We start from the raw sequence: 67,183 nt of genomic DNA, 5'->3' as shown, positions 1-67,183 counted from the left end.
ACAACGATCTTCAGAGACATCAAATGTCTATATCCATTAGAGCTTCACGCCGGACAGATAGACCCAGAGTATGAGAATACCGCTCCATTCTTGGACAAAACATCAGATTCGAGTTCAGATTCTGAGTTAGACGAAGGTCCAACGGGGGAGTGTTAGAAATTCCAGAACCCGAACCTGATGGTTCAGGGACGGACAATTAGAAAGGAAGTCAAACGGAGAAGTAATGAGATAGATCGGCGTAACAAGAAGACAGAAGACCGTAGAAAGTAAAAGTAAGATGAAGAATAAAATACATGAATTCGAATCAAAATTGAATGAAAATCACGAAAATCAGGTTTATTTTCCTATTGGTCTTATAGTTTTTGATTTAATCCTTAAAAACCCTAAATTAAGTTGTTGCGCTAACAGCACTGTTTCGTTAATTTTTGAAACGGCTGGTTTAACGAGAAAACCAATAACTAAATCGAAATCAGCGTTCAATTTCGATTATTCCGTGTGATTTTTGGAGAATTTCAAGAGATGTCGTTTTTGGTAGATTTTGACAAAAGTGGGAAGGCTATACCCTTCCCAGTTTTTCATTTTTGGCCAAATTTCAAATTTTGCTTAAAATACAGGAATTCGAATCAAAATTGAATAAGAATCACGAAAATCAGGTTTATTTTCCTATTGGTCTTATAGTTTTTGATTTAATCCTTAAAAACCCTAAATTAAGTTGTTGCGCTAACAGCACTGTTTCGTTAATTTTTGAAACGGCTGGTTTAACGAGAAAACCAATAACTAAATCGAAATCAGCGTTCAATTTCGATTATTCCGTGTGATTTTTGGAGAATTTCAAGAGATGTCGTTTTTGGTAGATTTTGACAAAAGTGGGAAGGCTATACCCTTCCCAGTTTTTCATTTTTGGCCAAATTTCAAATTTTGCTAAAAATACATGAATTCGAATCAAAATTGAATGAAAATCACGAAAATCAGGTTTATTTTCCTATTGGTCTTATAGTTTTTGATTTAACCCTTAAAAACCCTAAATTAAGTTGTTGCGCTAACAGCACTGTTTCGTTAATTTTTGAAACGGCTGGTTTAACGAGAAAACCAATAACTAAATCGAAATCAGCGTTCAATTTCGATTATTCCGTGTGATTTTTGGAGAATTTCAAGAGATGTCGTTTTTGGTAGATTTTGACAAAAGTGGGAAGGCTATACCCTTCCCACTTTTTCATTTTTGGCCAAATTTCAAATTTTGCTTAAAATACATGAATTCGAATCAAAATTGAATGAAAATCACGAAAATCAGGTTTATTTTCCTATTGGTCTTATAGTTTTGGATTTAATCCTTAAAAGCCCTAAATTAAGTTGTTGCGCTAACAGCACTGTTTCGTTAATTTTTGAAACGGCTGGTTTAACGAGAAAACCAATAACTAAATCGAAATCAGCGTTCAATTTCGATTATTCCGTGTGATTTTTGGAGAATTTCAAGAGATGTCGTTTTTGGTAGATTTTGACAAAAGTGGGAAGGCTATACCCTTCCCAGTTTTTCATTTTTGAGCCAAATTTCAAATTTTGCTAAAAATACATGAATTCGAATCAAAATTGAATGAAAATCACGAAAATCAGGTTTATTTTCCTATTGGTCTGATAGTTTTTGATTTAATCCTTAAAAACCCTAAATTAAGTTGTTGCGCTAACAGCACTGTTTCGTTAATTTTTGAAACGGCTGGTTTAACGAGAAAACCAATAACTAAATCGAAATCAGCGTTCAATTTCGATTATTCCGTGTGATTTTTGGAGAATTTCAAGAGATGTCGTTTTTGGTAGATTTTGACAAAAGTGGGAAGGCTATGTTAGAAATTCCAGAACCCGAACCTGATGGTTCAGGGACGGACAATTAGAAAGGAAGTCAAACGGAGAAGTAATGAGATAGATCGGCGTAACAAGAAAAGAGAAGACCGTAGAAAGTAAAAGTAAGATGAAGAATAAAAGAATAAAACCGTAGCAACGTCTCTAATGCAAAAACAGGAAAAAATAGAATAGTAAGAGAAGTCGTCGTTAGATGGCGCCACACGGAACCAATCAGAGATTAGTTCCTGAAACCATCAACAGATGGCGCCACATGAGACCAGCCTGAAATTAGTTAATCCAACCACCGCTAGATGGCGCCACATGGAACTTTAGTTCAGAAATAGTTCGGAGGACTATCACTAGATGGCGCCACTTGGAGCTGGGTATTTGGTTCAAAGATTCATCACTAGATGGCGCCACTAACGTCCTGCCAAAGTGCCTTTTAGTTTACTAAATGAACGCCAGATGGCGCCACTAAGATCCTGCCGAGATGGCACATGATGTCGGAACTGACTACTAGATGGAGCTACCTCAACTAGTCCAACAGTATCGACTAGTTGATACGTATCGACTAGTGATAGACTCATAGAGATAACCAACTTAGACTGGACCATAAGTATCGGCTAGCTCATAAGAATCGACGACAAGATAGTGGCATCTAGTTCGAGACCACCGAACTAGAATTATCGGAAGGTCCGCCACAAGCTGGCGCCACCAGTAATTGTTAACAAACAAATAGAGATCGGCAACTATGATTAACCGGTTATTCCGTTGCCATGGTTACAAGGTTAACCGGTTAACTTGTTCCTCAGTTCATTCACCTTACCCACATTCACGCGCGGAAAGAAGAATAGAAGATCGAGACGACATCTACGCCAGCGCCAAAATTATTGTTACGATTAGATTAATTCTCTGTCAACGGTGTTTTTATAATTGGTATATAAGGGGCTGAAATAGGCCTCATTAATACACACTATTTTTCCACCGATTTTCCCGGCGTTCGTCTCCTTCATTCGGTAGTATTGTCTTTGATTGGTTTTCTGTTCTTGTTGTTGTTGTTGTCGCCGCTGCCTGCTATTGCCTTTGCTGTTCGCGGATTGGATTGCTGCCTGTCACTTCGGCCGCCTTGCTGTGTCCCTCGAGACCACCTCCGCCAACTATTCCAGCCAACAACCATCCGGAGCCTCCAGCCATCTACAGAAGAAGAAGACCTCGTCATTAGTAATTAGATATATATATATTCTCTACTTCTCTTCATCTTTGATTATTGCTGCTGTGTCGCGGCAATAAACCGCATTCCTTTTCCGTACTCTACGGCAAAACTCTTCTTGATACTGTCACCCGATAAGGTGACAGGTTGGCCAATAAACAAAAGATATACGCTGGCACTTCGGTGCTAGGCCTAGAAATACACACAAAAAAACGCTGACACTCCGGTGTTGGGCCTAAGAGAAATGAGAAATTAAATACACAATTAGATTCTGAGTTGGCAGTCTCCGACATAAAGATTGAACGAATCTTTAAATGGTCCTTCGAAACTTACTCTGATTTCAGTGGCAGAACACCAGAAGAACGTGTATAATTATTTTCAATCCTTGCTGGACTCCGATGTGCGTAGCTACACCTTGTGGAAAGAGTTGGAAAACACTATTCCCAAGGGGGTCTTTAGACGCTTAAGACTACCAGAACCATTCCCAGAACAAAAGAAAGTCGAGAGCAAAAGACCAAAACCGTACGCCAGACCGGTACCAGAAGCGCAGAAGGGCGTGCCACTACTCAACGCTGAGGAGCAAAAACAACTAGAGGAACTCAACAAGACCAGAGCTACCAACGCAGCAGTGATCGCAGCAGCCCAAAAACAGCTCAGGAGGTGTGTAAAATGCCAAAGGTTAGACTCGCACGCATTTAATGAGGTTCCGGCTCCCCTACCAATCAACAGATTGTTGATTTCGAATCCCTTTACGGCGACAGGGGTAGACTTCGCCGGACCTTTTCCTGTAGAAATCGGAACAAATATAAATGCGAAAGCATATATATGCTTGTTCACATGCGCAGTCACAAGAGCGGTGCACTTAGAAGTCACCACAGATCAGGGGCTAGCAACATTCATATACGCCTTAAGAAGATTCTTTTCGAGAAGGGGATTCCCCAAGACAATGTATTCAGACAACGCGGGTACGTTCACGAAGGCAGCAAAATACTTAAGGTCAGCATACAAAAGCGAGAAAGTATATAATACCCTAGCCGGGTTAAATATCAAATGGAGGTTCTCCCCGAGTCTAGCTCCCTGGTGGGGAGGATTTTGGGAGAGGATGGTACAGACAGTAAAGAGACTGCTGTACAAAACTTATGGAGTAGGCAGGTTAGAATACGATCTATTTCAGACAGTGCTGACAGAAATAGAGGACACAATCAATACAAGACCCTTAACTTTCGTGTCGGAAGAAGACAACGAGCCACTGACACCGAAACAATTAATATCGGGACACAGACAAGGGCAAAGACACACGATAGACGAAAGAGAGACAGAGTACTCAGACAGAGTAACTCTGACCAAAAGAGAGCGACTACGCCGAGATCTACTAGCCACTTGGTGGGAGAACTTCAACCAAGAATACGTGGCGGATTTAGAAAAATTCCACTGTCCCACCCCGGGACAGGTCAAACAGGTAGAAATCGGGCAAGTCGTAATAATACATGACGAAAATGCGAAAAGATCCAAATGGAAGACAGGAAGAGTAGCTAAACTCTACCCCGGAGCAGATAAAAAGTTTCGACGAGTAGCTGTGCTAATAGCAGACAAGACTAAAGGGAAGGGATCAACAACGATCTTCAGAGACATCAAATGTCTATATCCATTAGAGCTTCACGCCGGACAGATAGACCCAGAGTATGAGAATACCGCTCCATTCTTGGACAAAACATCAGATTCGAGTTCAGATTCTGAGTTAGACGAAGGTCCAACGGGGGGAGTGTTAGAAATTCCAGAACCCGAACCTGATGGTTCAGGGACGGACAATTAGAAAGGAAGTCAAACGGAGAAGTAATGAGATAGATCGGCGTAACAAGAAGACAGAAGACCGTAGAAAGTAAAAGTAAGATGAAGAATAAAATACATGAATTCGAATCAAAATTGAATGAAAATCACGAAAATCAGGTTTATTTTCCTATTGGTCTTATAGTTTTTGATTTAACCCTTAAAAACCCTAAATTAAGTTGTTGCGCTAACAGCACTGTTTCGTTAATTTTTGAAACGGCTGGTTTAACGAGAAAACCAATAACTAAATCGAAATCAGCGTTCAATTTCGATTATTCCGTGTGATTTTTGGAGAATTTCAAGAGATGTCGTTTTTGGTAGATTTTGACAAAAGTGGGAAGGCTATACCCTTCCCACTTTTTCATTTTTGGCCAAATTTCAAATTTTGCTTAAAATACATGAATTCGAATCAAAATTGAATGAAAATCACGAAAATCAGGTTTATTTTCCTATTGGTCTTATAGTTTTGGATTTAATCCTTAAAAGCCCTAAATTAAGTTGTTGCGCTAACAGCACTGTTTCGTTAATTTTTGAAACGGCTGGTTTAACGAGAAAACCAATAACTAAATCGAAATCAGCGATCAATTTCGATTATTCCGTGTGATTTTTGGAGAATTTCAAGAGATGTCGTTTTTGGTAGATTTTGACAAAAGTGGGAAGGCTATACCCTTCCCAGTTTTTCATTTTTGGCCAAATTTCAAATTTTGCTAAAAATACATGAATTCGAATCAAAATTGAATGAAAATCACGAAAATCAGGTTTATTTTCCTATTGGTCTTATAGTTTTTGATTTAATCCTTAAAAGCCCTAAATTAAGTTGTTGCGCTAACAGCACTGTTTCGTTAATTTTTGAAACGGCTGGTTTAACGAGAAAACTAATTACTAAATCGAAATCAGCGTTCAATTTCGATTATTCCGTGTGATTTTTGGAGAATTTCAAGAGATGTCGTTTTTGGTAGATTTTGACAAAAGTGGGAAGGCTATACCCTTCCCACTTTTTCATTTTTGGCCAAATTTCAAATTTTGCTTAAAATACATGAATTCGAATCAAAATTGAATGAAAATCACGAAAATCAGGTTTATTTTCCTATTGGTCTTATAGTTTTTGATTTAATCCTTAAAAGCCCTAAATTAAGTTGTTGCGCTAACAGCACTGTTTCGTTAATTTTTGAAACGGCTGGTTTAACGAGAAAACCAATTACTAAATCGAAATCAGCGTTCAATTTCGATTATTCCGTGTGATTTTTGGAGAATTTCAAGAGATGTCGTTTTTGGTAGATTTTGACAAAAGTGGGAAGGCTATACCCTTCCCACTTTTTCATTTTTGGCCAAATTTCAAATTTTGCTTAAAATGCATGAATTCGAATCAAAATTGAATGAAAATCACGAAAATCAGGTTTATTTTCCTATTGGTCTTATAGTTTTTGATTTAATCCTTAAAAACCCTAAATTAAGTTGTTGCGCTAACAGCACTGTTTCGTTAATTTTTGAAACGGCTGGTTTAACGAGAAAACCAATAACTAAATCGAAATCAGCGCTCAATTTCGATTATTCCGTGTGATTTTTGGAGAATTTCAAGAGATGTCGTTTTTGGTAGATTTTGACAAAAGTGGGAAGGCTATACCCTTCCCACTTTTTCATTTTTGGCCAAATTTCAAATTTTGCTTAAAATACATGAATTCGAATCAAAATTGAATGAAAATCACGAAAATCAGGTTTATTTTCCTATTGGTCTTATAGTTTTTGATTTAATCCTTAAAAGCCCTAAATTAAGTTGTTGCGCTAACAGCACTGTTTCGTTAATTTTTGAAACGGCTGGTTTAACGAGAAAACTAATTACTAAATCGAAATCAGCGTTCAATTTCGATTATTCCGTGTGATTTTTGGAGAATTTCAAAAGATGTCGTTTTTGGTAGATTTTGACAAAAGTGGGAAGGCTATACCCTTCCCACTTTTTCATTTTTGGCCAAATTTCAAATTTTGCTTAAAATACATGAATTCGAATCAAAATTGAATGAAAATCACGAAAATCAGGTTTATTTTCCTATTGGTCTTATAGTTTTTGATTTAATCCTTAAAAACCCTAAATTAAGTTGTTGCGCTAACAGCACTGTTTCGTTAATTTTTTAAACGGCTGGTTTAACGAGAAAACCAATAACTAAATCGAAATCAGCGTTCAATTTCGATTATTCTGTGTGATTTATGGAGAATTTCAAGAGATGTCGTTTTTGGTAGATTTTGACAAAAGTGGGAAGGCAATACCCTTCCCACTTTTTCATTTTTGTCCAAATTTCAAATTTTGCTTAAAATACATGATTTAGATTCAGAATTAAATGAAAATCACGGAAATCAGGTTAATTTTTCTATTGGTCTTATAATTTTTCATTTACATTTTAAAAACCATAAATGAAGTTGGTGCGCTAACAGAACTGTTTTCGATAATTTTTTAAACGGCTAGTCTAAAGAAAAAAAAATGACTAAATCGAAATCAGCGTTCAATTTCGATTATACCGTCTGATTTTTGGAGAATTTCAAGAGATGTCATTTTTTGCCGATTTTGACAAAAGTGGAAAGGCTATACCCTTCCCACTTTTTCATTTTTGACGAAATTTCAAATTTGGCTTACAATACATGATTTAGATTCAGAATTGAATGAAAATCACGGAAATCCGGTTTATTTTTCTATTGGTCTTATAATTTTTCATTTACATTTTAAAAACCATAAATGAAGTTGGTGCGCTAATAGAACTGTTTTCGTTAATTTTTTAAACGGCTAGTCTAAAGAGAAAACCAATGACTAAATCGAAATCAGCGTTCAATTTCGATTATACCGTCTGATTTTTGGAGAATTTCAAGAGATGTCATTTTTGGCCGATTTTGACAAAAGTGGAAAGGCGGGATGAAGGCGTTGATGATCAGCGCACACCTCATAGGAAATCAGGTTTATTTTTTTATTGGTCTTATAGTTTTTCATTTACATGTTAAAAACCATAAATGAAGTTGGTGCGCTAACAGAACTGTTTTCGTTAATTTTTTTAACGGCTAGTCAAAAGAGAAAACCAATGACTAAATCGAAATCAGCGTTCAATTTCGATTATACCGTCTGATTTTTGGAGAATTTCAAGAGATGTCATTTTTTGCCGATTTTGACAAAAGTGGAAAGGCTATACCATTCCCACTTTTTCATTTTTGACGAAATTTCAAATTTGGCTTACAATACATGATTTAGATTCAGAATTGAATGAAAATCACGGAAATCCGGTTTATTTTTCTATTGGTCTTATAATTTTTCATTTACATTTTAAAAACCATAAATGAAGTTGGTGCGCTAATAGAACTGTTTTCGTTAATTTTTTAAACGGCTAGTCTAAAGAGAAAACCAATGACTAAATCGAAATCAGCGTTCAATTTCGATTATACCGTCTGATTTTTGGAGAATTTCAAGAGATGTCATTTTTGGCCGATTTTGACAAAAGTGGAAAGGCGGGATGAAGGCGTTGATGATCAGCGCACACCTCATAGGAAATCAGGTTTATTTTTTTATTGGTCTTATAGTTTTTCATTTACATGTTAAAAACCATAAATGAAGTTGGTGCGCTAACAGAACTGTTTTCGTTAATTTTTTTAACGGCTAGTCAAAAGAGAAAACCAATGACTAAATCGAAATCAGCGTTCAATTTCGATTGTGCCGTCTGATTTTTGGAGAAATTCATGAGATGTCATTTTTGGCCGATTTTGACAAAAGTGGGAAGGCGGGATGAAGGCGTTGATGATTAGCGCACGCCTCATAGGACATGTATACGGAGTCTGTTTTGCCGGAAGAGCAAACGTTTTCCGAGATATTATGGCGAATTGGCGACCAGGCCGTACCCTATGGGGAACTTCCTGAACGTAGTGAGGGCCCCTAGTGAAAAAACCTGTCCGTTGCCGGGCGACGCACAAAGCCTCGCCTTGAAAAATAACTTCGCGGCCTGATTTTTCCCTATCTTCATGACCGACGCGCCATCTCTCTGACAAAAAATCTCCAGAAATGTCGAGTCGCTCTTAGATTGCTCCGCATTCCTTTATTGTTGAGCCGATAATTGACAGGACCCCTTCGTTAATCTCCGCGTTATCTCCTCTACAACACGACGTCAAGTTTTGCGACGCAGCATCTAAAATAAGAAAACGTATAAAGGATACGTACGAGACCCTGAAATCGACTCGAGTTGGCTGACTAAACTGCTCCACACTCCTTCGTCGTTCAGCCGATAAAAACGGGGACTCGACCGGGAGCTGCTGCGTTATTTCCTCTACAAATGGAGACCAATCTCAGCGGCACAGCATCTAAAAAAAAACGAACGAAAGATTAGTGCGGACACCCCTGAAATCGCCGCGCCATCAGCGCCATCTCTGGGGTAAAGTCTCAGAAAAAGTGTCGGTCGATCCACTGGTCGTTGTAGAAGGGTAAGGGTGCCTGTATCAGGGGGTTGGGAAATGCGAGTTTTGATAGAATCCCTATCGGGAAATTTAATAGAAACACAATCAACGACATCCAAGCAAATTAAGCAATTTATCTAACAAAAACGCAATTTCCTCCTTCGCCCTTTGTTGAGTGATGGATGCGAATTCGGGTCGCAAAACCAAGTTGTATAGAATCCCTTCGGGAAACTAACTTGATTTTCTTGATTAGTCGGATATTCCCTGTTGTTAGTTTTGCCGGAAGATCATACGGTTTTCAGGATTTAATACCGACTAGCCCGGACCCTATCAGGAACTTCCCGAACGGATTGAGGGCCCCTAGTATAAAAGGTTAATACAAGGACCCTGCGAAAATGGCGTCATCTACCGGAAGAAATCTCAGAAAAAACGTGGGCCTGTTGTGATGAACGATGAGGAATGACTTTTGATCGGGAAATGGTGATAGAGGATGCGCTTTGAATAGAATCCCTACTGGGCAATTGAAAGGAGAAAAGTTTATTCAAAAGAAAAGATAACAGCACAGTAGACAAATTCGTACAAAGGGTAAATGGCTCAGATTTATGGCACAAAGTCATTGTTGGTAAGTACTGCAGGCCTGATGAAGGTGTAAGCAATTTTATAGGCACATGATTGAATGTAAAAGGCACGCATTTGCCATCATTGTTACGAGCACCAACGTAGAAAAATAGCTACACATACATTTCGTTTTTGTCTTCGTTTTTCAGATGAATCAAAACGTCTCATAACAATCAAGGCACAAGTTATCGCTAAATCACTATTGGTTGTCCATTTGAATAATTTTCTTTTTTTTTGTTTTTTTTTAATTTATTATTATTATTTATTTGTTTGTTTTTTGTTTTATTTTTTTACGTTGCGATGCTCCAGGAAAGCCCACAATGTTTTCTTTTCGGGAAAATTCTTTGTTAGGTGTGTTGGCAACCATTGATAGGGAAGGCTGTTTAACGGATTACAATAGCAACAACAATTCTTAAAAAGGAAAAAAGAAAAAAAAAAAAAACACACTCGTGAAATTTAAATACGTGTTCTCACTAAAACTAGAACTAAAAAAAAAAGAAAAAAAAGGTAGATAAGTCTTGGTGTAAGCTTCGGTTGACATGTCGCAAACAAAGTGAACAGCAGTCAAACGTAAATAACGTAATAAACGTAGTCGTATAATATGATAATGAAAGGATCAACAGAGGCTCATTCAAATTAAGACACATTTAGTGGTGGGTATGGAAAACCATCTACTCAGCGAGAAAACCGGTTAAATATAATTTGTCCAAATTTGCAGTGTTGGCTACTAGCGCCGCGTTTGTTTAGTAAATAACCAAAGCCTTTTGGACGAGGACTGTCGGTTCCACAACACAACACATCTTCCGAAAGCTGACAGTTTGGCATGTTTCAAAAAATACGTTTCACCGCAAGATCGGGCAAACTTGATCGTTTCAAACTAAAGAGTGATTTCCATCCGGATATCGCGATTTTTCTATCCCAACGGATTGGTTTTTTACACTGAGGTAGGGAGATTCAAATAAAGGCGTAGCTGGTCAAGGCGGTTTATCGGAAAAATATTTACAATGAGTGCGAAAGAGAGAAAGAGGGGAGGGAGGGGGGGGGAATAAATGAAAGCCGATCAAGTTGGCTGACAATCTCACGATAGAACCATTATTAAGAGAAGATAGAACGTGCAGATTAGCAGCAGCCGAATTTTAAAAAAAAAATAATTATTATAATTAAGTTACTATTCCTCGCTAGCAGAAGTGGACCTTGTTCAAAAGTATTGCGCGGGGTTTGCAGCGGCGATTGTGAGAGCGACTTGCTGATGCGGGACAGGGTCTCCAGATCAAAGAGCCAATGTTCTTCGCAGGCCAATGGCCCGCGGGATTTCGTAAGTAGAGCACTACACACCGTTAAGCACCTACAGGTAGATAAGGGATGAGGAGCGAAGAGCCACAGGGTAGGATATTAGGTATAGGTTTTTTTATGTTTTTTTTTTTCATGTGTTTAAAAAAAAAGTAAAAAAAAAATAGGGGGTGGCCAGTTTTATTGGTGTTACCAGGTGCAAAATCACGAATAGGGCCAGGAGTTTGAGAGGTAAAGGGTTTCGAAAGAACGAACAGAGAAAGAAAGAAAAAAAAAAAAAAAAAAAATCGTTAGTATCAAATGGTCCCCTCGATATTGATTAAGTGGCATTGATTAGAACCAGAATGGATTAGTAACATAAAATCATTGTACACTGAAAAACTAAAAAAATAAAATAAATAAATAAAAATAAACTAAAAACAAATCGTTTGACGACTGCAATGTTTTTTGGTATCGAAAAATGATAAACGGCTACAAGTTTAACAAACAAATGTTGCAAATTTAAGAGTTGCACAGTCATGCATCAGCCGCCCTGCCTTGTAAACGAGATGATCCGCTGAATCGCAGGCTGAAAATTAACGACTCGCTAAAAAAAAAATTGGTCACGCTTAAATGTTTCGCACTTTCAAAATTAAAAGACTTAGTCTCAATTGGATAAGACGTTTTCAAAAGTTGAAGAGGCGTTTTAAGATTTTTCTTCTCTTGCGAAAACAAGCAACCAGAAATGTGGTGGAAGATGCTTCGTTACACATTAAGTAAAAAATGGCGGAATATTTCTTTTTAGAAAGGCAATACCACTGTATTTGGCTGAAACAATTATATATATATATATATATACTCATTATATATATAATAGTAAAATATTGGCACTAAGTATTTCGGATGTTGTTGCGTTTTTCTTTTTATGCAAATCATGGCACGCAAGACACAATCGTTCCCGCGGGGAGAAAAAAAAAAAGAGGACAAAAATTCAATCGGTTCAACAAAGAATTCGAATGCGATACAGAGCTAACTGAAGGTAGAAGTAAAAAAATAAAATAATAATAATAATAAAAATAGAAAAAATAATAATAATAATAATAAAAAAAACGTCGTAAAGAAAATAGATGACTTAAATGCGATTTGAAACTGTACACGAAAAAACACGAGAAAGGAAAAAAAAATAGATAGCACCACACTCGGATAAGATACAAAACTTAAAAATTTAAATTGCAAAAAAAAAAAAAAAAAAAATACACTTTGCTGTTTCAATTATGTGTTCTTTCGATCGGTCTTAATTTTTAATGAAAAAAAAATTAATAATAATTAAAAAAATTCTGTTGAGAAGCTAAGTGTATCAAAAATTCAGTTTTTTTTTTTTGTAAATGCTGTTTGATTGAAGCACAAAAATGCTACGAATCAGATGAGAAATAATGACTTACACACTAAAGCGATTAGCTGAGGCCAAATTTTCGCTTTGCCAATAAATTCACCCCTTTAACTAAGCAGCAGCTTTCGATAAGGAAAGAAAAACAACAAAAAAAAACGGATGAAACTTGCATTATTATGCTCGATCGAGTACCTTGCAAATAACAAGGGGATTTCTTGTTCGTTTGTTTTGTCAAAGACGCGGTTTACTGCAACGCAAATGTGGAACAGGGAACAGACAAGGAAATCGGTCTCGATTCTGCGCTTGTCGAAACGAATGCTAAACGCGAACTCGAGTCTAGTTAAACGCCGTCAATCGAATGGTCGACTTAACAAAGAAAGAAAGAAAGAAAAAAGAAAGATGGGGGGGAGCGCAATTTCACTTCCAAAAGGAGCAAAAACAAAAACCCACTAGCAGAAAAGAGCGTCTGTTGCGATGCGTGATTGCCAACAGATGGCATTTGAAGCGCATGCACGATACTTTTGCTCTTAGCAATGAAATGGTTCCCCAGTCACACTAAATCATAGCTAATGAATGCATAACATAGACATTAAATAGACACGTCCTAGCTTTTTGAGGCTCGATTTCTGAATACTCGATTGAATGTACAAATTTGATTGCAATTCACGAAAAATAGTTTTAAGCAAAGAAAAAAGAACAAAAAAAAAACAAAAGAAAACAAAAAACAAAAAAACAAAAAGAAAACAATAAAGATGGTTAGTACTAATAAAAAGTTAAGGTTTGGTTGGAAGAGGCAACGCACCTGGCCTGAATATCTGGGACAACTGCTGGATGGTTGGGTTGGATTTGTTTGTTTTGTTTTTTGATTGGTTTTGTTTTTTTGGGTGGTAGTTGATGATTGGCTTGTTAGTTGAGGTCGTTCCTTTGGTAAGGATGCTCTCGCCCTTGCGAGCCCAGATGGCGTCTCAGCTTTCCACTAGCGCCTCCTACAATCAGCCACAGACAGAGGAGAGTGGAGCGGCCGGTGTTTCATTAGTATGTTTTATGTTTTAAAATACACTGAAGAAGTAAAAAAAAAAAATGATAGATGATTCATAACGTAATTGATAAGAAGAAATTTGTTTTTTAAATAAGGGGGAAAAACATCAATAGACACAAACATTTCGTTCTTAATACATTCAATGCCTCCTTTGAAAAACAAAAAAAAACAAAAACGAAAAAAATCCTATTATGTTTTTAGTAAGCTGTGTAAAGCGTCGTGCGCGTAAACGGTCCAACTACCGTCCATTATTTCCCATTAAAAGAAGAAACGAAACGGAAAAATGAAGGAAAGGCAAATTAGTTTGCTGCTGAAAACAATGGCCCATTCAAAAAGGGCCTACTTCCGAATCAGTCGACTCCAAATCGAATGATGGATTTTTTTTTTTTCAGTTGACTGAAATGAACATTTTAAAATCCAGCGGCATTTCAATATGGGCAATTGTTTTCGGCAACCATTTTCCTTCCATGTCTGATACTACACAGTTGCTTAATGAATAAACGAGCTCTAGGTCAGTAAAGCGCTACAGTTACATATTCTTCTTCATCTTTTTTTTTTTTTTTTTTTTCTCCCTTTTTTTTCTGTTGTTGTGCGATTCCCTCTTTAAAAAATAAAAATAAATAAATTAAAAAAAAATCGCAGTAATTGGACGGGAATGTTCTTATAAACAAGTAAATTACTAACGAACTGAAGTCGAGATGAAAATGTTGGCGCAGCTACTAAGATCATTTTTTTAAGGCCCAAGAAACTGATCGTCTCCACCAGCAAAAGGTGGATTCTACTTGTTCAAAGCACTAAGCAAATTTGCTGAAAAAATCGAACCGGACTTGAGTCTAATTGCTAAACTTAACACGTCATAATTTAGAAGGGAAAGATATGAAAAAAAAAAATAATAATAATAATCCAAGACAGTGAAGAGGCACACATAGAGGGTGGGAAAAAATCGAATTCAATAGATGATTATAAATCTTAAAAAGGAGAAAAAAAAAAAAAGAAATAAAAAAGAAAAAAGAAGAAAGAAGAAGAAAGCTATCGGGCAAACAACCCACCAGCGGTGCCGTCGTTGGAAGACGGCACGCCCGTCTGGTATTCAGCCAACAGTTGGGACGACAGACCAGCGGCGGCGGCGGCAGCGGCAGCGTAATTGGAATATTCAGCAGCAGCGGCGGCAGCGTAAGGCGAATAAAGCAATCCAGCAGCGGCATCGGCGGCGCTGATGAGCGGCGGCGGTCCTCCCGACGCAGCTGAATTGAGAAGCGCTGCCATCGATGATGCAGCCGAAGAATGTTGCATTCCCCGCGGTGAAAGAATGAGCGGTGCTCCAGCGATACCGTTCCACGAATCTATTGTGCGAACGTTTGTAATCAAGTCAGCGTTAGCGTCTCATGTCGCATTCGAGCAAAACCAAACATACCTTTTGAAGACGCTTGATTGAAGTAATATTCTGCACGACAAATCCCCCCCAAGAAAATGACACAAAAACAAAAAACAAATAATAAATAACAATTGGATTTAGTTTGTTTGGCTTAATGTTACGATTTGGAAATGTTACCAAGTTGTGAGGCTCCGGCTGAAGGATTTCTTAGTCCGCCTGGCGAACCCAATCCGACTCCCGGCTGCAAAAGACGCGGCGCATCTACAGAACGCGATACATTTTCATTAGAACATCGTTGAATAGCAGACATAGTCTCGAGATTGATGCGGTTGCCAATTTGCTAAACATTATCCAACGAAATGAACAAAACAAAAAACTAAATGGGCGTAAAACAATATCAATTTAAAAAAAATGAAAACCCTTTACGCCATCTAGCGAGCTTGGAAACAGACTCTTTTTGATGTTGCCTTACTGGAAGCGTACGAAAAACAAATAAATAATAATAATAATTCCAACTATATTTTTCTATTCAACGTAATAATCGGCAAAACAAGTACTCCGCCATGATTTTGCTCTCGTCAAATTTGAAATTGCTAGCAAATTGCTTGGTACTAAAAAAGAATTTCAGTTGGCGTAACCCAAAAAATCGATCACGTCGAATAGAAAATAGAGTGAATTCCACAAGTAGGTTAACTATGGCAAACAAAACCCGCGTCAAAATTAAGGGGTTATTTTAAATTCTCATATTCAAGAAAATCGTACACGAATTGATGGCGGGAGAAGGAGGACGGCTCGCGTACTGCTGAAGCATCTGTGTTTCATAGAACCCTATCGTTCGTCAATGGAGCAACGAGGTATTTGAGGTAATTGCAAAACAAAAACAAAACAAAACAAAAAAAACGAAATTCTTCGACAAAAAAAGGTTAACCTAAGATTTTCTCAATCGTATGGCGATCATCAATTATTTGTTGTTTGTTTGTTTGTTGATTGGTTAGGCCGTTTTGGGGCAAATTAATTACACATTTAGCTATGGGATTAGAATCAACCACCGGTGTTTTAGAACAAAAACAAACAAGAAATCAATGAATGAATCGTGAGTTTCAACAAAATCATTTCATGGGGCCATAATCGAAGCGTAAATTGTTAAGACGGCTAAGTTATTTTTTGCCATTGAAAATTAACACAACCGACTAGCATAACGAGCTGCAATTTTTAATCGGAACTTACAAATGCTGAGCAGATCGGCACCTTTGCCACCCCCAACACCAACGCCACTAACAACATTTCCAGCCACGCCTCCTCCAGGTTGGCCGAGTTTAGCCGATGGGTCCCGATACGTGCCATTGATGATGGCCAATTCCATTAGCTGGCGTTTCTTCAATTCGTCTTCCCCGTCCGCCTGCTCGTTAAATGAAATTAAACAAAAAAAACAAAAAAAAAAAACATTAACTAACAGCAATACATTCAATTTTAAGAGGAGGGGCAAACAAACAAAAAAATCAAAAAATAAAAATCAAGAATTCTTAGTTAGTTCAAGTCACTTTAGATGGCCTTCAAATAAAGGAGAGACATTGACTTTGCAACGAACAAACAATTGACTTATTCAAAATGCCGGTAGATGGCAGCGAAGGCGACCCAAGGCAATTTTGACCTGAAACTCTTGCAGACACGGTCGAGGAATACCAGCGGGCATCGAGTGCCATCGCCGTTTATACGCCGTTATAGTGAAACGAGTTGACCCGATGGTGCAGTACTACACAGTCAAACTGCCTCGTTTGGCGTGTGGAAAACAAACGAAAGAAAATGGCGCTGGCAAAGAGAAAGGCAGAGATAAACACAAATTCCACTTACGGCTGGCACGAGAAGTTTCCTGATTTCATCGACGGCGCGTTGCAGCTTGACTTTGGCGCGGTTCTCCGTATCCTCGACCGTGATGAGGACGTGCAGTTCGTCATTCAAATGCTCCCAATTCGGTTTGCCCCGATTCTGTTCCTCCTGTTGCATTGCAAACAATAAATCATTGGTCAATAGATGGCTCTGCTACACCATTTTCCACAGCCTCTCATCGTTTTCATCCCAGCAAATTGATCTCACGTCTTTTCACGTGCATCAGACATGACAATTGTACAATGTTGGTTGTGCACTTTTCAATTTCAAGTTAAACATTAAATATATATTTTTTTTTTAAAGGTGGGGTACAATATAAGAAAAAGAGAGTTCACCTTTTTCTTGTCTCGCATAGACCCACGACCCCTGACCATAATCTTGCAACCGGTTTCTTGTTCGAGTTGTTTGGCCGTCATTCCGCGCGGTCCCAAAATGCGTCCAACAAAATTGAACTGAACCACATCAAAATCAAATCAAATAAATAAGTATTAATGAAATAGAGTGTAGAGGACGACCCGACAACTAGGGCGGCTATAGGCTTACATCTGGAAATTCTTTGACAGGAACGTAGACTTTTTCAGACAGATTGACGGCTGCGCCAACAGCATCGGGAAGAACCATCGGTTTCTTTTCGGTTCCATTGATTTGGAACAAATTGCCGCGCACCTTTCCAATTTCTGCGAATTCGTCGACAGGATCAAACAAAAAGAAAAAAAGAGATCAATCAATTAGATGGCCAGTTTTGGACGACGTGCTACTACGCCTCAAACACAGATGGCACTGGCTTAGCAAACTCAGCAACTAAAGCAAAACGTCAAAAATCAGAAATGAAAAACAATCGACGAGTGGGAAGGAGCTAGTGAATAGCTCGTAAATAATAAAACTGGCCAAATGGTTGCGAGTATTTGAGCAGTTGCACAATTCCCACAAGACAGATGAATCTAAATGCGTCTCGCTGTTGGCTTCCGTGGCGTGAACAAACTCAACTGTTGGGGGTAGCAAAATCTCCACGTCCGGATGTCGTCTCAATTAGCTGAGCAATTGAGCCGCCGACGCAATAGTGTACAAATCAATTCCTACACTGACATCCTTTTCTTCTTTCTTTTTTTCCAACATCATTTTCAAGAAAATTCATCGTCAGAGGAAAAAGAAGGAAAATGAAAAAAAAAAAGGGACGACCCTTTTAAGGAGATGATCCATTTGGAACAAAACTAACGGCATTTGTTTGTTTTGTTTTTTCGTCTCCTGCAGCGCATTGAAATCTTTTTCCGCTCCGAAAGAATGCGCTATACGTATAGGTCCTAAAAAACTATGACAAACTCTTATTGTTTTACGTGTTTTTTTTCCCCTTTTCTTTCACCGTTTCAAAACTCTACAATGGGTGGGGGGGCAAAAAAAAAAACTGAGCTTCCCGGTAGTTAAACAAGAAAAAAAAATTTAGTATTATGGACACAAAACGAATAAAAAACAAATCAGGTCAGTGTGTCCGCAAAGAGAAAATGTTACAGGGGCCGGCAACACACACACACACACACACACACACTCGAGTTTTTTGGTTTTCTATACGATGCAATCGCCAAATAGGTAAACAAGATTTGGCAGGAATGAAATAAACAGATTACATGATGAGCTTATTAATCAAGACATGTACACTCACTCACACACACACACACACACACGAAAGTTAAAAAAAATAATAATAAATTTGAAAGAATCTCGTTTTTAAAAAAAAATTGGGGGGGGGAGTAAACCTCGTTACCAAATAAGGTGAGAATGGCAGGCCAAAGGAGGAAAACGCCTCAAGATAGAAATGACGCATCTCGACCGTGAGAGCCATTCGTTCATTGGGATTCAATTGGCAATGATTGGTTCGTGCTCGATGGACACGTCAAAGAGATTTTTCGAGGTGGGTGGACCCCAAAAATGTAATAGAAAAAAGAAATCATAATAATGAAAACATTGCACCTTTGAACCGAATACGAAGCAACAAAGGAGTGGGCGTGCCTGAGGTGAACGATTACCGCCATTCGAGAATCGCAAGAAAGATAAGAAGGAATCAAAGCAAATCGAGATGAGACTTTTCCAACAACAAAATTCAAAAAAGAATCTCGTTTTCGCCAGGATATGGAAACAGCGGTGGGGTATGCGCACAAGAATACAAACCTTTAAAAAAAAAGGCAGCAGCGAAAAAAGAAAACTGGCGTGGAATACTAAAAGTCGGTCGTCGGGGGAAATCCGACACAACACACACACACACAGAAAAACGAAAAAAAAAGGAACGAACAAGACGAAAAAGAGAGAGAGACAGAGAAAAAGGGCATGAAAGAGAGGGAGAAAGAAAGAAGGAATAAGGGAGGTCAGGGGCTAAAAATAAAAAAGTAAAATGGCGTCTGTGTCTGAAGTAAGGCGAGAAAAGCTACGGCACACACACGAGAGTTTTTTTTTTCCCCCAAAAAAAGAGAAAAACCCACCCTGAAATTGAACCAACATCTTGAATGGATGGATAATCCATCACGCCACACAGCTGCGTACGTTGTCTAGCATAAATCAAACGAGCTCCATCACCCGATAGAAGAAAACGAAACAAAAATGGGTCGAGCCAAACATGCAAATCAGACAAGTCGGAATGTTTTTTTGTTTTACCTTCGTCGAGCAGTCGTTCGACGTGATGAAACACGTTAGGCAAAGCGGCCAACTGTTTCTTGTCTTTGAGAAGTTGGGCCAAATAATCGGCCACACTTTGCGTATTGGCGGCGGCGGCGGCTGCTGCTGCCGCTATGGCGGCCGCCGACGTCGATGACGACGAAGAGGATGAAGACGAAGAGCAAGAGGCTGGCGGTTGCATCATCATCATGGCAGCGGCTGCAGCAGCGGCCGAGACGGGCGATGTTCCACCTAACGTCGGTGATGTCGTACCTGTACCGCCAGCCGCTGCTGCTGCTGCCGCTGCGGCCGCCATCGTCACGCTGATCACACTATTGTTCATATTTAAAGGTAAATTGCTGTTGTTGGAAGCTCCGACGCTGCCATCCACCATTATGACGTCAGTCATCGTTTTCTTTTCTTTCTTTTTTTTTCTTTTTTAAACTGGATATTAACACTCACTGACACACACAGAAGAAGAAGAAGAAAGGGGGGGCCCAGAAATCAGAAAATGATCGAGCAGATGCCGGCCACTACGAGTCTCTCTCTCAATTCAAGTTGTCTCACACTTTTGATCAAGTCACCTTAGTTGTGAAAATGCGAAAATGGCGAAACGTAGTAGTCAAACTCATCTGAGCTGATCCATCAGATTGAATCACGAATGGAGAGATCACGCTCGACGCCTGTCCTGCAAAGTTCTGCACTAAAATATCAGCCGAGAGCCACACGTGGAGGAGGGACGAAAAGTTTCACGTACCAACCGCGTCGACTGCTCAGACTCAACTGGTCCGTCAAACTATCCAACAACCAAAAGTGCCCAGCCCTGAAGACTCGAGTGAACTGGTGTGTGTGTGTGTGTGTGTGTGTGTGTGTGTGGATAGAGATCTTGGCGAATGGAAGGAGGAGGAAGAAAGACAAGAAGGAAAGAAAAAAAACTTGAGACGCTAGAATGAAAGAAGGATAGGGGAGAGGAAGAAAAAATGGAGAAGAAAGAAAATGTCGGACAACATCCTTGGCCCTGAAGTGAACAACATCGAGAAGGGGGGAAACAACAACAAAAAAAAAAAAAAGGAAAAAGGGGTGGCCGTTATTCCACCGCCTCTTTGCACCCATTTCTATACTATGCGCCAAATTGTGAGCTCTCTTCGAAAAGCGAGTCCAACTCATGTGCAGATCTTTGCATTTTTCTTGGCTTTTCACTTGATTTGCAACCGATATTTCAACACCAATCATCAACATCTGCGATGATGTTATGAATTGCTATTTTTCCATGGTCGATAATGAAAGATAAAAATGAAAGAATGTTGAAAACGAGCGCTGCTGCAAGCTGGGCCATCCAACGAGGTGGAGGGGTATACTTGTTGCGCTTGTGCCCTTTTCTTTCCTTTTTTTTGTTCATTCCGGTTGTCGGTGCATTCCCGAGCACGAAAGTCAAGCCCTTCTTTTTCTTCCCTTTTTTTTTTCTTTCTTTCTTCTCTTTGATCACATTATTTATTCCAGGTTTTTCGTCATTGCTTTGCGAGCCGTTGTTGGTCCACGTCTCGTCGACTGAGCCAACAATCAAGTAGGCGAGAATAGTTGAACTGACGACTGAATTGTTCCAAAAAAAACGACGACACAAATGAAAAAAGGATCGAATTTCAAACAAATCGGACGAATACGATACGTTAGCCAACGTGTTTGGCTGAAATCGAAAATGAATTTCAGCGGCTTGGTAGTCGTATACGCTGCGCGTGTGTTGTGTACGGTTGGGAAGATAAACCGTACACACACACACAGACACACATGTGGATGGCACAAAGGTAGATAGGAAGAAAGGTCACGCTGGGAAGGCAGAGGAATGGGAAAATGCCCAACAGCTAATTCACCTGCAAAATGAGGCGGAGGGAGGATGGTTACAAAGTGGGAGAAGAAAATCAAGAAGGAAAAGGGAAAAAAGAGTGGGAAGGTTAAGGAATGCGTCGTCACCACCTTTGGAGAAAATGGACAAAATGCGAACGAAATCGTGGCCGAATTGAGTCGTCAAACACACCAGTCGCAAGTTTGCAACGCAAATGTCTCAACCGTGTCAATTGCAGGATGGCTAGTCGTTGAATTCGACGTTCGAGAGCGAGACAAAGTGTCAGCTGTTGTAGGGCCTCGATAAAAGAAAAGCGTCGACGGCCAGCCCACCACATGACCTGACCTGTTTTTATTTTTCCCGTCTTTTTCTCGACTGTGCTGCCGACCAGCTTATAGACGCGGCAATTTCACATCGTACCCAACTCGACTTGAACGCTCGCCTCTAAACCACGACGTTGAATTCCGATCGGAAAATGGCTTACGTAATGGCCGAATATTTCCATTGATTTATTAGGAGGCTTAATTAAGCTTTAAAAAACGAAAAACTATCGGTCGTTGTTGTTGTTTGTTTCTAGAATGAAGCAAAATGTTGTCGGCTGCTGCATCAGTTGTTCGTGGCGAGTCGAGTGTCGTCATACGTTTTTGGGCGCCTTTCGTCTGCTATGCAAAACCTAGGCAAGAGTGCCAGATAGGTGATGAATATTAAGAGGAGGCGTTGCCAGTGAAGTCATCGACTTGTCTGACGGCTGAAAAAAATGGAAAAAAAAAGTACGAATGACGAGTTGAACTGCGACACGACCACTCGACCAACTTTTTCTGAGCATAAAAAATAGATAAATAAATAAATAAATTAGAGAGAAATGCAAGTGTATCAATTGATCATCTGACTGGCGCTCACGTGTGTAGGTAGTAGGTGGCTGCCCTCTGCCGTGCGGGAGAAAATCTCATTTTCGGAAAAGTTTTGACAAAAAGGGCAAACGTAACGGTAGGCAGGGGAGACGGAGAAGAACATTTTTCCCCGTCAGTCACGGCCCTCTACAGTGTCGCCTACGTACAATTCGGTTGGAAAAACATGGCCGAACGCAGTACCGGTAGATACGTATAATCGGTTCCCCGTGCAGTCTGCACGCATCGTTTCTTTTCATTTTTGTTTTATATTTTTTGGCACTCGCTAAAGATGAAAAGACAACATCATTTTTTTTTTTTCTTTGAGGTTTAAAAGCACGCGATAGATTTATATTTTATTTTTTCTTATTTAATGGCGTAGCCAAGACCGACAGGCATTCACCTGGCCAAATAAGGAGACAACCAACTCCCAATTCCTGTGCGTTTTGTTTTTCGCTGTGTGAGGAGGCGATTTCATATCCCAAAACAGATGAGCACACAATTCCAATCAAAATTCTCCATTCTTCGTCATCAAACTTTTCAAAAGGGGGAAATGAAATGAACGATTCAAACGGATTCAGAAGATGGCGTGCATTTTTCCGGTCCGAAAAGCACAACAAAGAATTGGTGTGACATCACCGAAATGATAAATGGTCCAAACCAATGGCCTCCAATCAAGCGCTGCTAAAAGACATCCGAAAGGGTGTCGCCTTTTATGCAAAGTGAGGCCAACTAGTTTCTTTTTTTTTTATTCTTTTTTCCTGCTGATCACGAGTTGCCAAGGGAGGAGTAGGCATGAAATTAGCCCCGTGCTCTTTAAATGTTAGGCAAGTGACCAAACAAAAAAAAAAAAAGGGTTGTCCAAAACATCTTGCCCAGCTCCACCCTGTTATGAAAAGCGCATAGAAAAGACAGGCCAGAAGAAACCCTACAACAGATTTGTTGTTGTTGTTGTCCTCTTTTCTTTTTTAAATGTGGAAGGGTGTAGGTGGAGCTGATTTCTGATGGGTGTGTTTGGTAGAAAGTGGGCCTCCAATTTCTCTCCTTTATTACTCCCACTAATCACGGTCATCTTGCCCGTCATCCAAGTGACAATCGCCTAATTATGTCGGCATTCTAGTGAGCTCTTATTTGAATGCCGATCTTTTCGAATGAAAGAAAACAGGCAGCCTTCCAAAATTCCAAAATTCAAACAAACAGAAACCAAAAATGGATTGGTATAGAATTGATAATACGTTGATTCATTTCGGCCGCACCCTTTAGAGGGTTTTTAAACAGCGCAATCAAGTCAGCCCAGTAAAAAAGGATGGTTCAGTTTTGTATGGAGTGATGAGAGAGTCATTCGCTGGCAGGGCGGACATTTTTTCGGAAGGTAAGTAACAGCTCGCTAACATTTCGAGACGAAGATGACGAGCGTGCCAGAAAATACGTTTATGCCACCTCTCTCTGTCTGTTTTGAGTGGTTCTATTGGGGAAACCCAAGACGCTTTACTAGAAAGACGCCCCCCCCACCAAACAGCGGATGGTGATTCCGGCGGATTACATACAGCTCTGGGTAACTATATTTAAACTAGTGCTCGGCTTTTCTTTTCTTTTCTTTTTTTCGAGGGTTTTTGATATTTTTCTTTTTTGGCGGTGGTGGCCCGTCGGTAGCCCAGTTGAAACGCGTCATGCTCAGGGAGGTTCTCGGTGGTGCAGCTGCTGCACGCGGCTGACATGTTTTCAACAACACGCCCTCGTTGCTAACGTTCGTTCGCTCGAAGCTTCTATCGTTTCTTGTCGACCATCTCGTTCCCAGTCCCGCCCGCCCCAACTTTCTTCTTTTCTGGCCTTCAACTATTCCGACGACCTTTTTCTCGCCCTTTTTTCTTTCTTGACGTGTCGGAAATGAACTGCTTTCTGCCTCGCATTTTTTTTCCATCATTTTTAGCCGATTGCAAAAACGGAAAAAGTTGGAAACCATCTGCCGAATGTTCCGAGTACAAATTTGGCCGAAAATTGACAAACAAAAAAAAGAAAAGAAAAGAAAAGTGGAAGAGGACGAAAGAACAAATCCCGGTATAAGCAGCAAAAACGTGTTATTTAAGATGAAAATAAGCGGATTATGGTTGGACGAGAAGGAAGGAGAAACAGCTGTCTGATGACGTCATTTGGGCGACGAGTATATATCACCGGAAGAAAGAAATGGCCATCGTACCTTTCCGGCACTAAAGTCGCACAACCCGCAGAGGAAGCCCATCACTGAAATAGCCTTTGCTATATACCTCTTTCTTTAAATGTTATGTAGACATAAACTACATTGCCATCCCGCATCAACGACCAACAGTACACATTTTAAGTCCTATATGCTAAACATGCAACGTAGTCGTCTGTTCAATTAAGATGGCCGATTCCATAATCATTTTCCAAAAAGAAGTGCGTCACCTTTAATTAAACTCTAAATCGCACTCACAATGTTACGTGAAAACCATTGCGAAGAAGAAAGAAGATAGTGAAAATGTCCGTCATCGTGAGACAGATGGGGGGGGCGGGCAGGAAGTTCTAGCAAGTAAAAAAGGAAAAAAAAAAAACTTTGGCTCTGAAGCGATTGGCTCTTTAAGATGTTAGCATCACCTTAACAGCTGCACGATAGCGAAAAGGGTGGGGGGTGAGAGAAGATCACGTGCTGCTGCTTCCTTAGCCCCATAACGATTTCCAAGGAAGAATAATAGATTCCAGTTCTATCGTTAACGGCTGCTTATCAACTAGCGTGTACGATGTCCGAGGACTCGACTACGTTCTCTACTAGAATCCTAATTATTTTCTTTAGGAAAACAAAAAAAGTGGGGGGAGATATTGTAAAAGTAATTGACTCACGTGCATCGGAATCGGTTCGTACCACTTTTTTTAACAATCCCTCTTGTTACGAGTTGGATCTCTTCGATTAGTGCTGCACGAAACGAGGGTAAGCATTTGCAATCACGAATTCACTTTTCATGAGCTTCACACAAATCTAGAAAATGATACGATGACGTTGTCACCGAGGAGCATCTTTCAGACATTGCAATTGTTAGCTTACCCACTTCCTGCTGCGAAGGAAGAACAATTGACCGTTGTTAAACATCAACATGATTTTCGCTGGTCCTTCATGACGCTGCAAGCCGTTTTACTAATTATTTCAGCACGTTTAAAGCACGAAAAACAAAAAAACTGTTCACCTACAGATGATTGTGATGCTCAACTCCACCTTCGTCAAGACGGGGGTACAAGAGCAGACGAAATAAAATGGCGTGCCATTAACGAGACGAAAGTGTAATGTTGATGTAGTTTTGATGCAACCGGATATTCAGAATAGCGTTGGCTGCAGCGTAGGAATAAAGTGGGAAAAACATCAATGGCTTTACTGGAAAGCCAGCTAAAAGGCAACATCTATATTTAAACGTCTTTCCGCTCAGACGCCGTGTATCTAAAAAAACCTTACGGTAGACGCCATGTAGGCAACCGCCATCATCTCCAACTTTGATCGGGCCTCTACCATCAACGAGTTTCGCTTGAAATACCAGCTAAAATGACTTGCAGTCAATAGTTGGGGAACATAATGAATGTATTGCTCTCGTCCAATGCAAAGCTTTCCCGTCATTCAGTGTTCAGATTGTCTTTCGGCGATACATTGAACAAGGTTATTTCTAGAATACACAGACAATCGACTCGTATCAATGTTGAAAATTGAATCTTGCAACCTGATTAAATCCACGCAAGTCTTTCGCGAGCGTTTTAACAAATTGCATTTGTGAAAACGTCTTCAGAGAGCAACATCATCAATAAAGGGTCAAGGGATTATGGTGACGGGCATTAGAATTCTATTTACAATAGAATAACAAGTTGCAAAAATAATAGACGTGTATTTAACAAGAAAAAAAAAAGGTTCAATGTTACTCGAGACTCTTTAGATGTAGAATTAAAATAGGTGATTCCGGATGTTATTGTGGGCAAAACTTTCTTCCAGGGTTCCTGCAGACAGGAATTTTCACATTTAGAAATTCTATTTATAGAGCAGTGGACATCGAAGAAAGAATATAACGAGTATTTATATCTACTAGCAAGTATGTTACATTAAGTGTCGACACATCCGTCTATTTACCACTCTTTCGCATTCGTATTCGTCAGATGTGTTAGTGTGCAAACATTTCATGAATTGAATTCAATGAAAACCCAAGTTTTGATTGCTGTACAGAAAAGCGTTTCAAAACGTCAGTCGAAATCCCATCGAAACGGTGATGCCACAAAAATGGCATACCAATATCCAACCAGTGCCGACAACGCCTTCGGTCGTTCGCATCATTTGAAACGATATAGACGCCGAAGGCCGTGCAGGAACTAGATAAAGTTCTGTGCAGCCATTGTGGCAAGGAATGCTACTCGAAATGACGTATAAAAATGTTGAAAATTTCTCCTTTCTACAAACTCCTTTTGAAAACCTACCACGCAGTGGTTTGATATAGCACAACGTAAACTTTCATTACCATCATATTTTATCTTTTTTTATTTTAACATACGTAGGCAAAAGCCTACTTAGCCCAGGATTTTGGAACACCACTTGGCCGCCATTTTTCTAGACACTCTCTGTGATCGATGTTGCCATTCACTTTGACTTAAAAATTTACAATCATTTTTCAACATCCTACACCGCCATCGAACGGAACAGAACAAAAAAGCGTTAACTAAACGATTCTTTCTTCGTACGTCAAAAAGCCCTTTACCGTTCGTGCGTTTCAATTTTTCAACAAATGACTTGTAGCGTCTGCTAGCGGTCAAAATTAACAACATTCAGAGTTAGAGCTCGGACCTGGTCTACCCATGGGTTTGGCCCCGGTTTACCCATGGGTCTACCCATGGGCTGCCTGCCAATCCGCATTAAGCGCAGCATTTAAAAAAAGTAAAAAGGTTTTTGCGGGTTTCGAATTGGGTCATGGCTCGATGATCAGCTGCCAGCATCCATGAACCTAGGGGTCGCTTCACGCTTTCGCTATGGCGGTGTCCCTAAGCCATGGGGAGTCTTACGAACAACCTACGGGCTACCAATTCTCTACCAAGTTACCGGGTTCGATCTTTATGGTGTAGTGAACGTACTACTAGATCGAGTATCGTGTGTAAGGTGTCTAGTTGTTGTGCTAGTGTCATACGTGTAGTTTTGTTATTGTGTGGTGGTGTCGTGTAATTATAGATGGCCTTTATTTATAGGCGGCTGCTTTGAGGCATATCTTGCGCTGGAACATTTGATGCATATCTTGCACTGGAACAATTGAAGCATATCTTGCGCTGGAACATTTGAAGCATATCTTGAGCATTGAGTTGCGATGCGATGAATCTTGAATATAGACACATACAGTCATACATGCATTAGGAACAATGGGGAGAGCATGGAGGGCGAGAGAGAGCGCATGGAGGGCGAGCATGGAGGGCGAGAGAGAGAGAGCATGGAGGGCGAGAGAGAGAGCATGGAGGGCGGGGGGGAGAGCATGGAGGGCAGGGAAACTTGGAGGTGGCGGGAAACGAACACGGGGAAACTACATTACAAGGGAATGGCGATAGCCACTGTGCCAGGACCGCACATCCCAACCAAAACTTTCTTCGGTGGTCACCTGATTAAATAGCTTAGGTATTACTAATGCATACAGTATAGCATGGCGTCGTGCTATAATGCGCGACTCAAACGCGATTTACGAAGGTTCGAAACTTGTCACCCGGAACTTTTTTTTATCAGCAATTATTTAATCTGGATTACGCACTTGCTTTAATAACAAGGTTTTGATTTTTTTGAAGCAAAACAAATAGGATAAAAGAGCGCCACTTATTAAAATCGTTTATGAGAACGTAAACTGAACCTAGGTTATACCGGATCGAAATTGTCGGTCATTTTCAAAGGATGAGAATCATACTTTATAACTATTGAATATATTTAATGGCTAAAATTAAAATAGGATATTCATATTCAAGGTTATTCTGTTAGAATACACTTAGCTCTTCGGTTAAAATGGTAGAAATGCTGCAACAAACAGATACCGAAATATAGCACTGGCGTTTTTTATGGGCGAATTTTCTTTTTTCTATTATTCAAATACCAGAGCCTGAGATGACTGACCTTTACAAATAAAACTTGCCTTTGAGTTCGGAGATGGATCTAACTCCTACTCAATCATCTTTGGCGGATATAATAATGATCTTTTATTAAAGTAATAACTTATGGTCGAACTTGAACTTTCGCGAGAGAGGAAACCGCCGAAAAGGCGCGACAGGTGGATAGTGGAAACAGGTATAACTTTGTTTATCAAATACTTTCACTTGGGGAAAAAGCAATAAATTTAATGAACTAGAGCGCCAGAATATGCTAAAAACCGGATCATACTGGCGCATCAGCTGAGACCAGGTCTTTTAAAGTCTTTTTAAATGACTGGCTGAATAGAACTTGTAAATTGATAGGTCTACTAAAGTTTCCCGCTTAAAATTCATCCACTAAAAAACCCAATAATTTAATGAATTTGCGTTTTCTATATTGTCAGATTCCAGGCATCTATTTAAGCGCGTCAATTTCGCATAAAAAATGATATTTTCTCATATCGCTTAAGATATTGTGTAATTCGAGATACAGCAGACTTCCTTTACAACGTCGAAGATTACAATAACGCTACAAAGGCTCATTTGTCTTGAAATTGAGGCTTACGCTTCTCGCTGAAACTTTGCAAACCCTCTTGCGTGTCGTGAAGCTGTAAATTATTCATCATTACGCTCTCTCCTTCTCTAGATATTTTCAAAAACCTTAATGTAACAAGCACGATCATTTTTTTTTTAAATTTTCACCTACTTGTAGGCTTCCATGATATTATCCATTTTGATCTGACGTTGGAGAAATTGCTTACCCAAACGGATTACAGGTAAGCTCTTCTGGCGAATACTTTCAATTACTTTTTGTGTTTCAGTTTCTACAACCATTTCAATTAATCTGTTAGTGACATATGAATTGAATAACAGGAAAAAACAGACAGCAAAAATGGTGTACCAACCTAATTGATCAGCCTTGACGACTCTACTAACTAGACCAGCTTTCAGAGCTTCTTCAGCTGATATAGGGAGTCCAGTATAAAGCATATATGAAGCTAATTTCATTGGGATGGATCTGGCAATAGCTACACCTGGTGTGGAGCAGAAGAGGCCCAAATTTACACCCGGTGTAGAAAACATGGAAGTGCTGCTTGCCACAACTATATCACACATGGCTACCAATTGACAACCAGCAGCAGCAGCTATGCCATCAACCTTGAAAGATCTGCAATGATATTACTACACTTTTAGGGAAATTAATTGGTTTTACCTTTGCTACAATGGGGACAGGACAGTCCAGCAAAAGTTTCATTAGGCTAGTACACGTTGAAAAAACCAGACCATGGTGAGTTTCAGGAATGTCTTTTGTCTATTACATAAACATTTACTGTGAATGTTGTATAAAAGTTTAGTGGTATATCAGCATAAAAATACCAACTCTTTCAAGTTGTGGCCAGCTGAGAAGACTTTTCCAGTAGAAGACAGTAACACACAACGGGAGTCTTTGGCTTCATTAACCATCTTGAAAGTTGTATGAAGTTCATTCAACATCTCAAGAGAAAGGGCATTCCTATTTGATGTGTTATGACAAATGAGAGTTAAACAGTAGCAAGTTATGAAATGCCTTTAACTATGTGATGCAAATATTAACCTTGTGCTAGGGGAGTCCAGCTGTACATTATAAACCCCATTTTGATTCGCGAACTTTATAAGCTTGAAATGTTCCAGTTGGGTTGCGGCACTCGATGAGAAACTTTTTTTATAAGAACGAAGGCACTTGATTTGTGAACAGTTCCTGTAAACTGCCATTGTCATCTTTGTTTATATTATGAGAAAAAAAAGGTAAAACGTGGCGACGTGGTTGAGATGTCGGCTGGTCCCCACTTCTCAGCAATGAAACCGTGATCCGTGAACGCGTCTCTCATGATCCTGAAAAAATAGCGTGGAATTTCGTGGAATGGCCTAGTCCCTCCCCTAGTGGGTGGGGCATGAGCAGGTATATCTTGCACTTGGAATGTGGATAGGAACGTCGTGGAAATTACATTGGAAATTGACGGAGCCAAAATGATTCTTCTACATCTAAGATACTTAAACCATGTCCCATAGTTACTACTGTGTGGAATATTCCTTTCGCGAAACTTGTTTTCTCAACGTATCCTCTAAGTCAATTTAATACACGTCACCTTGAGCGTTAGAAAATCAAATCACATGGTATTTTCAGGTTAAATGTACTTAGTTAAGTTATTTATATTTGAGCATGTACGAATCAGTTGATGATTGATGCCAAAATAATTTTGGTACAGATTTCAAGGCGACTATATACAAATGTTAAAACTCTTCTGGGGCAACATCAAATATACGTGGACAGGAGGAGCGGGCGATTTCAACGTATAACTGATTGGAATTCTTGTGAACAGTCCATCCACCGCTCAAACTATTCCAAACGTGAGCTCCAAGAACAAATTCATCCCATTTGTAGCTTTTCACTTCAGCCTTGTTGTTATTATCTCGATTCGTAAAGTATTCTTTAAATTTTGTATAGTGAAGTGGGTAAAAAGATGTGGGAGACAAAACGTGAAACCCTTTACATCGTTCAGGCGTCATCCATCCGATGTAGTAAACGTTGCACCAGTTTTGCAGTACGCGCGTTATTAGTTCTGGTCCATTATGTGCCCAACTGTACCACCTGACAAATTTATAGTCACGAAATTAAAAAGCAATATGAAAAATTAATGAATTAAAAAATCACAAGTTGCTAAGGCGAAGAGTTAATTTTTTTTTTTTTTACGTTGACACATTTTTCGAACGTTTACTTCAATGATGGAAGATGAAAGACGTCTATCTTTTGTTTCACCTTTGAGCTTGTACCTTCATTTCTGCTTTTGTTTTATTCCTATCGAACCCCGTTGAACCGATACTTAGTAATGCACGATTCATGACATGATTGTAGAAGCAGGCCTGAATTTAGCACATTCACTAATTCGCCAAGGATGAGTCATCCAGCTCTAGGGAATTGCAGCAAAGGAGCCAGCAATTAAGGCTAGGCATATTTTAAGCTATTTCCTATTACTATTAACCTACAGCTATAGCGCAAATGGATAGATGCGTTGAGTGACTCACTGATTTCCGCACGACGAGTATAGGTGAAAAAAAGGAAACATTTACTATTACCTGTAATCGGCTGCAAATTCTTCTACCGCCATCCGTATGACTGGGTGCTGATAGTCCACGTGGATAACACTGGATCCGAGTTTCGTCATGTCTTCTGGCACGATGAAGTTTCGATATGCTCTCACGGGTCGTAGATGAATGATGTCAAGATCAAAGTAGTAACCCCCATATTTGGATAGAGTCAAAAATCGAAGAGCATCACTGAGGTGGGATATAGCGAACCAACCGCGGTACCATTCAGTACAAAAATACCAGCGCTCAAGCAGAGTCCCCGCTACATAATCACCTAAATTTATACTTGTCAAACGTAGGTTGGGATAATTTTGACGTAGTGTTTTCATCGTCACCGCGTTGAGATCCAAATGGCGGGCAGTCATAAGGAGGTGAACGGTTAGATTTGGGTTACGGTAAGCTAATGATTCGACGACACAAGCTTGGCGGAAGTTGAGAGACGAAGCACCGGAAGTTTCATGAAAGAAGGCGTTATCTTGCATGGCGTTGATGTGTTGGTACTCCTCAACAGGTGGAGACAGACACGGCGAAACACAATTTTGTCGTCCACACATGTCGGAGCTGCTGGTACTGGTCAAGCAGCATCGGGATCGGTCACTCCTGTGTACGCTTACCCGTGGACTCAACTATAATCGTGTCAACAATGAAAGTTAAGAAAATATATTTAAAAAAAAATTAAGTTCTATTAAACTGCAGTGACCAAGGTCGACGATAACTGGAGCTTGTTTCTTTACCTTAGAAAAAAAAAATCCAATAAATCCAAATGATTTACAACATAAGAACGTCTTTCTATAGTACCTGATGAAGATAAATATCAGATGTGACGAGATTATAGCCCAACAAAAGAATGAACACCACAAAAGCAATGAAGAGAACGACTCGTCGGCGAATCCTGGCCGATAATGAACGCCATTTCCTTGCCAAATTTGAGTGGTGCATCCAGTGCTGCTCTTGCGGTTGCTGTTCACTCGACGAATTACTTTTGAGAAATTTCATGACAACGATTCCGGCGTCCTTAAAGACAGAGTAAAAGCGAAAATTAAAAGCCAATGTGTGGCACGCACAGCACTGAATGTCACAAATTCTTGCCATTATCAACAAAGCCTATTAGTATTAACAAAGGCATACTACTTGTATCTGTTCCTTGACTAAGACGATAAAAACCCAACGCCCGTCACCAGGGCGCTCAAAGCAAACAACTCCAACATAGATGTAGATAATCACATATCAGTACAAATGGGCAGTATACATACAGACCTAACAGCAACGATAGTGGCATTTGCTCAATCTCGTTTTTCAAAGTCTTACTCAATGAATGATTCTTGAACGTTACAGCTTATGTATAATCATACGTAGATTCAAACAAATAAGTTAAATGTCAATCAAGATTGGTTTTCATCGTCGTCGTTTTTTCATTTACCTTCGATCAGTTCTAAACTAAAAGTACCTTTTGTAGCGTATTTGTAAGTAGATCCCTTCTTTAGTTTAAACTGAGCTATGCTTAGCTGTATAAGAAGCGAAACTCTAGTCTATGATACCGCGTTCCATTTCAAAGAAGAAGACAGTAAACTATTGCCACAGACCATAGCCTTCTCTATTAGAGAAAGCCGAAAGGAACGCTATCCCTCGCATGTGGGAAAAGTGAAGCACATTTTGCTCACCTTTCCTCCCATTTCCCTTCCTCCAAGGGTACCCACGGGAGCCATCTGGTGATAAAAATGATGTAGGGGGGAGGGGGAGAATCACCCGGATTTATGAGCGGTAATTTATGAACGCCCCATTTATATTTTTCCGCGAGGGATTTTAATGACGATGTTACACGGAACGGCATGCATTCCTGTTTATTGCATATGTTCATTCGCAGCCATTCAACACGTGCAGCCGTACCATGGTATAATAGTTTAGAGGTACGTCTACTGCTTGCTCAAATATCAAACCAGTTTGATATTTAAGATATTAAGCTTTTGAGTTATTAAGCTGTTAAACTTTCAAAAATTATTAGTGTAAGCCAGAAACTTAAAAGCTTAAGACCTTAACTTCTTAAAATTAAAAGCTTAAAAGCTTAAAAAACCTCTAGTGTAAGCGAGGCTTAAAGGGGAAAATTCTAGAATTTTTTGAAAAGGCTAGAAAGGGAAGGAAATTTGGCGCAGCCATGCCATCACGGCCAATCGGCCATGCTTTCATGCATTTAAACATAAACACAAGCGAAAGTGCTGCCATCTACATTAATATCAGTAAACTGAAAACCGCCAATGTTATTATATTACAAAATTATTAATAAATCTTGTTAAAATGGTTGGTTCGAAAGGAATTTTTTCATTAAAGAACATTTCTTAATTTAGTACATTCTCTTCTGCGTGTTTTTTGGCCCTAATTCATAATAATTCAAATTACTTTGTTCTGGGGGCTGGTTGCTGGAAGTTTGTGGCCCGTGATGTTTTGTACTGCAACCCCAATTAACACCTTATTTCGTCCAAATTTAAAAGATAAAATGATTTCTTAATTGTGTACAAATGCTTCTCAACAACGTAAAAGGTGTTAGTTATGCGGTATCTTCTGTTCGTCGTGTGTATTGCCGTTGCCCCACATCGCCACCGAGTGGCGCTGGGATCTTGGGGAAATTCTTTGCCGCGGCAGTACGTACCGCCGCGGTGGTTGTCCCGTCAGACGGCGGTACGTACTGCCGCGGCGTGTTGAGACCAAGTTGGCTTTATTCCGTATTGACGTATGAGTACAGCGGTTCACGATTCATAATAAATGGGAGAGAAAATTTGAGAAAAGGGTGTCTTGAACATGAATTTATTTAGTAACCTATTAGTTGTACAATAATTTTAAAATAATTCAAGGGATATAACGAAGGGCTACACATGATAAAGATATATAAATTAAAAAATTTGATGCAATACTTTGCTCACAAACCCCGGGTGTGTGAAGCATATGATCAGTAGGGAAATAAGAAAATTCATTAAAAAACTTGCCTAAAAGTCTAAAACACACGACGCGAACCTGGCGGCAGTTACGAGCATCGCCCTTTAGCCAGTGTAGGCGTTAGGCGATCGCAGTCTTTAGTCTCTTTACATTCGTGGTCTGTGGTTGCAGTATGTTATTTTCATTGACGTTTGTTATGGAAACGAGTTAATTGCTTCTAATTTTCAAGATGACTTTCAAGGCTTTATGCTTAGAGCTGTTGTTGGCAAGTGTTCTTGTTGAAGCTTTTAAAAGCGAACTTGCAAGTAATTTCAGTCCATATTGTTCGTATGTTGATAAGACCCTTAAACACGTTATCGGGAAGCTTAAGGAATTCATTAGAAAGTTACACAGGTATCAATAAACATATTTTTTTCCTCGTTTCTCTGAATTATTCTTTATAAGTTTAAATTTATTTAAATGCCAGGTTAAAGAGAAAACAAAAAGTTGGTTTTGAACCTTTAGGTAGTTCTGTTACTAACTGTGTAAGGTTACTTGAAGAATTTGTGGGCAGCCTTAAGGATGCAAACATGACGGTATGTTATTACGCAAATATGTTTTGTTATTGTTTCTTTCTATGTAGTTGCAATGATTGTAGGCATTACCAAATTTTTATTACCAAATCATGCAACTTGTTGAAAACTATGCAAAACTTCTAGTATTTCAATCTGAATGTGGGTATGCCATATCCTAATTCTGACAAATTACATCTCCAGTCAATTCTTTCCTATTTGTGAGATTTACTGTAGACATTCAGCTTTGCAGGTGCTAGATTATGAGCACAAACTTTCTTGTTTTCTAAATGGTTTAACCACATGCAGTATCAGAATTCAAGTCGATCATTACCAACATCACTCTCCAGTTATTTTGGTAAAGTTGTGTACAAATCCACTTTTTTCAGGTTTGTTAAATCTTAGAATGTTGCTAATAAGATGTTCAAGCTTTCTTATTTTCATTATAATGAATATATAGCCAGCCGACATATATCTGGAAAGTGTGACATCATTGAAAATAAGGATTGTGTTAATCTCGAATCCGCCGTTGTTGTACCGGAAACCCCCCCAAGATGCCCCCATCAACCCGCCTGTGATGGAATGGCTACGGTACGCGGGATAGGTTTACTTTCATGGAGGCGCTTATTTCCGATGTTGGCACCTGTGCGTCCTGTACGGTTAATGAGTGGGCGTTGGACCATACTGCGATCTACCAATACCTCTGAAGACGAATTACCTCAAAAATCGAACGAATATACAGCAACATTCCAGAACGAACTCCAGAAAAAGCTCTGTAGTTCGTTGTCTACAGACTGTGTGGATGAAAGAAAAATTGTGTCGAGAAAATCGTTATTTCCGAAACGGAAACTGCCAACTGTATTTATGGTCACCGATTCGCTTTTTTCTACCCCTAAGAAACAAAAGACCATTGGTATTTTCATTTTTACGTATTTCCATGACTACTAATCAACCTGTTGTTTTCTATCGCATTTTAGAAAATGTAGATTGCGAGTTGACTATGAGTAAAGAATGGATGTACAGCATCTTGTAGAAATTCCGGTTTTTAGTGGAGTGAGAGAGCTGAGTCTAAGCATTGTCATAGTTTTGTTTTGATCAGGTGAATTAGTTTCAACCAAGTAGCTGCTGTCATTTTCTTGTTAATGTATCATTGGAGCTGAAACAGTTATAATGTCTCAGACATTGGTTACGATTATACGGGTCTGTCCAGTATCCACCAGCATGATTTGAAACAATTGAAATCCTAATCCAAAGATTAATAATGTAATCATAGTTCCAAGAAGCACTGTTGTTTTTCGGATTTCAGGTAGATTAGGTGTTCAGCCGACTCTTTTTATGCGAGTGAAGTTCTTTGCGACGTGTGAAAAGATAACTTGGCCGTGGCTATATCGCCTATAAGGCATGTTTCCCGCAATAAAAGAAAACAAAATGGCACTATGTACTATGTATTCATATCTTTAACGAAAGAATTCAAATATGGTACTAATGGATTGAAATCAAAATGAGACCTTATGGTTGTTGAGGTATATAACTGACGAGGAGCTTGAGTTAAACGTAAACAAGAGAGACCGAGGAAACGAGGCACTAAAGTTTCCTGAATCAAGGCAACTATACATATAGGCACAGTTACTTTATATGCACCGTTAGGTTTAACAACAGGACATGGAAAAATGCTCATCTGATGATGGCGAGCCATTCATTTCATGCAAATTCACATAGTCTGCTTTAAACTTGTATTGAAAATTTGAGTGCTCTCGTTCGTACTCGATAAGGCTCTTTGCAAGTAAACCGAATGCATGTGTTACGCCTATATTTCACGTAACCAGCAAACAACATATAGTTTTAGATACAGTTAAATGTAGTCGCAATTCTTATTGTGGTTCTTACCTTTATCCGTGATGGCAGAGGTTTCACAAAACAAGGCACCAACCATAGAAGCGTATTCGTATCCTTGTTCATACGATATCACCCGTTGGTCACACAAATCGGCTTTGTTTCCGACTACGTTGAAAGAAAAAAAAAACAAAATCTGATCAGTCTTCACTTGCTGGTTGAGGTGTAACTAAAAAATGTCAGCTACACACCCAGAAGTATCAGGACAGGAGTTTCCACATTACGCTTGAGTTCTGTAACAGACCACTTCTTCATTAACTCAATAGAATTTTTAAAGGCTACTGACAACATATATTACCTTTGACCCATAACTGAGCAGCCTTAAATGAGCTAACTGCACTTACATCATACCTGTTTTTTTTTACCAGAGATTTTCCAGATTACTAAATTTGCTGAATATAAATTATAATAAAATATGGAAGATTTTACATAACAACAGCTGCATTAGCTTTTCTGTAATAAAGTGGCACCATGGATTTGAATCTTTCTTGGCCAGCAGTATCCCATATCTAATGAAGCCACAAAATAAATGAAATAGTGGATTAGCTTAAGAAGGACACACCCACCTGCATTCGGACTGATTTATCTTTAACCCGCACTCTGCAACTGACAAAAGAAGCTCCAATTGTTGAACTAACACAGCTCAATTTGTTCCTATCTTCATTTCGCCTTTCAGGATTGAAAACGACGACAAAACTCGTCTTGCCTACATCTGTCCAAGAGCTTAAGAAATACTACCAATAATTAAGTCTATTCTAAATCCAGAAACTCACTTTGTTCTCCTAGGATGACAATTTTCGCTTCAATATTGTTATTAACAACCATGTTTTCTTCCATTTTAAAGTTAAATTAAAGAAAAGGGTCAAATTAAAAATGCACTGGATAACAAAAACAAAAAAAAAAAAGAAAAAAAATTATGACTTGTCAAAGACAAACTGAGCAGACGAAATCGGTTTAGGCAACAATAAATCAGTTTCAGCGACTAGGGGCATGTCCCGTGAATATTTCAGTCGTGTATGTAATAATGCCTTTTGAAGCAGCAACCATCAGGTTATGAATCCAAACACATGTAAAGAGAAGAACATGACAGCCACGTAACAGCTCAGGTGTCTGTCGAGAATAAGAAAATGACGATTTCTTCAGAGGGACGTCGTAGCGTCCATCTCGTATGTTTCTGACACAAGGAAAAAAAAGTTGAATAACTAAAAAAACGGGTTAAGCAGCGGATTCTGTTGTTCTTTCTGGTGTAACGGAACGGGACGATGTGGTCTTCCTGAAGTTGCAGACACGATTTTTGCTGGATTTTCCATCATTTTGAAATAACACTTCTCGATTTGATTCACTCCAGTTGTTCTTGATCAGCACTTTCACGTTCACTCACTTTTCTAAGCCACCGCACTGTTCTGTAAAAGTCGAATTGATCGTTTTTCCCATGTCCAAAGTGTTCCATTTATGTGTGTTGAAGGACAACGACAAACAATTAGCTAAACGCTCACACACATACGCACACCCATTCCCAAATTAAGGAAAACAAAACAAAAAAAAAAATTCCACAGAAAGTTCTTTATAGTACCCCCCTCCCTCCTATTTTCTTATTTTGTTGTTTATTTGTTTTGTTTGTTTGCGTGTTACGGAAATCACGGATAATAACCCGAACAACGTTTTAACGGCGTGCACGCGAAATACCCTCTCGCATGTTTCCACCTCTTTCAGCAATTCCACCACGGTCCATGCCACGATCTCCACCACGATCTCCGCCACGATCTCCGCCACGATCTCCGCCACGATCTCCGCCACGATCCATGCCACGATCCATGCCACGATCCATGCCACGATCCATGCCACGATCTCCGCCGCGATCCACTCCACGATCTCCACCGCGATCCACTCCACGATCCACTCCTCGATCTCCGCCGCGATCCATCCCCCGATCTGTACCACGGTCAATTCCACGATCTCCGCCGCGATCCATTCCACGATCCATTCCACGATCCATTCCACGATCTCCACCACGATCTCCACCACGATCCATTCCACGATCTCCACCACGATCCATTCCACGATCTCCACCACGATCCATTCCACGATCCATTCCACGATCTCCACCACGATCCATTCCACGATCTCCACCACGTTCCATTCTACGATCACTTCCACGATCCGTTCCGCGATCACCACTACGGTAACCTTGGCTGTCGCGATCAGATGGACGGTAGCCCCCCGGGCCGTCTCGGTTACTACCGCGATTGTCTCTATCGCGCACACTATAACCGTCCCGATCCTATTGAAGTACGCAAGTTTTAAAGAAATAGTTTAACAAGGTTTTAACACACTAAACTATTACCCGATAATCAAATCCTGATCTGTCAATCCTGCCGCGGAAATCTCGCGCATCCACGACACGATCGAACCCATCGCGTTCCCTACGATCCGATTGGGGCCGATTATAAGGATCTCTTTCGCGTTGCGGAGGAGCCCTGTCGCTTTCATAGTCATTGCCGCTGCTATGACCGCCAGACGATGGGTTGGGTGCCATGACCTTTCGCTGGTCTTCTTCCGCTTGACGCTTCTCATAATGGCTAAAGTCGTCAAATATGGACGTTGAATGGCGATACGAATGGAGGATTTTCAACACCTAATTGAAATAACGTTAAGAATAAATTGAGAGCAAACGTTAATATATTGGATATTGATTATTACTTGACGACCCTTTTCGACTGGCACCTCTTGGGTGTCGCGCGAATTGGTAACGGGCTTGTTTTCGTTGTTTTCCAGCCGAATGTGACGCAATGCAGCATTAGGCACGTCTTTGACGTAGATCCATTTGACGGTGAATTGACCACGCCACTTGTCTTGCGACCAAACTGACAGTGTTGACGACATGTCTACTGCTGATGTCTACAAAAAAGAAGCATTCGTTAACGAAAATTCAAACCAACGAAACTAGTGTATTGTAATTGGAGTCACCATTTCAGCCATCCCACAGAAATGCCCGGATCCGTTAACTGAAAAGTACAAATAGACCGGACCCTTTCCATCCCTGAAAAATCAGCATTAGTGAAAATTGAGAACGAAATTTCAAGTCAGATAAGAGTGGTAAAAGAAATTAACCTTTCGCGGAAAGCAGCGTCCAGTCGCTTGTTGCCGTGCTCGGTTGAGCACCAAATCTCATACTTGATGGACCGATGGATGTCATCTTCCGAGTATGATTTGATGACAAAGAAACGTGCATTCTTAGCCGACAAATCAAATTCTTTGGGGTTGTAAATGTGCTTTAATTGTAATTCTTCCAGTATGGGGTTGGCTAGGGCCGTCACTGGCGGAGTCGGTGGCACTACAACCGACACTGTAACCGGTTTTGGTGGAGTTACCACTGTTGGTTGTTGTTGAACTGCTTGATTCAGAGCTGGAGGCGGAGTAGGCCGTGTTGGGCGTGGCTGCGGTTGCACTTGCGATTGTTGATTTATCTGTTGTTGGTGATTTTGGCTAGCATGAGCTTGTTGCTGTTGATGACGTTGGTTCTGTTGTGGCATATGCTGCTGATATTGTTGTTGTTGTTGTTGCTGTTGCTGCTGCTGTTGTTGTTGCTGCTGTTGTTGTTGCTGCTGCTGTTGCTGTTGCTGTTGTTGTTGCTCCTGCTGTTGCTCCTGCTGCTGTTCCTGCTGCTGCTGTTGTTGTTGCTGCTGCGATTGCTGTGGTGGAGGGTGCGATTGCCCTATCGGTTTCGATGGTGATGGTGATGGAGCTGGTTGCTGAACAATTGAGACTGTTGTTGGCTGAATAGCAGAAGGGACATGATGCTGAGGAGTTGGTATACTAGACGGATGAACTCCAGCCCCATTTTTGTTTTCCCAAGTGCCAATGTCCAAACTTGGAGTTCGCGGAGTTACCATCGGTGGTGGAACCATCGACTTCTTTTTTGTCGTCAATTGTGGTTTGGCTGGCTGACTGGCGATAGATGCCCAAGTCAGTTTCTTCGGTTGTTGTGACTGTTGCTGCTGCTGTGGTTCCTGTGTGACAGGTTTGGTCGTCTCCAGGGATAGTCCTTGCATAACTTGTTCTACTTGCTTCACGCCCACAGATGACGAGGATTCTTCCGGTCGGCTAGTAGAGGTGGCCGACGATGGGTAGATCGTTTGGTGATCGGCAGCAGTTCTTCCCGCCTGATAATAGTCGTCGTAGTTAGCCCCTTTACGATCCCACGTCGAATATTCCGTGCCAACACCGTATCCACCCCCGAATGAGGGTTGGCCACCAAAATTGCTGAAACTTCCACTGGGACCAAACATGCCGTCGATTCCGTAAAGATCTTGCTGGTGAAGGTGCTGTGCCTGATGTTGAGAGGGAACTCCATAACCACCCAAAAAAGGCAAGTCAGCTGTTCCCGTGGCAGAATTGCTCGACCACGCGCCATGTTCCAATGGGTAAGAGAACGAAGGGCCATAATAGCTTGATAGATAATGGTCAGTTGTCGCTACAGCAGGTGAAACGTATGAAGTCTATTATACAGACCAAAACAAATTTGTGAGACATTAGAATACAAGACACTGACAAAAACACCACAGAAAGGAACCTGAATTGATTGGTTCCTCCAAGATGAAAAGTCTTCATGGTCATTAAGTTGATCCTTGTTTGGACCGTTTGCTGTTTAAGTAAGAACACAGTTTGTTGAAATGCAATGAGTTTCCCTGAAAAATGTAAACCTACCTTGTTGACTTCCTTGGCCTCTCATCCGCTGAATACAATGAAAAATAAATATAACATTGTCAATTACCTTTCTAGATGGACAAGAAACAGCTGAACTTGTTTACCTGGTCTGACACGCCCGTTGACATCACACAACCCAATAGCACTTTGAATAACAGGGAATAATTTGGTAATTGTCAGGTTGACCAAAATAAAAGTAACACACAACGTCACACAGACGGCTGATAAAGAACAATTCGGCAGTAAATGGGTGTTTCGCTAATACGACAGAAACCGAGATCTTGAGCGTGAATCACGCGTGATTTTCAATTAATTGAGGAGGGGGCACTTGAGTGTCTCACCAAAATAATTCATTTGCCGGTTTTTCAACCAGTAAGACTTGAAACACCCTTAAACGAGAGCAACCTGAAGAATTTTGTAACCAAGAGCCGATAACCGAGCAAACGTAAGGGAAAACTATGGCGGCTATATCTCTCTGTTATAGTAAAGGACAGGGACACAGTTTAATGACTCTGATCTATGCGAATGCGCAGGCGCAACTCCGAGTAGTATTTTTTATCGTTGTTTTAGTATGGAAAATGCCCGTTTTAACACATACAGCGCTGCGAAAATTGGTTTCAGTAACCTTCATAGACGCATGGCAATGCCATATTATTGCCTTGCTTACGGGCTACGGCTGACAAAAAGAAATGGGAAATGGCTAGTTGGCTATAGTTGCTTAACCACATTTCATTGAAATCTTTTCACGATTATGTAGTTATAATGTATTTTGTGCCATGAAGTTCACAAATATTTTTCCATAGAAAATTTTTATTTTAAAATTATAAATTATTTTGAAAAGACGTATTTTTAGAAAAAGAAGACAAATACAATAATTTATTACTCGGGTACTGTTTAGTGGCAGCCTTCTTCGGCTAGGCTTACCGAGTACAGTTGGCTACTTCAGACTTGATCTTTCGTCCATTCGCCTCAGAGGCTTGGTTGTTCTCAGACGCTTATTCAGGTTAGTTTCTGTTTCGAAGCCAGTTATTTGATAGTTTGATTTCATGTTCTTTGTTTAATCACAGGCTTCGTTTTTGTAAACCGAGAATGTCGGCCGCTCAAAAGAAACAGGTAAGTGTTAAACTTGGGTCGTAACTTTTGTTCGTTGATGAAAAAGATGGCGCCCGCACGACCACGTGCCAAGCCCTGAAAACTTGCTTTATCTGTATGCTCGTTTCCCTAATTGTAGTATTTTTTTTCACCTGATTATTCCAGAAAAAGGCTATTGAGAGCATCAACTCTCGCCTTGCTTTGGTGATGAAATCTGGCAAATTCTGCCTTGGTCTTCGCCAGACATTGAAAACTCTCCGTCAAGGGAAATCCAAGCTGGTGATTATCGCCAACAACACACCCCCACTCAGGTGAGACTGAGAAGTAGGCAGTGAGGCTGTCTATGGAGTCTTTTGACCACATGGGGTTGATCTCATTATGGTTTGTCTTAAACTTAAATTATTCATTCTTATTGCAGGAAATCTGAAATTGAATACTATGCCATGTTGGCTAAGACTGGTGTTCATCACTACACTGGTAACAACATTGAGCTTGGCACAGCCTGTGGAAAGTACTTCCGAGTGTGCACGATGTCCATTACTGATCCAGGAGATTCTGACATTATTAGGTCTATGCCTGCAAGTGAAGGAGGTCAAGGACAGTAAATTGTTTTTTTTGCTGTCTTGTATGGTGTGAAATACATGTTTATACCATCTTGTTGGAAATTGGCTTTGAAATTCTTGAAGGGTGCAATCAACTAGACAATTAGGTGATACTTGGTTCTGTTATGAGCTGGCATATCAATTTTATTTTAATGTACTGAACGCGTTGTCACGGTTATTCGTGATTGATAGAAGAATAAGTGGTTGGCATTATAGGTAAAAAATTTTATATAACTAGATGGTAAATACTAGGTTCTTGCAAAAAGTTAACTGTCGAGAAAAGTTTTGGGTCGTTCAACAGATAACTTGGATCAAATTCAGGTGTGACTAGTGCGGAAAGCCCTACCGATAATGGAGGATACAATTCGCAATTTGGAAATCTATCCCTAGAAAACAAGTTTCGAAAATATTTTAACAATACATAGATAACGTCTTAAATTCACAACTGTATCATGCCACCTACAATATTTTACCTGACAGTTTTATCTAGATGCCAGCGTAAAATGGGTTTGTTTTACATAGAAAAAGTCGTCGCATGTTTAACATATTTGATGAATAACCAAAACAGCATCTGACTAGATTCGTTCATTAAACTGATACTTTAAAGTTTAGACATTTAAAAAATCTGAATGATAAAATATAAAAATCTGATCCCGCAATTTAGGCATGTGGGATAAAGTCAGTGGGCTGCGGGTATCCCGCATTCTAGGCAGGGCTATCCTGCTCCCCCCCCAAACCTTAGGCATATCCCCAAATTCGTAGATTTTACCACAGACTACGAAGTACTACTTTATAGTTTGTGATTTTACTGTTTGTTACGGAGCCGTAGCTGGTTATATAGAGGTAAATTTTTCTGTAAATTATTTTTGACTAAAAATAAACTTTCTCTTTAGAGGGGTTGATACCCAATTGTTATCAACTAATAACAAATTGCGAAAATACAGTTGATTAGACAGTTGTTACGTTTAACTAGTTAACTGCTTGGTAGCGAAAATGCTCTTTTAAGATATGAATATGAAGACAAACATCCAGGGTGCGCGTTCTTCACAAATGCGAAAAATCTCATTTGTGTCTAGGGATCGGCCAGAGTAATAGAATACTGGTGTAGCCACGCTTATGGCGGGCCCTCCCATTGCCTTTTTGGCCTGAATGTCTTTCTATCCCATAACGAAAGCGCCACAGCGGCTGAGTTGTGAACTTGTGATGTATTACGTTTTCGCTATGTTTTCGCTCATTTTCGTCGTCTGTACTTCAGAAAGTAAACAAAAAGTGGCTTAATTAATTAGTGTGAAAAAATGTATGTATAAACATATGGGTTGTTATAACAATAACAACCCTTAAAACTCAATTCATAGGTGGCAGTTACGGTTATGGGACACTTAAATCGATATCTTGCCTCATTTTCTCACAATCGATACGCGAAATTGGCAACAACTTTTGGGAAAAAATCCGAGAGGGGGAGTTAACATGGCCGTGGCTACACCAGTATTCTATTACTCTGGATCGGCCCTGACCCTAATCGGGGCGCATTTTGCCAATCGGGTTTCGAAATTCGGAGCTCGGGGTGAAAATGTTCGAACCCCGATCTCAATCGGGGTTGTATCGGGGTGCCTAATTGGGGATGCAACCCCGATTGCAATCAATCAATCGTCGTAAAAACATAATCGATCGAGTCGAAATCCATCATTATGATGAAAATCGGGGAGTTCACCCCGGTTGCCCCCAAAAAAAACCGACCCAAATTCGAAGTTTGAATTCAGGCACCATTTTTGCAAATGGCGTCAGGGCAAGCGGGTTAACCAAGATTTTTGCCAAGCCCCGCCCTGGCTGACGAAATGGTAACAAGATTCAGCCCCGAATGCCTTTTCCCGGGGCGGGGTGGTTAACCCGATTATGGCTAATCGGGGCCGATCCCTATTTGTGTTCAAGTTGGTCTTAGGGCTCGGCCCCGCACCGATCGGGTAGCTTTTTTGGCAATCGGGTATATAATTCTGACTTTCGGTGCGGATTGTGACAGATCGCAGATCGTCCATTTTCTTACCCGTGGGTAAACAGATTCAAACCGGTTCCAAACAAAAAAGGGACCCAGATCCTAGAACCAGTTCCGGGACCCGGTTCTAAAAACCCGGTTACACCCGTGTTTTACCCGTTTACCCGGACTATTTACCCGATTTCTAGCCAAAAATATGACCATTGCTATAACCTAGTTTGGCACTTATTAATTTTAAATTTTTTAAAAGTAAGAATCAAAATGGTAATGCAAAAATTCAAACTTATCTTTTAAAAAACTGCCAAATTTTTTTAAATTTGCTTTTTTAAGAATGACAGATGTAGAGAATAAAGGCTATGGTACTAGAATTCCCAGCCAACGTTGCCATACCCTAAACATATTTTAATTTATAATTTTAAAAAATACACGAAAAGTATTAAATTCGAATATTAAATGTTTCCTAACTTTAAAAAGGTGCAAAAATGCTAAATTCATTAATGTTAGTAGTTAATTTCATAAGTAGTTTTTAAGCCACCATCTTAAAAAATGGCGGCAAATCCAACAGATCCCACCGAAGAACCGCACCGAAACCGATCTGTTTCTGGACCCGAAATGATAGCAACAGATCATCCATTTATCGGGTAGATCAGATCGGTTTACCCGATCTCGGCCAATCGGGGTCGAGCTGCTATTCACTTTGACATAAAAAGTTACAATCATTTTGTCAACATCCTACACCGCCATCGAACGGAACAGGAAAAAAAAGCGTTAACTAAACGATTCTTTCTTCAAAAAAGCCCTTTACCGTTCGTGCGTTTCAATTTTTTTAACAAAATAAAGTTCAGTAAGTGTGTTGATACAAGTGCTGGCAGGCGACGTAGTCAAGCAGACGACGTTATCAAGCTGACAACCAACATTCGGAGGTAGAGCTCGGACCCGGTCTACCCATGGGTTTGGCCCCGGTTTACCCATGGGTCTACCCATGGGCTGCCTGCCAATCCGCATTAAGCGCAGCATAAAAAAAAAAGTAAAAAGGTTTTTGCGGGTTTCGAATTGGGTCATGGCTCGATGGTAAGCTGCCTGCATCCATGAACCTAGGGGTCGCTTCACGCTTTCGCTATGGCGGTGTCCCTAAGCCATGGGGAGTCTTACGAACAACCTACGGGCTACCAATTCTCTACCAAGTTACCGGGTTCGATCTTTATGGTGTAGTGAACGTACTACTAGATCGAGCATCGTGTGTAAGTGTCTAGTTGTTGTGCTAGTGTCATACGTGTAGTTTTGTTATTGTGTGGTGGTGTCGTGTAATTATAGATGGCCTTTATTTATAGGCGGCTGCTTTGAGGCATATCTTGCGCTGGAACATTTGATGCATATCTTGCGCTGGAACAATTGAAGCATATCTTGCGCTGGAACATTTGAAGCATATCTTGAGCGTTGAGATGCGATGCGATGAATTTTGAATATAGACACATACAGTCATACATGCATTAGGAACAATGGGGAGAGCATGGAGGGCGAGAGAGAGCGCATGGAGGGCGAGCATGGAGGGCGAGAGAGAGAGAGCATGGAGGGCGAGAGAGAGAGCATGGAGGGCAGGGAAACTTGGAGGTGGCGGGAATCGAACACGGGGAAACTACATTACAAGGGAATGGCGATAGCCACTGTGCCAGGACCGCACATCCCAACCAAAACTTTCTTCGGTGGTCACCTGATTAAATAGCTTAGGTATTACTAATGCAAAAAGTTTAGCATGGCGCCGTGCCATAGAGCGCGACTCATACGCCATTTACGAAGGTTCGAAACTTGTCATCCGGAACATTTTTTATCAGCAATTATTTAATCTGGATTACGCACTTGATTTAATAACAAGGTTTAGATTTTTTTGAAGCAAAACAAATAGGATAAAAGAGCGCCACTTATTAAAATCGTTTATGAGAACGTAAACTGAACCTAGGTTATACCGGATCGAAATTGTCGGTCATTTTCAAAGGATGAGAATCATACTTTATAACTATTGAATATATTTAATGGCTAAAATTAAAATAGGATATTCATATTCAAGGTTATTCTGTTAGAATACACATAGCTCTTCGGTTAAAATGGTAGAAATGCTGCAACAAACAGATACCGAAATATAGCACTGATGGCGTTTTTTATGGGCGAATTTTCTTTTTTCTATTATTCAAATACCAGAGCCCGAGTTGACTGACCTTTACAAATAAAGCTTGCCTTTGAGTTCGGAGGTGGATCTAACTCCTACTCAATCATCTTTGGCGGATATAATAAGGACATTTTATTAAAGTAATAACGCATGGTCGAACTTGAACTTTCGCGAGAGAGGAAGCCGCCGAAAAGGCGCGACAGGTGGATAGTACATGGGGAAAAAGCAATAAATTTAATCAACTAGCGCGCCAGAATATGCAAAAAACCGGATCATACTGGCGCATCAGCTAAGACCAGGTCTTTTAAAGTCTTTTTAAATGACTGGCTGAATAGAACTTGAAAATTGATAGGTCTACTAAATTTTCCCGCTTAAAATTCATCCACTAGAAAAAAGGCATATAATTTAGCACGTCAATTTCGCATAAAAAATATGATATTTTCTCATATCACTTAAGATAATGTGTAACTCGAGAAACAGCAGACTTCCGTTACAACGTCGACGTCGAAGATTACAATAACGCTACAAAGGCTCATTTGTCTTGAAATTGAGGCTTACGCTTCTCGCTGAAACTTTGCAAACCCTCTTGCGTGTCGTGAAGCTGCAAATTATTCATCATAAGATTAAATTATCATCAGTCTTTAAGACTTCTAAGCAAGGTGAATTTGGGACAGCATTATCAGTGAAGTTGAAGAATTAAAGAATATGGCTTATGGAGGAATGAAAGATATCTTTAGGGAGTCTTATGGATGTCTTCTAGAGGTCTATTGGGTGACCTTAACAATACAGATTTAGTTCATAAATTTTTATGTGGAAATTATCTCTAGTTTATTTACTAAAATTAAATATAGTACAGTTTTCCAATCAGCTGACCAGTTGTTTACATTTGTTTTGATGAGTTTTGGCAGAGTCATGATAGTCAACTACTATTTTTAAAAAACTAGGGTTTTGGGTCGGGGCATGGTCGGGGCGTATGAGTGATTTTCCGCCTTCTGAATTGCTGTTGGTTCCACAAAAGTATAGACTTTGGAATATTAGTTGCGGGAGTCGCGAGTAAATTGCAGTCGGAAAATGCGGAGTTCCTATTACCAAGTGAGAAAAGATTACTTCTCAGACGCGGTAATGTTTATCAACAAAGTTTTCGCTCCTGTTTGCTAGCACGTGCAAACTGCTTCCACATATCTCTTACCAATTAAACTGGAATGGCAAAAAATTCCATTACACCCAATAAATTTCACGATTGCCATATATTCAGCCTGTCGTCTCAAGGCAGTATTTATTCGCTGTGCCGTCTACCCAATTTAAACCCCTACGGTCGCATAAGCTTGCTAGCAGCTTCCTTACGTAAGCCAGTCTTCTTGCTTGAATTCAACCACGGCTACAAAGAATCTTTGGTTCCTTATTCCAGAGAACTAAGTTTCACATACCTTCCAGGTATAAGGTATTCTTTTTTATTGCCAATCAAGTGTTCTTTTTCTGATCCAATTATTATGTTCAGGAAATGCAGAGATTGTGTCAATTACTGCATTTTGCAAGCCTGGGTCAAACAATACTGTCATAGTGGTTGCCTATATCAAGGTATAAAGCTTTATTTCTAAATAACAAAATGGATAGCTTGTACTAATAGCACATTTTAAAAAATAGGTTGGGAAGACAGAAACAGGTCAATGTCTAAATATATTCACTGTAAAAGAAAGTGGATCTGACTTTAATGCCGATGGACTGGCTTCTTCTTGTTCACTTGAGATCAATTTTATACCTTATCATGTTACTCACTGTCTTTGCCATAATGAAGTATTACTATTCTTGACAATTTAGGTTTTCCTGTTACACTATATAGAATTGTTGACTTTACAGGTTACAATTGTGCTGAGTGGCAGTGATAATCGAGTTCATCTATTTACGGAAGATTCTATTACTCACGCTGCCCAGGAAAAAATAGCTATTGACGAATTCCCAGAGTTTAAAATTGAATTTCCTAGCGTTGTACTTTGGATCGAATTTCATATTCTTAGAGAAAAGTCGCTCCGTTTGACTGCTATAGGCTGTGAATGTGGCAATTTTTATTTGTACATTGTCGACACTAAGTCTAATTCTGTGAAAACCATGGCCAATGTCAACCATGGAACGCCTGTTACATCATCCAGATTCTTGGACGATTCCGACACCCTTAATCTCCTGGTAACCAGCTCTCTTTTACCAGCAACAGTCTATCGGTTAAGTTGCGAGTTTTACCTTTGCTACGTAGGTCGTTATTTATTTCACTTTGATATTACAGGAATATTTTGGAAAAGTTTTTGAATGACCCCACCATATTAACCGGTAGCGATAAACATGACGTCATAACCTGCAGTATAGTTTGTGACGTTCAGATGGACCAGCAACCCACAATTCTTCTAGGAACCTATGGCCAAGAACTATTGGCTTACCGACTTGAGAATCTCGAATGGTCGTTGGCGTGGCAAAGAAGTTTCAGCCATCCTATATTGGCACTCGACTACTGTGATGTTACGGGCGATGGAGTCCGTGAGCTCGTGGCCTTAACTACTAGAGGAGTACAGATTCTTCAGGTACTAAAGCGTATAAAATGTAGTTGGATACAAGCTTATGATTGTTAATTTTAGCATGATCTTGAAGAAATTGTTGAACTTTTTCTACAACGCGTTTCCTTGTCGGACATGCCTAAGAGCATAATAAGTAATAAATAAAGTGTTCTTATACGATTTTCATTTCTAAGTATAGTTACTCTGGGAATTACAAAACTTGTCTTATAGATGGCAGTGTTTTGATTTATTTACGTTTATCGCTGTGAGTTGAAATTCCAGTCTGTCAATAGAATAATCATCGGTTGGAATTATGCAATCTACCATAAAACTACTAGGTAAAGCCCACGAGATCAAGGAAAATTATACCTTTGAAATATATGCAGCATACTACGTACGTACGGTACAATTTTAAAACAGGTCAAACTGCAGTGAGAAAACTAACTACTACAACAGCTAATATGGCCACATCTTCCTTCTCCAATAAGTACAAATTTGAGACATTATTGGTGTCCACTCCCAGAGAATATGTATATCATGTGGAACTTAACAGACCCCAGCAATTTAACACAATGAACAGTGCCTTCTGGAGGTATTCTGCATTTATCTTTGTGAGATTTATAAAGCCAGGTTCTCCTCCACAATATTTTTGTCCTAAGGGAAATGGTGGAGTGCTTCCAAGCCATCAGTGAAGACAGTGACTGTAGGGTTGTAGTCTTGTCTGCCAATGGTAAACACTTCACAGCAGGTCTTGATTTGACTGACATGGGTCCATTGATGGAAACAGTTTTGGGTGATGGTGATGTTGCGAGGAAGTTCCGAACTCTTCAGCAGTTCATTAAAAGCTATCAGTTGTCTTTCACATCAGTCGAGCAGGTTGGTAAAAGTATATATATTTTTTCATTATATATATATATATATTTTTTTTTTATCAAATCAAATTGCATAAAAATTTTGTGTCCAGTGCAACAAGCCTGTAATTGCTGCTGTGCATGGAGGTTGCATTGGTGGAGGTGTAGACTTGATCACTGCTGCTGATATTCGTTTTTGTACCCAAGATGCTTTCTTCCAAATTAAGGAAGTAGATATTGGTATTGTATTACTATTTCACTAATCATGGATATACTGTTGTTAATCAATGATTGTTTCAATTTTCAGGGCTTGCGGCTGATGTGGGAACTCTGCAACGCTTACCGAAAGTGATTGGTTCAGATAGCCTGGTCCGTGAATTAGCTTATACGGCGCGCAAAATGTTCGCTGATGAAGCAGCTCAGGCTGGCCTAGTGAGCCGAGTGCTGTCCGATAAAGAAATTATGCTAAAAGTAGCTTTGGAGATAGCCAGTGCTATTGCGGATAAATCACCGGTAGCTGTTCAAGGAAGCAAACATAACCTAAATTACGCACGGGATCATTCAATCGAAGAAGGACTAAATTATATGGTGATATGGAATGCTGCTATGTTGCAATCAGAAGATTTACGTGTTGCCGCCATGGCTTCTATGGATCGTAAAGGTCCCCCTCCATCTTTTTCAAAGCTTTAAAGGGCTGCTATAAAATGAACTGCATCTCCTGGTGATTGAAATTCTAGAATGATGAAAATAACATAGAGTTCGAAATGCCTAAGACCTTATTGCAAAAATTAGCTGGATTTTTAAATGAATCCCTTGTCTGGAACAAGGAAGAGAACAATGTTTAATTTCCCGATAGGGATTCTTGCAAAAGTGGGGCGTTCCTAGGGCTCGGCCCCGCGTACAATGTGTAGGTATTTGGGCGAATGGGTACGTCTTCTTGGGTAAAAAATTGAATCCGGTGATAACGGTTCTTGACACTTTGTGTCCACTATCTACCCGGGTTTTACTCGGGTAAAAAAATTACGAAACGGTTCAATTACCTGGTTAGCCCCGATTTCCTACCCGATTACCATGTTTTTCCCCGATTACCCGGGTTTTCCCGGAATTAAGTCTTGTGCTTTCAATTTCCGCCCCAAGATGGGATTTTCCAGAACTTTTTTGCTACCTTCCCTTTTTTTTTAACTTGGCGGCATCACAGCTGCTATTTTTCAAGATGGCGGTGGGTATACCTGTTTACCCATCAAAACCAGCCCAGCCTACCCATTTTAGCAAATAGGCTACCCTGATCGCCATGGGCGACTATTTTTATTGACATTTTGCTACATTTCTACATGACATTGGCATTTATTTATTTCCTGATAGGGATTCTATCAAAACTCGTATATACCCAACCCCCTTATCAGGCACCCCTACCCTTCTACAACGACCGGTGGACCGATCGAGACTTTTTCTGAGACTTTACCCCAGAGATGGCGCTGATGGCGCGGCGATTTCAGGGGTGTCGGCACTAATCTTTGGTTCGTTTTTTTATTTTCGATGTTGTGTAGCTGAGATTGGTCTCCTTTTGTAGAGGAAATTTCCCGATAGGGATTCTATCAAAACTCGCATTTCCCAACCCCCTGATACAGGCACCCTTACCTTTCTACAACGACCGGTGGATCGACCGACACTTTTTCTGAGACTTTACCCCAGAGATGGCGCTGATGGCGCGGCGATTTCAGGGGTGTCCGCACTAATCTTTCGTTCGTTTTTTTTTTTAAGATGCTGTGCCGCTGAGATTGGTCTCCATTTGTAGAGGAAATAACGCAGCAGCTCCCGGTCGAGTCCCCGTTTTTATCGGCTGAACGACGAAGGAGTGTGGAGCAGTTTAGTCAGCCAACTCGAGTCGATTTCAGGGTCTCGTACGTATCCTTTATACGTTTTCTTATTTTAGATGCTGCGTCGCAAAACTTGACGTCGTGTTGTAGAGGAGATAACGCGGAGATTAACGAAGGGGTCCTGTCAATTATCGGCTCAACAATAAAGGAATGCGGAGCAATCTAAGAGCGACTCGACATTTCTGGAGATTTTTTTCAGAGAGATGGCGCGTCGGTCATGAAGATAGGGAAAAATCAGGCCGCGAAGTTATTTTTCAAGGCGAGGCTTTGTGCGTCGCCCGGCAACGGACAGGTTTTTTCACAGGCCGTGTGAGCTCCATTGTTTCGATCATGGTCGTCTACATAAAAAGGGGCAACTACGGAACGCCGTTTGATCCACTTTTTAATAGTTGTCCGTTTATTTAGCAAATAAATAAACAACTTGTACTGCCATGTAGCGATTTCGATAGACGACGCCTTCAAGGGAGGAGGAGTCTACAACATATTGAATTTATCGATCGATTGTTAGGCCGATTTCGATCAGCATTGTATAGTTAATGAATGACAACTTGACGAGATCTTGACACGCACGTTGGAAGTGTACGCGTGTTTGCACCTCGATGAGCGTTGCACAATAACAAAGCTCCGTTGGTGAGCGTATTGATTAATAAAGGTATTTAAGGCATTATCCAATTAGTCATGCCATAATGTCTCACTTTGTTGGCAGCTAGGTGAAGTCCTTGAGTGCCTCAAGGACTTTGTTTTGTTTTAGCAGTATTTTTTCCTTCAACAATTAATCTTGCATCTCCAACCGTGGAATGAGTTACATGTGACTCGAGACAAAAAAACAGTGCAATTGCAACAATATAATTAGTCAGCGGTAAACAACACATTCTATCTGAGAATAGTTTAGACTTTTTGAGCGTATCTTTTGTTTATCACATGTTGCATTTTAATTACTGTTATTTTTAAATTTATATCCATGGTTTTTCTTCGACTAGATATAAATTTGCCATATCTTCATGCCAACCACAAGGATTCTGCTTTTGCACACACCTTCATTATTAATGTGTTTCTTCAGGTATGGTCACTATCAGCAGCTTTACACACAGTGTGCATCGTGAATACATCAATCCCAGAGAAAACATTCCAATGGAAAATATTGAGAATTTCTGCCCTTCTATCCTGAACTAAACAATGCTGGTTTGTATAAATAGGCATAAAAAAACCTATCAACAGTATTTTTAGTTTGCAGTTTGCTTTAACATACAACTCTATGGCATGTTGATATTGTCGCGGGTGAAAAGGGAGATTGGTTATCTCTTCACAGAGATGAGTCATCCGCTCCTTGGACAACGCTGCGATCGTGGTGAAGAAATTATCGGGAGAAGTCCGCTCTAAGAAAGATACGCAGATATGCAGTCCGGAAGGGGAGTAATTCGCGCGACGGTATAAAACGCTGCCCCGAATCTGCGTTAGATGAGTCTCCATCGGGTGAGCTCCCGGAGCTGGGCTCCGTAAGAGGAGTTCCCTGGTTTCCCAAGAGGTCTTCAGACGCTTCTCCAACTTTTGGTAATGGTTATCCCTTTTGTTTGAGTTAAACCATTGTTTAGAATTGATGTCATCACTTGTTGAATTCGTTTGTTCTTGTCCAAATACAACTCGTGTGACAATATTAGCTAAATTTTTATTATTTATAGTATTAGACGGTAAAAAAAATTCTTCTCTCGGAAGTTTATGACTTTGGCCTTGCTTGAGATGACCCTTGAGCCAAGAAGCTTTTCCTGCTTTGTGTGGACAGGAATATTAGAGGCATTGATGTCTGAAACCAACAAGTGTCTTGCAAAGAAAGTAAAAAGAAACATTGATGTTGGTCATCCTCTGAGTGATGCTGAAGCCTGGTAAGAAGAAAGAAGAGTATGAGTATTAGTGAGTGGTAAAATAAATGATTTAGATTCAGAATTGAATAAAAATCACGGAAATCAGGTTTATTTTTCTATTGGTCTTATAGTTTTTCATTTACATTTTAAAAACCATAAATGAAGTTGGTGCGCTAACAGAACTGTTTTCGTTAATTTTTTAAATGGCTAGTCTAAAGAGAAAACCAATGACTAAATCGAAATCAGCGTTCAATTTCGATTATACCGTCTGATTTTTGGAAACACGATTTTGACAAAAGTGGGAAGGCCCTTCCCACTTTTTCATTTTTGACCAAATTTCAAATTTGGCTTAAAATACATGAATTCGAATCAAAATTGAATGAAAATCACGAAAATCAGGTTTATTTTCCTATTGGTCTTATAGTTTTTGATTTAATCCTTAAAAACCCTAAATTAAGTTGTTGCGCTAACAGCACTGTTTCGTTAATTTTTGAAACGGCTGGTTTAACGAGAAAAACCAATTACTAAATCGAAATCAGCGTTCAATTTCGATTATTCCGTGTGATTTTTGGAGAATTTCAAGAGATGTCGTTTTTGGTAGATTTTGACAAAAGTGGGAAGGCTATACCCTTCCCACTTTTTATTTTTTGGCCAAATTTCAAATTTTGCTTAAAATACATGAATTCGAATCAAAATTGAATGAAAATCACGAAAATCAGGTTTATTTTCCTATTGGTCTTATAGTTTTTGATTTAATCCTTAAAAACCCTAAATTAAGTTGTTGCGCTAACAGCACTGTTTCGTTAATTTTTGAAACGGCTGGTTTAACGAGAAAACCAATAACTAAATCGAAATCAGCGTTCAATTTTGATTATTCCGTGTGATTTTTGGAGAATTTCAAGAGATGTCGTTTTTGGTAGATTTTGACAAAAGTGGGAAGGCTATACCCTTCCCACTTTTTCATTTTTGGCCAAATTTCAAATTTTGCTTAAAATACATGAATTCGAATCAAAATTGAATGAAAATCACGAAAATCAGGTTTATTTTCCTATTGGTCTTATAGTTTTTGATTTAATCCTTAAAAACCCTAAATTAAGTTGTTGCGCTAACAGCACTGTTTCGTTAATTTTTGAAACGGCTGGTTTAACGAGAAAACCAATAACTAAATCGAAATCAGCGTTCAATTTCGATTATTCCGTGTGATTTTTGGAGAATTTCAAGAGATGTCGTTTTTGGTAGATTTTGACAAAAGTGGGAAGGCTATACCCTTCCCACTTTTTCATTTTTTTGGCCAAATTTCAAATTTTGCTTAAAATACATGAATTCGAATCAAAATTGAATGAAAATCACGAAAATCAGGTTTATTTTCCTATTGGTTTTATAGTTTTTGATGTAATCCTTAAAAACCCTAAATTAAGTTGTTGCGCTAACAGCACTGTTTCGTTAATTTTTGAAACGGCTGGTTTAACGAGAAAATTCAATTACTAAATCGAAATCAGCGTTCAATTTCGATTATTCCGTGTGATTTTTGGAGAATTTCAAGAGATGTCGTTTTTGGTAGATTTTGACAAAAGTGGGAAGGCTATACCCTTCCCACTTTTTAATTTTGGCCAAATTTCAAATTTTGCTTAAAATAAGATGAATTCGAATCAAAATTGAATGAAAATCACGAAAATCAGGTTTATTTTCCTATTGGTCTTATAGTTTTTGATTTAATCCTTAAAAACCCTAAATTAAGTTGTTGCGCTTACAGCACTGTTTCGTTAATTTTTGAAACGGCTGGTTTAACGAGAAAACCAATAACTAAATCGAAATCAGCGTTCAATTTTGATTATTCCGTGTGATTTTTGGAGAATTTCAAGAGATGTCGTTTTTGGTAGATTTTGAAAAAAGTAAAGGGAAGGCTATACCCTTCCCACTTTTTTATTTTTGGCCAAATTTCAAATTTTGCTTAAAATACATGAATTCGAATCAAAATTGAATGAAAATCACGAAAATCAGGTTTATTTTCCTATTGGTCTTATAGTTTTTGATTTAATCCTTAAAAACCCTAAATTAAGTTGTTGCGCTAACAGCACTGTTTCGTTAATTTTTGAAACGGCTGGTTTAACGAAAAAACAAATAACTAAATCGAAATCAGCGTTCAATTTCGATTATTCCGTGTGATTTTTGGAGAATTTCAAGAGATGTCGTTTTTGGTAGATTTTGACAAAAGTGGGAAGGCTATACCCTTCCCACTTTTTCATTTTTGGCCAAATTTCAAATTTGCAAAAAATGTTTAAAAAAAAGTCGAATCAAAATTGAATGAAAATCACGAAAATCAGGTTTATTTTCCTATTGGTCTTATAGTTTTTGATTTAATCCTTAAAAACCCCAAATTCAGTTGTTGCGCTAACAGCACTGTTTCGTTAATTTTTGAAACGGCTGGTTTAACGAGAAAACCAATTACTAAATCGAAATCAGCGTTTAATTTCGATTATTCCGTGTGATTTTTGGAGAATTTCAAGAGATGTCGTTTTTGGTAGATTTTGACAAAAGTGGGAAGGCTATACCCTTCCCACTTTTTCATTTTTGGCCAAATTTCAAATTTTGCTTAAAATACATGAATTCGAATCAAAATTGAATGAAAATCACGAAAATCAGGTTTATTTTCCTATTGGTCTTATAGTTTTTGATTTAATCCTTAAAAACCCTAAATTAAGTTGTTGCGCTAACAGCACTGTTTCGTTAATTTTTGAAACGGCTGGTTTAACGAGAAAACCAATAACTAAATCGAAATCAGCGTTCAATTTCGATTATTCCGTGTGATTTTTGGAGAATTTCAAGAGATGTCGTTTTTGGTAGATTTTGACAAAAGTGGGAAGGCTATACCCTTCCCACTTTTTCATTTTTGGCCAAATTTCAAATTTTGCTTAAAATACATGAATTCGAATCAAAATTGAATGAAAATCACGAAAATCAGGTTTATTTTCCTATTGGTCTTATAGTTTTTGATTTAATCCTTAAAAACCCTAAATTCAGTTGTTGCGCTAACAGCACTGTTTCGTTAATTTTTGAAACGGCTGGTTTAACGAGAAAACCAATTACTAAATCGAAATCAGCGTTCAATTTCGATTATTCCGTGTGATTTTTGGAGAATTTCAAGAGATGTCGTTTTTGGTAGATTTTGACAAAAGTGGGAAGGCTATACCCTTCCCACTTTTTCATTTTTGGCCAAATTTCAAATTTTGCTTAAAATACATGAATTCGAATCAAAATTGAATGAAAATCACGAAAATCAGGTTTATTTTCCTATTGGTCTTATAGTTTTTGATTTAATCCTTAAAAACCCTAAATTAAGTTGTTGCGCTAACAGCACTGTTTCGTTAATTTTTGAAACGGCTGGTTTAACGAGAAAACCAATAACTAAATCGAAATCAGCGTTCAATTTCGATTATTCCGTGTGATTTTTGGAGAATTTCAAGAGATGTCGTTTTTGGTAGATTTTGACAAAAGTGGGAAGGCTATACCCTTCCCACTTTTTCATTTTTGCCAAATTTCAAATTTTGCTTAAAATACATGAATTCGAATCAAAATTGAATGAAAATCACGAAAATCAGGTTTATTTTCCTATTGGTCTTATAGTTTTTGATTTAATCCTTAAAAACCCTAAATTAAGTTGTTGCGCTAACAGCACTGTTTCGTTAATTTTTGAAACGGCTGGTTTAACGAGAAAACCAATAACTAAATCGAAATCAGCGTTCAATTTCGATTATTCCGTGTGATTTTTGGAGAATTTCAAGAGATGTCGTTTTTGGTAGATTTTGACAAAAGTGGGAAGGCTATACCCTTCCCACTTTTTCATTTTTGGCCAAATTTCAAATTTTGCTTAAAATACATGAATTCGAATCAAAATTGAATGAAAATCACGAAAATCAGGTTTATTTTCCTATTGGTCTTATAGTTTTTGATTTAATCCTTAAAAACCCTAAATTAAGTTGTTGCGCTAACAGCACTGTTTCGTTAATTTTTGAAACGGCTGGTTTAACGAGAAAACCAATAACTAAATCGAAATCAGCGTTCAATTTCGATTATTCCGTGTGATTTTTGGAGAATTTCAAGAGATGTCGTTTTTGGTAGATTTTGACAAAAGTGGGAAGGCTATACCCTTCCCACTTTTTCATTTTTGGCCAAATTTCAAATTTTGCTTAAAATACATGAATTCGAATCAAAATTGAATGAAAATCACGAAAATCAGGTTTATTTTCCTATTGGTCTTATAGTTTTTGATTTAATCCTTAAAAACCCTAAATTCAGTTGTTGCGCTAACAGCACTGTTTCGTTAATTTTTGAAACGGCTGGTTTAACGAGAAAACCAATAACTAAATCGAAATCAGCGTTCAATTTCGATTATTCCGTGTGATTTTTGGAGAATTTCAAGAGATGTCGTTTTTGGTAGATTTTGACAAAAGTGGGAAGGCTATACCCTTCCCACTTTTTCATTTTTGGCCAAATTTCAAATTTTGCTTAAAATACATGAATTCGAATCAAAATTGAATGAAAATCACGAAAATCAGGTTTATTTTCCTATTGGTCTTATAGTTTTTGATTTAATCCTTAAAAACCCTAAATTAAGTTGTTGCGCTAACAGCACTGTTTCGTTAATTTTTGAAACGGCTGGTTTAACGAGAAAACAATAATTACTAAATCGAAATCAGCGTTCAATTTCGATTATTCCGTGTGATTTTTGGAGAATTTCAAGAGATGTCGTTTTTGGTAGATTTTGACAAAAGTGGGAAGGCTATACCCTTCCCACTTTTTCATTTTTGGCCAAATTTCAAATTTTGCTTAAAATACATGAATTCGAATCAAAATTGAATGAAAATCACGAAAATCAGGTTTATTTTCCTATTGGTCTTATAGTTTTTGATTTAATCCTTAAAAACCCTAAATTCAGTTGTTGCGCTAACAGCACTGTTTCGTTAATTTTTGAAACGGCTGGTTTAACGAGAAAACCAATAACTAAATCGAAATCAGCGTTCAATTTCGATTATTCCGTGTGATTTTTGGAGAATTTCAAGAGATGTCGTTTTTGGTAGATTTTGACAAAAGTGGGAAGGCTATACCCTTCCCACTTTTTCATTTTTGGCCAAATTTCAAATTTTGCTTAAAATACATGAATTCGAATCAAAATTGAATGAAAATCACGAAAATCAGGTTTATTTTCCTATTGGTCTTATAGTTTTTGATTTAATCCTTAAAAACCCTAAATTAAGTTGTTGCGCTAACAGCACTGTTTCGTTAATTTTTGAAACGGCTGGTTTAACGAGAAAACCAATAACTAAATCGAAATCAGCGTTCAATTTCGATTATTCCGTGTGATTTTTGGAGAATTTCAAGAGATGTCGTTTTTGGTAGATTTTGACAAAAGTGGGAAGGCTATACCCTTCCCACTTTTTCATTTTAACGGCCAAATTTCAAATTTTGCTTAAAATACATGAATTCGAATCAAAATTGAATGAAAATCACGAAAATCAGGTTTATTTTCCTATTGGTCTTATAGTTTTTGATTTAATCCTTAAAAACCCTAAATTAAGTTGTTGCGCTAACAGCACTGTTTCGTTAATTTTTGAAACGGCTGGTTTAACGAGAAAACCAATAACTAAATCGAAATCAGCGTTCAATTTCGATTATTCCGTGTGATTTTTGGAGAATTTCAAGAGATGTCGTTTTTGGTAGATTTTGACAAAAGTGGGAAGGCTATACCCTTCCCACTTTTTCATTTTTGGCCAAATTTCAAATTTTGCTTAAAATACATGAATTCGAATCAAAATTGAATGAAAATCACGAAAATCAGGTTTATTTTCCTATTGGTCTTATAGTTTTTGATTTAATCCTTAAAAACCCTAAATTAAGTTGTTGCGCTAACAGCACTGTTTCGTTAATTTTTGAAACGGCTGGTTTAACGAGAAAACCAATTACTAAATCGAAATCAGCGTTCAATTTCGATTATTCCGTGTGATTTTTGGAGAATTTCAAGAGATGTCGTTTTTGGTAGATTTTGACAAAAGTGGGAAGGCTATACCCTTCCCACTTTTTCATTTTTGGCCAAATTTAAAATTTTGCTTAAAATACATGAATTCGAATCAAAATTGAATGAAAATCACGAAAATCAGGTTTATTTTCCTATTGGTCTTATAGTTTTTGATTTAATCCTTAAAAACCCTAAATTAAGTTGTTGCGCTAACAGCACTGTTTCGTTAATTTTTGAAACGGCTGGTTTAACGAGAAAACCAATTACTAAATCGAAATCAGCGTTCAATTTCGATTATTCCGTGTGATTTTTGGAGAATTTCAAGAGATGTCGTTTTTGGTAGATTTTAGAAAAAGTGGGAAGGCTATACCCTTCCCACTTTTTCATTTTTGGCCAAATTTCAAATTTTGCTTAAAATACATGAATTCGAATCAAAATTGAATGAAAATCACGAAAATCAGGTTTATTTTCCTATTGGTCTTATAGTTTTTGATTTAATCCTTAAAAACCCTAAATTAAGTTGTTGCGCTAACAGCACTGTTTCGTTAATTTTTGAAACGGCTGGTTTAACGAGAAAACCAATTACTAAATCGAAATCAGCGTTCAATTTCGATTATTCCGTGTGATTTTTGGAGAATTTCAAGAGATGTCGTTTTTGGTAGATTTTGACAAAAGTGGGAAGGCTATACCCTTCCCACTTTTTCATTTTTGGCCAAATTTCAAATTTTGCTTAAAATACATGAATTCGAATCAAAATTGAATGAAAATCACGAAAAGGTCAGGTTTATTTTCCTATTGGTCTTATAGTTTTTGATTTAATCCTTAAAAACCCTAAATTAAGTTGTTGCGCTAACAGCACTGTTTCGTTAATTTTTGAAACGGCTGGTTTAACGAGAAAACCAATAACTAAATCGAAATCAGCGTTCAATTTCGATTATTCCGTGTGATTTTTGGAGAATTTCAAGAGATGTCGTTTTTGGTAGATTTTGACAAAAGTGGGAAGGCTATACCCTTCCCACTTTTTCATTTTTGGCCAAATTTCAAATTTTGCTTAAAATACATGAATTCGAATCAAAATTGAATGAAAATCACGAAAATCAGGTTTATTTTCCTATTGGTCTTATAGTTTTTGATTTAATCCTTAAAAACCCTAAATTAAGTTGTTGCGCTAACAGCACTGTTTCGTTAATTTTTGAAACGGCTGGTTTAACGAGAAAACCAATTACTAAATCGAAATCAGCGTTCAATTTCGATTATTCCGTGTGATTTTTGGAGAATTTCAAGAGATGTCGTTTTTGGTAGATTTTGACAAAAGTGGGAAGGCTATACCCTTCCCACTTTTTCATTTTTGGCCAAATTTCAAATTTTGCTTAAAATACATGAATTCGAATCAAAATTGAATGAAAATCACGAAAATCAGGTTTATTTTCCTATTGGTCTTATAGTTTTTGATTTAATCCTTAAAAACCCTAAATTAAGTTGTTGCGCTAACAGCACTGTTTCGTTAATTTTTGAAACGGCTGGTTTAACGAGAAAACCAATAACTAAATCGAAATCAGCGTTCAATTTTGATTATTCCGTGTGATTTTTGGAGAATTTCAAGAGATGTCGTTTTTGGTAGATTTTGACAAAAGTGGGAAGGCTATACCCTTCCCACTTTTTCATTTTTGGCCAAATTTCAAATTTTGCTTAAAATACATGAATTCGAATCAAAATTGAATGAAAATCACGAAAATCAGGTTTATTTTCCTATTGGTCTTATAGTTTTTGATTTAATCCTTAAAAACCCTAAATTAAGTTGTTGCGCTAACAGCACTGTTTCGTTAATTTTTGAAACGGCTGGTTTAACGAGAAAACCAATAACTAAATCGAAATCAGCGTTCAATTTCGATTATTCCGTGTGATTTTTGGAGAATTTCAAGAGATGTCGTTTTTGGTAGATTTTGACAAAAGTGGGAAGGCCTTTCCCTTCCCCCTTTTTCATTTTTGGCCAAATTTCAAATTTTGCTTAAAATACATGAATTCGAATCAAAATTGAATGAAAATCACGAAAATCAGGTTTATTTTCCTATTGGTCTTATAGTTTTTGATTTAATCCTTAAAAACCCTAAATTAAGTTGTTGCGCTAACAGCACTGTTTCGTTAATTTTTGAAACGGCTGGTTTAACGAGAAAACCAATTACTAAATCGAAATCAGCGTTCAATTTCGATTATTCCGTGTGATTTTTGGAGAATTTCAAGAGATGTCGTTTTTGGTAGATTTTGACAAAAGTGGGAAGGCTATACCCTTCCCACTTTTTCATTTTTGGCCAAATTTCAAATTTTGCTTAAAATACATGAATTCGAATCAAAATTGAATGAAAATCACGAAAATCAGGTTTATTTTCCTATTGGTCTTATAGTTTTTGATTTAATCCTTAAAAACCCTAAATTAAGTTGTTGCGCTAACAGCACTGTTTCGTTAATTTTTGAAACGGCTGGTTTAACGAGAAAACCAATAACTAAATCGAAATCAGCGTTCAATTTCGATTATTCCGTGTGATTTTTGGAGAATTTCAAGAGATGTCGTTTTTGGTAGATTTTGACAAAAGTGGGAAGGCTATACCCTTCCCACTTTTTCATTTTTGGCCAAATTTCAAATTTTGCTTAAAATACATGAATTCGAATCAAAATTGAATGAAAATCACGAAAATCAGGTTTATTTTCCTATTGGTCTTATAGTTTTTGATTTAATCCTTAAAAACCCTAAATTAAGTTGTTGCGCTAACAGCACTGTTTCGTTAATTTTTGAAACGGCTGGTTTAACGAGAAAACCAATAACTAAATCGAAATCAGCGTTCAATTTCGATTATTCCGTGTGATTTTTGGAGAATTTCAAGAGATGTCGTTTTTGGTAGATTTTGACAAAAGTGGGAAGGCTATACCCTTCCCACTTTTTCATTTTTGGCCAAATTTCAAATTTTGCTTAAAATACATGAATTCGAATCAAAATTGAATGAAAATCACGAAAATCAGGTTTATTTTCCTATTGGTCTTATAGTTTTTGATTTAATCCTTAAAAACCCTAAATTAAGTTGTTGCGCTAACAGCACTGTTTCGTTAATTTTTGAAACGGCTGGTTTAACGAGAAAACCAATAACTAAATCGAAATCAGCGTTCAATTTCGATTATTCCGTGTGATTTTTGGAGAATTTCAAGAGATGTCGTTTTTGGTAGATTTTGACAAAAGTGGGAAGGCTATACCCTTCCCACTTTTTCATTTTTGGCCAAATTTCAAATTTTGCTTAAAATACATGAATTCGAATCAAAATTGAATGAAAATCACGAAAATCAGGTTTATTTTCCTATTGGTCTTATAGTTTTTGATTTAATCCTTAAAAACCCTAAATTAAGTTGTTGCGCTAACAGCACTGTTTCGTTAATTTTTGAAACGGCTGGTTTAACGAGAAAACCAATAACTAAATCGAAATCAGCGTTCAATTTCGATTATTCCGTGTGATTTTTGGAGAATTTCAAGAGATGTCGTTTTTGGTAGATTTTGACAAAAGTGGGAAGGCTATACCCTTCCCACTTTTTCATTTTTGGCCAAATTTCAAATTTTGCTTAAAATACATGAATTCGAATCAAAATTGAATGAAAATCACGAAAATCAGGTTTATTTTCCTATTGGTCTTATAGTTTTTGATTTAATCCTTAAAAACCCTAAATTAAGTTGTTGCGCTAACAGCACTGTTTCGTTAATTTTTGAAACGGCTGGTTTAACGAGAAAAACCAATAACTAAATCGAAATCAGCGTTCAATTTCGATTATTCCGTGTGATTTTTGGAGAATTTCAAGAGATGTCGTTTTTGGTAGATTTTGACAAAAGTGGGAAGGCTATACCCTTCCCACTTTTTCATTTTTGGCCAAATTTCAAATTTTGCTTAAAATACATGAATTCGAATCAAAATTGAATGAAAATCACGAAAATCAGGTTTATTTTCCTATTGGTCTTATAGTTTTTGATTTAATCCTTAAAAACCCTAAATTAAGTTGTTGCGCTAACAGCACTGTTTCGTTAATTTTTGAAACGGCTGGTTTAACGAGAAAACTAATAACTAAATCGAAATCAGCGTTCAATTTCGATTATTCCGTGTGATTTTTGGAGAATTTCAAGAGATGTCGTTTTTGGTAGATTTTGACAAAAAGTGGGAAGGCTATACCCTTCCCACTTTTTCATTTTTGGCCAAATTTCAAATTTTGCTTAAAATACATGAATTCGAATCAAAATTGAATGAAAATCACGAAAATCAGGTTTATTTTCCTATTGGTCTTATAGTTTTTGATTTAATCCTTAAAAACCCTAAATTAAGTTGTTGCGCTAACAGCACTGTTTCGTTAATTTTTGAAACGGCTGGTTTAACGAGAAAAAATAACTAAATCGAAATCAGCGTTCAATTTCGATTATTCCGTGTGATTTTTGGAGAATTTCAAGAGATGTCGTTTTTGGTAGATTTTGATAAAAGTGGGAAGGCTATAACCTTCCCACTTTTTCATTTTTGGCCAAATTTCAAATTTTGCTTAAAATACATGAATTCGAATCAAAATTGAATGAAAATCACGAAAATCAGGTTTATTTTCCTATTGGTCTTATAGTTTTTGATTTAATCCTTAAAAACCCTAAATTAAGTTGTTGCGCTAACAGCACTGTTTCGTTAATTTTTGAAACGGCTGGTTTAACGAGAAAACCAATAACTAAATCGAAATCAGCGTTCAATTTCGATTATTCCGTGTGATTTTTGGAGAATTTCAAGAGATGTCGTTTTTGGTAGATTTTGACAAAAGTGGGAAGGCTATACCCTTCCCACTTTTTCATTTTTGGCCAAATTTCAAATTTTGCTTAAAATACATGAATTCGAATCAAAATTGAATGAAAATCACGAAAATCAGGTTTATTTTCCTATTGGTCTTATAGTTTTTGATTTAATCCTTAAAAACCCTAAATTAAGTTGTTGCGCTAACAGCACTGTTTCGTTAATTTTGAAAAATAAAAAAAAAAAAAAAAAAACCTTAACGAAAAATCAGCGTTCAATTTCGATTATTCCGTGTGATTTTTGGAGAATTTCAAGAGATGTCGTTTTTGGTAGATTTTGACAAAAGTGGGAAGGCTATACCCTTCCCACTTTTTCATTTTTGGCCAAATTTCAAATTTTGCTTAAAATACATGAATTCGAATCAAAATTGAATGAAAATCACGAAAATCAGGTTTATTTTCCTATTGGTCTTATAGTTTTTGATTTAATCCTTAAAAACCCTAAATTAAGTTGTTGCGCTAACAGCACTGTTTCGTTAATTTTTGAAACGGCTGGTTTAACGAGAAAACCAATAACTAAATCGAAATCAGCGTTCAATTTCGATTATTCCGTGTGATTTTTGGAGAATTTCAAGAGATGTCGTTTTTGGTAGATTTTGACAAAAGTGGGAAGGCTATACCCTTCCCACTTTTTCATTTTTGGCCAAATTTCAAATTTTGCTTAAAATACATGAATTCGAATCAAAATTGAATGAAAATCACGAAAATCAGGTTTATTTTCCTATTGGTCTTATAGTTTTTGATTTAATCCTTAAAAACCCTAAATTAAGTTGTTGCGCTAACAGCACTGTTTCGTTAATTTTTGAAACGGCTGGTTTAACGAGAAAACCAATTACTAAATCGAAATCAGCGTTCAATTTCGATTATTCCGTGTGATTTTTGGAGAATTTCAAGAGATGTCGTTTTTGGTAGATTTTGACAAAAGTGGGAAGGCTATACCCTTCCCACTTTTTCATTTTTGGCCAAATTTCAAATTTTGCTTAAAATACATGAATTCGAATCAAAATTGAATGAAAATCACGAAAATCAGGTTTATTTTCCTATTGGTCTTATAGTTTTTGATTTAATCCTTAAAAACCCTAAATTTTTTTTTTTTTTTTAAAAAATTTTTTTTTTTAATTTTTGAAAGGGGTGTTTAAAAAAAAAAACAAATTACTAAATCGAAATCAGCGTTCAATTTCGATTATTCCGTGTGATTTTTGGAGAATTTCAAGAGATGTCGTTTTTGGTAGATTTTGACAAAAGTGGGAAGGCTATACCCTTCCCACTTTTTCATTTTTGGCCAAATTTCAAATTTTGCTTAAAATACATGAATTCGAATCAAAATTGAATGAAAATCACGAAAATCAGGTTTATTTTCCTATTGGTCTTATAGTTTTTGATTTAATCCTTAAAAACCCTAAATTAAGTTGTTGCGCTAACAGCACTGTTTCGTTAATTTTTGAAACGGCTGGTTTAACGAGAAAACCAATAACTAAATCGAAATCAGCGTTCAATTTCGATTATTCCGTGTGATTTTTGGAGAATTTCAAGAGATGTCGTTTTTGGTAGATTTTGACAAAAGTGGGAAGGCTATACCCTTCCCACTTTTTCATTTTTGGCCAAATTTCAAATTTTGCTTAAAATACATGAATTCGAATCAAAATTGAATGAAAATCACGAAAATCAGGTCAGGCTTATTTTCCTATTGGTCTTATAGTTTTTGATTTAATCCTTAAAAACCCTAAATTAAGTTGTTGCGCTAACAGCACTGTTTCGTT

At 38.4% G+C, this 67,183-nt stretch overlaps 9 protein-coding genes and 3 long non-coding RNA genes across 26 annotated transcripts; 5 read left to right on the top strand and 7 right to left on the bottom strand.

Annotated features, from left to right (window-relative positions):
- Positions 1-9,813: 9,813 nt before the first annotated feature.
- Positions 9,814-20,376, bottom strand: LOC116928368 (protein quaking-B). 6 transcript variants are annotated; one of them, XM_045178128.1, is made up of 11 exons: positions 19,514-20,372; positions 17,414-17,547; positions 17,206-17,322; positions 16,835-16,978; positions 16,211-16,385; positions 15,746-15,811; positions 15,161-15,244; positions 15,023-15,052; positions 14,658-14,951; positions 13,372-13,555; positions 9,814-11,255 (listed from the first exon to the last, which is right to left on the bottom strand). In XM_045178128.1, exons 1-10 carry the CDS (start codon positions 19,920-19,922, stop codon positions 13,476-13,478), a joined length of 1,533 nt encoding a protein of 510 aa, XP_045034063.1. In that variant the 5' UTR covers positions 19,923-20,372; the 3' UTR covers positions 9,814-11,255; positions 13,372-13,475. The 6 variants fall into 6 exon arrangements, with proteins under 6 accessions (XP_045034063.1, XP_045034065.1, XP_045034067.1 ...); XM_045178130.1 differs by having other exon boundaries at positions 16,211-16,382; positions 19,514-20,366; XM_045178132.1 differs by lacking the exon at positions 13,372-13,555 and having other exon boundaries at positions 19,514-20,375.
- Positions 20,377-24,778: 4,402 nt separating this feature from the next.
- Positions 24,779-25,576, bottom strand: LOC116928385. The gene is made up of 3 exons (XR_004397165.2): positions 25,442-25,576; positions 25,299-25,373; positions 24,779-25,232 (listed from the first exon to the last, which is right to left on the bottom strand). It is a non-coding gene; the product is annotated as an uncharacterized LOC116928385 (long non-coding RNA).
- Positions 25,577-25,805: 229 nt separating this feature from the next.
- Positions 25,806-26,983, bottom strand: LOC123475451. The gene is made up of 2 exons (XR_006650559.1): positions 26,743-26,983; positions 25,806-26,230 (listed from the first exon to the last, which is right to left on the bottom strand). It is a non-coding gene; the product is annotated as an uncharacterized LOC123475451 (long non-coding RNA).
- Positions 26,984-28,834: 1,851 nt separating this feature from the next.
- LOC116928374 (enoyl-CoA hydratase domain-containing protein 3, mitochondrial) lies at positions 28,835-45,838 on the bottom strand. 2 transcript variants are annotated; one of them, XM_045178125.1, is made up of 6 exons: positions 45,730-45,838; positions 29,753-29,888; positions 29,589-29,687; positions 29,281-29,533; positions 29,082-29,199; positions 28,835-29,017 (listed from the first exon to the last, which is right to left on the bottom strand). In XM_045178125.1, the coding sequence occupies exons 2-6, from the start codon at positions 29,867-29,869 to the stop codon at positions 28,915-28,917; spliced, it is 690 nt and encodes a 229-aa protein (XP_045034060.1). In that variant the 5' UTR covers positions 29,870-29,888; positions 45,730-45,838; the 3' UTR covers positions 28,835-28,914. The 2 variants fall into 2 exon arrangements, with proteins under 2 accessions (XP_045034060.1, XP_032791348.2); XM_032935457.2 differs by lacking the exon at positions 45,730-45,838 and adding an exon at positions 29,970-30,393.
- On the bottom strand, positions 30,548-33,127 carry LOC116928377 (lactosylceramide 4-alpha-galactosyltransferase). 2 transcript variants are annotated; one of them, XM_045178119.1, is made up of 4 exons: positions 32,949-33,127; positions 32,300-32,515; positions 31,490-32,127; positions 30,548-31,004 (listed from the first exon to the last, which is right to left on the bottom strand). In XM_045178119.1, exons 2-4 carry the CDS (start codon positions 32,495-32,497, stop codon positions 30,647-30,649), a joined length of 1,194 nt encoding a protein of 397 aa, XP_045034054.1. In that variant the 5' UTR covers positions 32,498-32,515; positions 32,949-33,127; the 3' UTR covers positions 30,548-30,646. The 2 variants fall into 2 exon arrangements, with proteins under 2 accessions (XP_045034054.1, XP_032791350.2); XM_032935459.2 differs by lacking the exon at positions 32,949-33,127 and having other exon boundaries at positions 32,300-32,623.
- LOC116928373 lies at positions 34,481-36,414 on the top strand. 5 transcript variants are annotated; one of them, XM_045178122.1, is made up of 7 exons: positions 34,481-34,599; positions 34,659-34,822; positions 34,896-35,004; positions 35,067-35,146; positions 35,218-35,369; positions 35,441-35,893; positions 35,958-36,414. In XM_045178122.1, the coding sequence occupies exons 2-7, from the start codon at positions 34,659-34,661 to the stop codon at positions 36,011-36,013; spliced, it is 1,014 nt and encodes a 337-aa protein (XP_045034057.1). In that variant the 5' UTR covers positions 34,481-34,599; the 3' UTR covers positions 36,014-36,414. The 5 variants fall into 5 exon arrangements, 3 of the variants coding, with proteins under 3 accessions (XP_045034057.1, XP_045034058.1, XP_032791347.1); XM_045178123.1 differs by having other exon boundaries at positions 34,540-34,822; positions 35,067-35,142; positions 35,226-35,369; XR_004397159.2 differs by having other exon boundaries at positions 34,541-34,822; positions 35,067-35,142.
- On the bottom strand, positions 36,410-37,849 carry LOC116928379 (ras-related protein RHN1). Its single transcript, XM_032935461.2, has 7 exons — positions 37,647-37,849; positions 37,440-37,585; positions 37,303-37,382; positions 37,172-37,224; positions 37,065-37,106; positions 36,868-36,981; positions 36,410-36,787 (listed from the first exon to the last, which is right to left on the bottom strand). Exons 1-7 carry the CDS (start codon positions 37,708-37,710, stop codon positions 36,630-36,632), a joined length of 657 nt encoding a protein of 218 aa, XP_032791352.1. The 5' UTR covers positions 37,711-37,849; the 3' UTR covers positions 36,410-36,629.
- On the bottom strand, positions 37,872-42,123 carry LOC116928360 (YTH domain-containing family protein 3). The gene is made up of 8 exons (XM_045178118.1): positions 41,685-42,123; positions 41,581-41,608; positions 41,447-41,517; positions 39,985-41,372; positions 39,841-39,913; positions 39,574-39,771; positions 39,218-39,508; positions 37,872-39,154 (listed from the first exon to the last, which is right to left on the bottom strand). The coding sequence occupies exons 1-8, from the start codon at positions 41,706-41,708 to the stop codon at positions 38,537-38,539; spliced, it is 2,691 nt and encodes an 896-aa protein (XP_045034053.1). The 5' UTR covers positions 41,709-42,123; the 3' UTR covers positions 37,872-38,536.
- Positions 42,470-43,337, top strand: LOC123475450 (60S ribosomal protein L30-like). The gene is made up of 4 exons (XM_045178126.1): positions 42,470-42,583; positions 42,648-42,693; positions 42,838-42,983; positions 43,091-43,337. The coding sequence occupies exons 2-4, from the start codon at positions 42,670-42,672 to the stop codon at positions 43,275-43,277; spliced, it is 357 nt and encodes a 118-aa protein (XP_045034061.1). The 5' UTR covers positions 42,470-42,583; positions 42,648-42,669; the 3' UTR covers positions 43,278-43,337.
- A 2,667-nt stretch (positions 45,839-48,505) lies between the features above and the next one.
- Positions 48,506-50,282, top strand: LOC116920065 (KICSTOR complex protein kaptin). 2 transcript variants are annotated; one of them, XM_045178121.1, is made up of 7 exons: positions 48,506-48,862; positions 48,936-49,006; positions 49,073-49,222; positions 49,286-49,644; positions 49,707-49,998; positions 50,053-50,125; positions 50,203-50,282. In XM_045178121.1, exons 1-7 carry the CDS (start codon positions 48,631-48,633, stop codon positions 50,238-50,240), a joined length of 1,215 nt encoding a protein of 404 aa, XP_045034056.1. In that variant the 5' UTR covers positions 48,506-48,630; the 3' UTR covers positions 50,241-50,282. The 2 variants fall into 2 exon arrangements, with proteins under 2 accessions (XP_045034056.1, XP_032782019.2); XM_032926128.2 differs by having other exon boundaries at positions 48,508-48,862; positions 48,927-49,006.
- Positions 50,203-51,594, top strand: LOC123475449 (delta(3,5)-Delta(2,4)-dienoyl-CoA isomerase, mitochondrial-like). The gene is made up of 5 exons (XM_045178124.1): positions 50,203-50,309; positions 50,392-50,563; positions 50,631-50,847; positions 50,936-51,062; positions 51,130-51,594. Exons 1-5 carry the CDS (start codon positions 50,285-50,287, stop codon positions 51,510-51,512), a joined length of 924 nt encoding a protein of 307 aa, XP_045034059.1. The 5' UTR covers positions 50,203-50,284; the 3' UTR covers positions 51,513-51,594.
- A 1,492-nt stretch (positions 51,595-53,086) lies between these two features.
- Positions 53,087-54,066, top strand: LOC123475308. Of its 3 annotated transcripts, none has more exons than XR_006650343.1 (4): positions 53,087-53,351; positions 53,406-53,558; positions 53,680-53,881; positions 54,009-54,066. It is a non-coding gene; the product is annotated as an uncharacterized LOC123475308 (long non-coding RNA). The 3 variants fall into 3 exon arrangements; XR_006650342.1 differs by having other exon boundaries at positions 53,088-53,351; positions 53,986-54,046; XR_006650344.1 differs by having other exon boundaries at positions 53,089-53,351; positions 53,760-53,881; positions 53,986-54,046.
- Positions 54,067-67,183: the final 13,117 nt, after the last annotated feature.

This window comes from Daphnia magna, linkage group LG8 (assembly GCF_020631705.1).
Source record: "Daphnia magna isolate NIES linkage group LG8, ASM2063170v1.1, whole genome shotgun sequence".
In the NCBI taxonomy this organism is placed as follows: Eukaryota; Metazoa; Arthropoda; class Branchiopoda; order Diplostraca; family Daphniidae; genus Daphnia; species Daphnia magna.
Note: the sequence above shows the minus strand (reverse complement) of the source record. Positions and strands in the feature narration are given on the sequence as shown.

Coding starts and splice junctions, on each gene's coding strand:
- LOC116928379 (XM_032935461.2), bottom strand. CDS start 37,710: ATGGAAGAAAACATGGTTGTTAATAACAATATTGAAGCGAAAATTGTC. Junction 37,586..37,646: donor TGTCATCCTAGGAGAACAAA/GTGAGTTTCTGG, acceptor GCTCTTGGACAG/ATGTAGGCAAGACGAGTTTT. Junction 36,982..37,064: donor TCCTGTCCTGATACTTCTGG/GTGTGTAGCTGA, acceptor CTTTCAACGTAG/TCGGAAACAAAGCCGATTTG.
- LOC123475450 (XM_045178126.1), top strand. CDS start 42,670: ATGTCGGCCGCTCAAAAGAAACAG. Junction 42,694..42,837: donor CGGCCGCTCAAAAGAAACAG/GTAAGTGTTAAA, acceptor TGATTATTCCAG/AAAAAGGCTATTGAGAGCAT. Junction 42,984..43,090: donor AACAACACACCCCCACTCAG/GTGAGACTGAGA, acceptor TTCTTATTGCAG/GAAATCTGAAATTGAATACT.
- LOC116928368 (XM_045178129.1), bottom strand. CDS start 19,922: ATGACTGACGTCATAATGGTGGATGGCAGCGTCGGAGCTTCCAACAAC. Junction 16,386..16,834: donor GGAAACTTCTCGTGCCAGCC/GTAAGTGGAATT, acceptor TCATTTAACGAG/CAGGCGGACGGGGAAGACGA. Junction 14,952..15,022: donor CAATCAAGCGTCTTCAAAAG/GTATGTTTGGTT, acceptor TTCGCACAATAG/ATTCGTGGAACGGTATCGCT.
- LOC123475449 (XM_045178124.1), top strand. CDS start 50,285: ATGCAATCTACCATAAAACTACTAG. Junction 50,310..50,391: donor ATCTACCATAAAACTACTAG/GTAAAGCCCACG, acceptor ATTTTAAAACAG/GTCAAACTGCAGTGAGAAAA. Junction 51,063..51,129: donor AATTAAGGAAGTAGATATTG/GTATTGTATTAC, acceptor TTCAATTTTCAG/GGCTTGCGGCTGATGTGGGA.
- LOC116928360 (XM_045178118.1), bottom strand. CDS start 41,708: ATGTCAACGGGCGTGTCAGACCAG. Junction 41,609..41,684: donor CAACGGGCGTGTCAGACCAG/GTAAACAAGTTC, acceptor CATTGTATTCAG/CGGATGAGAGGCCAAGGAAG. Junction 41,373..41,446: donor GGAGGAACCAATCAATTCAG/GTTCCTTTCTGT, acceptor TCTGTATAATAG/ACTTCATACGTTTCACCTGC.
- LOC116920065 (XM_032926128.2), top strand. CDS start 48,631: ATGGCAAAAAATTCCATTACACCCAATAAATTTCACGATTGCCATATA. Junction 49,645..49,706: donor TTACCAGCAACAGTCTATCG/GTTAAGTTGCGA, acceptor TTGATATTACAG/GAATATTTTGGAAAAGTTTT. Junction 49,999..50,052: donor GAGGAGTACAGATTCTTCAG/GTACTAAAGCGT, acceptor TGTTAATTTTAG/CATGATCTTGAAGAAATTGT.
- LOC116928374 (XM_032935457.2), bottom strand. CDS start 30,133: ATGACAATGGCAGTTTACAGGAACTGTTCACAAATCAAGTGCCTTCGT. Junction 29,889..29,969: donor CTGGACTCCCCTAGCACAAG/GTTAATATTTGC, acceptor CACATCAAATAG/GAATGCCCTTTCTCTTGAGA. Junction 29,200..29,280: donor CGTCAAGGCTGATCAATTAG/GTTGGTACACCA, acceptor AAATGGTTGTAG/AAACTGAAACACAAAAAGTA.
- LOC116928373 (XM_045178122.1), top strand. CDS start 34,659: ATGACTTTCAAGGCTTTATGCTTAGAGCTGTTGTTGGCAAGTGTTCTT. Junction 35,005..35,066: donor TTAAGGATGCAAACATGACG/GTATGTTATTAC, acceptor CAATGATTGTAG/GCATTACCAAATTTTTATTA. Junction 35,370..35,440: donor TACAAATCCACTTTTTTCAG/GTTTGTTAAATC, acceptor ATGAATATATAG/CCAGCCGACATATATCTGGA.
- LOC116928377 (XM_032935459.2), bottom strand. CDS start 32,593: ATGGCAAGAATTTGTGACATTCAGTGCTGTGCGTGCCACACATTGGCT. Junction 32,128..32,299: donor CTGATATTTATCTTCATCAG/GTACTATAGAAA, acceptor ACACGATTATAG/TTGAGTCCACGGGTAAGCGT. Junction 31,005..31,489: donor GAATTTGCAGCCGATTACAG/GTAATAGTAAAT, acceptor TAAATTTGTCAG/GTGGTACAGTTGGGCACATA.